Raw genomic sequence first — 71574 nt, 5'->3', positions numbered from 1 at the left:
CGGTGTTTGCTATGACCAGTGTGTTCTCTTGACAAAACTCTATTAGTCTTTGCCCTGCTTCATTCCACATTCCAAGGCCAAATTTGCCTGTTACCCCAGGTGTTTCTTGACTTCCTACTTTTGCATTCCAGTCCCCTATAATGAAAAGAACATCTTTTTTGGGTGTTAGTTCTAAACGGTCTTATAGGTCTTCATAGAACCGTTCAACTTCAGCTTCTTCAGCATTACTGGTTGGGACATAGACTTGAATTACTATGATATTGAATGGTTTGCCTTGGAAACGAACAGAGATCATTCTGTCATTTTTGAGATGGCATCCAAGTACTGCATTTCGGACTCTTGTTGACCATGATGGCTACTCCATTTCTTCTGAGGGATTCCTGCCCACAGTAGTAGGTATAATGGTCATCTGAGTTAAATTCACCGATTCCAGTCCATTTCAGTTTGCTGATTCCTAGAATGTCAACGTTCACCCTTGCCATCTCCTGTTTGACTACTTCCAATTTGCCTTGATTCATGGACCTGACATTCCAGGTTCCTATGCAATATTGCTCTTTACAACATTGGACTTTGCTTCTATCACCAGTCACATTTACAACTGGGAATTGTTTTTGCTTTGGCTCCATCCCCTCATTCTTCCTGGAGTTATTTCTCCACTGATCTCCAGTAGCATATTGGGCACCTACCGACCTGAGGAGTTCCTCTTTCAGTGTCCTATCATTTTGCCTTTTCATACTGTTCATGGGGTTCTCAAGGCAAGAATACATCATGGGCAAATTCTGAAGAAACAAACCTTAATTTGTCAGAGGTAGAAATGAAGAGCAAAAACAGGAAATTCCTGTTCAATGCCAGTTTGTTTGTTTGTTTGCTTTCTGAAAGCTATTGCGGAAGTTTTAACTCTTCACCGAGACAGTGTGCTGTGAGTGCAGCGGACAGGTGGTAGGGTCTGGACTTAGCTGGTCGCCCAGTAAGAGCAGATGGCTCAGGGACACCAGAGCAGCTGGAGTGAAGGGCCAAGTGAGTTTGATATTAGGAATATCACTTATTTTTAAATATTTATTTATTTTTAATTAAAGGCTAATTGTTTCACAATATTGTGTTGGTTTCTGCCAACATCAATATGAATCAGTCATTTGTCCCCTCCCTCCCCGAAAGACCCTGAAAAAAAATTTAAAAATGTTATACATTTTGACCTATCCCAGTGCAACAATTGAAATGTTGTTTTGAAAACATTACCTTTGGGGAAGTCTTAAAGTTATAGAGTCTTATAAGTCAGGATTAATCATTAATAGGTCTGTAGTCCTTCTTAAGATTTTGTGATAGCCAGCTTTAACAAACCAACTCAACTGTGTAAGCTCTAGCCAGATAGTCAGGTAGGAAAGAGTGAGAAGAAATTCAAAGTGGTAGCCACTCAGTTGTGACTCTTTGCGACCCCATGGACTGTAGCCCACCGGGCTCCTCTGTCCACGGGGTTCTCCAGGCAAGAGTCCTGGAGTGGGCTGCCGTTTCCTCCTCCAGGGGATCTTCCTGACCCAGGGATCCAACCCGCGTCTCCTGCATTGCAAGTGGATTCTTTACCGTCTGAGCAGCCAGGAAAACCCAAGAAAACATGAATTCTCTTTAAAAAATAATGAGATGAAGAAGACCAGCAGATGCGTGGACCTCTGTGTCCCTGGCTGGGCAGCATCACTCCCATGTGCCTGGAAACACCGCAGAAACCTGGGGCCCAGCCTGCAGGCTGCTGAGTCAGGAAACCAGGGGTGTGCCCAGCCTGCTGGGCAGGACAAGCCCTCCAGGGGACTCTGGTGCCCACCCACGGTTGGGCTGAGAAGCTCTCCTCTGTGTTTTACAATTTCCCATTCTGTGGCCAACCTTACCTTTCAGCCAAAACTTACTTTCAGGTTGGTGCTATTGAACGAAGGTCCCTGTTCAGGGAGGACTGTGAGCCACTTAAAGCAAAGGTTCTGTGTTAGTTAAAGCTGAAAGGTGTCAAGGAGAAGCTTAGGGCTTCAGTAAGTAGAATTACAAAAGTATATCCATTATTTATGAAAAGTACATTAAGACTTGACCTTGAATTCAGCTGAGCTCACTGCTTCAGCTTTATTTTGCTAGAGAATGACTCCCTGAAAGGAAGTGGCAATGATTAACTCACTGGGTCATTTGGAAGAGTGGTCCAAGGATGGCCTGGAAGTCGAGTCCACAAATAGTTTCAGCAAAGCTTGGCTTGCTTGCTTGCTTGGCTGTCTCTAGAGATTTCTCCAGGATGAACTCTAGGGGGCGCTATAGAACCACCATCGAGAAAGAGCAAGCTGACGGTGTTTGTGCTTTTGTGTGTAATAGAGGTGTGTTTTGGAAAATCAGAATTACCAGCTCGAGGCTTTATTGTGTCAGCTATGGTGCAGGGGGATTTTATCTGTTGAACTCGGTGAGTTGTCAGATTAGGCAAAAGGCTCCAATGGATAGCAGTTGATTATATGCAAACATAGAAAAAATATTTAAAAATTACCGAATGATTGAAATTTTATCATTAAAAAATTACAAAATATCCACTCAATAAAACCACACAATGTATCAGTGAAAACTGGAACAACGCCTTTCACTCTGTCTTCCTCTGGAGTTTGGTATGTGTTCTTTTTCACGACTGGAGAAGGAAATGGCAACCCACTCCAGTATTCTCCCCTGGAGAATCCCATGGATGGAGGAGCTTGGTGGGCTACAGTCCACAGGTCGCAAAGAGTTGGACACGACTGAGCGACTTCACTTTCACTTTTTCATGACGTGACTATATACATGTATTGTAGAGAGAGTTATGTTCACACATCAAATGTTTAAAAAGACTGACAAGGCTATACCTATTGTTTTGGAACTTTATGTTTTTACTCCTAAGTACATTTCTTGCTGTGTTTCCTTGTTAGCGTAGGCTTAGGTGTGGATTCAGTGGCTTCAGAGCACTTCACAGGCATGCTTCTCCCCAGTGGGTGGACAGAAGACCGCAGCATGAATGGGCTGCAAGCAATGCTCCAGCGTTGGACAGGCGTTTAGATCATCTCCAGCTCTCTCACTATCGCGTAACACGGCAGTGCCTCTCAGATGAGGGCAACGACGTGCAGTTATCTCCCTAGGAACGACCCCTAGAAGAGGCTCAGCCCACTTTCATCATTGCCGTCACTGCCATTAGTGATGCGGTTTATTCCAGAAACCGGCAGGGCTTTTCTTATAGCTGACTCTTCCAGATGGAGTTTAGAACCACCTTAGTCAAGTTTCCCACCATCCCTCTACAGCTGGAATGAACTTTCGATTGAAAGTGCATTGAAGTTATGGGTCAATTTGGGGGAAATTACTATAGAGTACTTAAATGTTGCCCGCATTGTCTGCTGTCTGTGTGTCTATATGATGTGTCTGGATGCTTTGCACATACGAAGACGTGTATCTCATTTTTTGATCAATTCATGGGGAAGCTAGGTTTTCTGTTAGTCTTATGTTGAGCTGCTTTATTTTCAATTGAAGTACAGTTAGTTTAAAATATGTTAGCTTCAGGTGTACAGCACAGTGACTCAACATTTTTATAGATCAGACTTCATTTAAGCAGTTACAGGAATGGCTCTGTCTCCACGCTGCACAGAAGACCCTCGCTGCTTATTCACCTGATACACAGTGGCCTGTGTCTCCTAATCCTCTGCCTCTGCCCTGCCCCTCGCCCATCCCTCTCCCCTCGGTAATTGCTAGTTTGTGCTCTGTATCCACAAGTCTATTTCTGAATGTATAAATACATTCATTGGTTTCTTCAGATTCTGCATATAAGTGATAATGTTGAACTATTTTATTGAACTCTGCAGTTTGAATGTTTGTTTCTTCTTGACACTTAGACAATCACCCCATGTGTGAAAACAGGAGTTTGATTCTCCTTCCCTGTGTTCCCAGGCTTTTATTTCTTTTCTTGCCGTATCCCATGAGTGGCACATAGGATTAATGGCAATGAGGCTGTTTTATAGGCTCCTGTTTTGTGTACAGATGTTGCTATTGCCTCTATGTCCAGAAGAAATATTTCAGAACGTTCTGCTTTCTCTTTGCCATGAAAGAGTTTAAATAACAAGAAAAAGATCTGAGCTCCTTGGGACCTTGATGGACTTCATCCAGTGCCCTAGTATTTTGTCCCACGTGGATGTACATTATTTCATTTCCTCCTCGTCATTATTACACTGATCTATTAAATAACATAAAAAGGCATGTACATTACTACTCAATATTCTTTCAAACCTAATACTTAAGTGTCATTAACATGGAACATTTAAAAAGTCTTTATTGAACTTACTAGAATACTATTTCTGTTTTTTGGCCCTGAGACATGTGGGATCTTAGCTCCCTGACCGGGGATCAAACCTGTATCCCCTCATTGGAAGGCGAAATCTTAACCACTGGATCAGGAGGGAAGTATCACTAAATACCACATTTCATAAATTATTTTAGTCTTATAGAGTTCAGTGAGAAAAAAATGGGCAAAAGTCTGGAAAATATAAAAAGCAGGAGAGACAAAGTTAAATCCTTTAATTTTTAAAAAATTACAATAAAGAATTAAAGAATGTCAGTAAATCTACAACTTAAGAAAAAGAAATGGTGCCTTAAAATGTTACACTATGTATTCCAAATAAAATTTTGAGTGTCCAACAGTAAAACAAAATTTCAGTAACTTTCTCACGATCTCTCAATACTGAAGGACAGAACTGGATTGACTCTAAAAGGTGGGATCCCGGATCCCATGCTGTCAGCTGCTGCAGGACGGCATCAGGGCAAATAACTCACAGAGGTCACCGGCCTTTCTCTGCAGGCTCGTGTGGGGACAGCTGTGTGACTGCAAAGACCACGTCCAAAGTGGCAACATCACAGGCATTCCCCAGGCAAGGAGTATGTTTCCATCGCCTGCTTAATATTCTGCCGTGGTAGAAATGTAATTTTTCCCTGTGAATTTCTGGTTGCTCTTTTCTTTCTCACTGACAGGAGCAGCACAGGCCTCTAACTCACAGTCAAATGTATCCAGTGTCTTTTTTATACTATATTGCACTGTACCTTTTATTCCGAATAACATCCCTGTATAATGTCTTCAAGAAGTTATATAAAAAAGACTACAGTTTCTGAGTTATTCCACACTCAAAAGCACCTTTGTTTAGCCTTATCTGTGACAGGGCTTCCCAGGTGGTGCTAGTGGTTAAGAATCCACCTACCAACTCAGGAGACGTGAGACACGGGTTTGATCCCTGGATCTGGAAGATCCCCTGGAGGAGGAAATGGCAACCCACTCTAGTATTCTTGCCTGGAGAATTCCACGGACAGAAGAGCCTGGTGGGCTACAGTCTGTGGGGTTGCAAAGAATTGGATATGACTGAAGGGACTTTGCATGTGTGCACGTGACCGGTAATTTAGCCAGCAGTAGGGCAGGCAGTGAGGGAGACCCGGGTTTGATCCCTGGGTCAGGAAGATGCCCTGGAGATGGAAATGGCAACCCACTCCAGTACTCTTGCCTGGAAAATCCCACTGATGGAGGAGCCTGGTAGGCTACAGTCCACGGGGTCGCAAAGAGTTGGACAAAACTGAGCACCTTCACTTTCTTTCTTTTCTTCAGGGCAGGCTCAGACCAGTCCAGCGTGTGCTGATCGGACAGCCAGTGCCAGGCCCTTTCTTGGTCATCGGTGGTGAACTTTCTCTGTGGAAGCTGCCACTTTCTCCTTCTCGTCTCAGGACACTCAGGCTGCGTCTACAGAGGAGTCTTTACAAAGTCACCTTACTTGTCTCTGAGGGAATCCTTTTCGATCTGAAAAACTTTGCTCTTCTTCACATGCGCTGGGCAGGGCTTCCCCGTTGTTTCTTGGCAATATCTTCACCTCTGTGGCTCCTTTCAAGGTCGCCAAGAGTCAGACACGGGGCGACAGAGGTTCCAGCTTCGTTTTCACATTTTCTTTCTCTTCCTTCTTACTCTTTTCTTCTCTGTTTCACGCTGGCGTACCTCCCTGACTCTACTTTGCAAGCCTGCTACACTTTAAAAAGTTATCAGCATATTTTAATGTCTAAAAGCCTTTTTCTTCTCTGGTTATTCCACTTACTAGCACACAAGTTCATTTTGTGACAAATTTTGTCTGACGGGGGCGACGGAGAATGAGGTGTTTGGATGGCATCACAACATCAATGGATATGAGCTCAAGCAAACTCTGGCAGGTAGAGAAGGACAGGCGTGCTTCAGTCCATGGGTTTGCCAAAAGTCGGACACAAGCGAACAACAATTTTGTCTTGAATCTCTTGGCATATTAGTTAAGGTTAATTTTTTTTCTATTCCCTAAGCAACCTCAGTCTTTTCCTCATGTTGGTGTGTACTGATCCTTCTCTCTTGGGTCACCCCTTTTCTTTATACTCCTGATGGTCTTTGATGACCCATTTATATGGGATTGATTTTCTAGATTGTGTGAGTATGATAGTGCCAAAGCCTCAACCTCATTATGCATTTTTCTCCTAAAAAAAGTTGTGATGCACCTAGCCAGTGGCTGTGGCTGCTTTGGGGCCTGGTTCTCCATCACTTGGTGTGGTCACGTCTCCTTCCGGGTTCAACCAGCTGCCAGTCTGGACATGGAGCAACAGACGGGTTCCAAACAGGAAAAGGAGAAAATCAGGGCTGCATGTTGTCACCCTGCTTATTTAACTTATATGCAGAGTACATCATGAGAAACGCTGGGCTGGATGAAGCACAAGCTGGAATCAAGATTGCCAGGATAAACATCAATAACCTCAGATATGGAGATGACACCACCTTTATGGCAGAAAGTGAAGAAGAACTAAAGAGCCTCTTGATGAAAGTGAAAGTGGAGAGTGAAAAAGTTGGCTTAAAGTACAACATTTAGAAAACTAAGATCATGGCATCTGGTCCCATCACTTCATGGCAAATAGATGGGGAAACAGTGTCAGACTTTATTTTGGGAGGCTCCAAAATCACTGCAGATGGTGATTGCAGCCGTGAAATTAAAAGACGCTTGCTCCTTGGAAGAAAAGTTATGACCAACCTAGACAGCATATTCAAAAGCCTGAAACATTAGTTTGCCAACAAAAGTCCGTCTAGTCAAGGCTATGGTTTTTCCTGTGGTCATGTATGGATGTGAGAGTTGGACTATAAAGAAAGCTGAGCACCAAAGAATTGATGCTTTTGAACTGTGGTGTTGGAGAAGACTCTTGAGCGTCCCTTGGACTCCAAGGAGATCCGACCAGTCCATCCTAAAGATCAGTCCTGAGTGTTCGTCAGAAGGACTGATGCTGAAGATGAAGCTCAAATACTTTGGTCACCTGATGCGAAGGGCTGACTCCTTGAAAAGACCCTGATGCTGGGAAAGATTGAAGGCAGGAAGTAAAGGGGATGACAGAGGATGAGATGTTTGGATGGCATCACTGACTTTATGGACATGAGTTTGAGTAAACCTCAGGAGTCGGCGATGGACAGGGAGGCCTGGCCTGCTGCAGTCCATGGGGTCACAAAGAGTTAGACACGACTGAGCAACTGAACTGAACTGACTGAATTTGGGTCTGAATTGATTTTAGTTGTTTCCTGTGTGATTTGTGGAGATGCTCTCTGGCTCAGACAGCAAAGAATCTGCCTGCAATGCAGGAGGCCTGGGTTCGATCCCTGGGTCAGGAAGGTCCCCTGGAAAAGAAAATGGCAACTCACTCCAGTATTCTTGCCTGGAAAATCCCATGGACAGAAGCGCCCAGCGGGCTACAGTCCAGAGTGTGAGTGCATGCACACTCCCCTTTCTAGCCTGGACTTCTGTGTCTTCCTGTCCTGAGTGTCTGTGAAGATTCTGATGGTTAAAAACCCGGGTTGCTTGTCCGTGAGTTACTTCATACACTGGTGCTGACCCCCTGGCCTCTCCTTGAAGGCGACTCCTGTCCATTTGTAACACCACCCTTGGCCACGTTCTGCCCGCTCTTTACCCCATTTCTTCCCCACAGTTGGAAAATCTGGAACCTCTGTGCCTGAACAGAGAGACACGGGGTGATGAGTGGAGGTGGTGGTCAGAGCGGGTGTGTGGGGTGAAGCGCGGCTCACACTTAGGGGACAGAGGATGTCCGGCCAGATCCCCAGTCTCTGCCACCCCGCTTCTTTTTTGAAAACTGTTTTTACTTCTTTATTTATGGCCACACTCACAGCACGTGAGATCCTGGTTCCCACCAGGGATCGAACCCACGCCCCCTGCACTAACTTCACAGAATGAAGTTTCTAGATATTTTGTATAATTTTAATATCTTTGAAATATCTTCTCCATCAAGTGTTTGGAAAAATAAAGTTTGTTACAGAGCTCACCTGGTAAAAACATAGAGCTTTTAGGGGGTCTATATATGAAGCCCTTTGAAAGAAATCTTGTTTTTCCTGAGTTCTGTTTCTTTTATCAGCTCTGGAGTATTTGGGAGCCATTGATTATTTCCAGTGACTTAATCATTTAAAAAAATGCACACGTATTTTATTTGGTTGGATTCAATACTGGGTTAATGTTACCTTAGTCACTATTAGTGTTATAGTCATTTAAAAATTGTCTTGTTTGATGGAGCTTGTTCAATGAAACAGAAGAGAAGGGTGACTCAGACCTACACTGTTCAAATAGACAATGATCGAATTTAAACTTATGCATGATGAAACGACATCCAGTTGTTAAAATATCTTAGAATTATATGATTACTGACACTAATTAACAGCGAAGGTACAGTAGGGAGAGTGTGAGAAGCCCAGCTAAAGTCGTCTGCATGGGTAGTGGCCGAGCGAAGACCAGACTCCAGCCTCCTGCATCCGCTTGGATATGAACCAGCTCAAAATGGACAGACTCAGCACGGCCCACTTCTCCAGCTTCGTGTATTAGCCCATTTAATTTTTCGGCATCCTTTGAGTCAGGAATTATGGCCACTGTTGTAATAATCACCACCATCATCTGCAGTGGTCCAGATAAGAACAGCAGGGCACAAAAAGAATTAAGCTTATTATTTTTTTCGTTCTGTTGAATTTTATTTTTGTTTTAAATTCAAGTGGAGTTGAGTTACCATTTTTTATTATTTGCAGGCATACAATATAGTGATTCAGTATCTTTTCCTGATTATACTCTATTGAAAGTTATTACTACATAATGATTACAGTTGTGCTGCCCAATTCATCCTGTTGCTTATCTATTTGTTACACAGTAGTCAGTTCTTAATCCTCTTCCCCCGATTCACCCCCTCCCCCTTCCCTCTCCCATTCGGTGGTAACCACTGGTTTGCTTTCGATGTCTGTGAGTCTGCTTCGATTTCTCATACACATTCGTTTGTATCATTTCTTAGATCCCACAAATCGGCGATCTCATCCCACAAAGTACTCATCCAGTACTTGTCTCTCTCTGTCTGAACATAATAATCTCTAGGACCATCCACATTGCTGCAAATTGCAGAATTTCATTCTTTTTTATGGCCATCGAAGTTTTTTGTGTCTCATCTCAAATGTCAACGTCATTCCACTGGGTATAAAAGATTACGCCTATTGGCCAAATTGCAGTGAACTCTCTTAACGTCCCATGGTACTGAGTGGCAGAGCTGGAATTTGAACCTGGACAGTTTCAACCCATATTCGTACTATTATGTTATAGAGAGATTTACCACCAGCTGGCTCGGTGGTAAATCTGCCTGCCAATGCACGAGACGCAGGAGATGCGGGCTCGATCCTTGGGTTGGGAAGAGTCCCTGAAGAAGGAAATGGCAGCCCACTCCAGTATTCTTGCCTGGAGATTCCCATGGACAGAGGAGCCTGGTGGGCTCTAGTCCATGGGGTTGCAAAAGAGCTGGACACGACTGAGCCACTGAACCCACACACAGACACAGAGATTTAAAGCTTTATATTTAAGGTACTGTTCGTTGACCACTTTCAATCGTGTGATTAGGAAGTTTTTCTTTTAAGAGTAGTTCACATTATGCTCCATGATAAATATTATCAGACCTAGATTTCAAATATGACTGCACTTTTATCCTTATTGTCCTCTCCTGTGCAGCCAGTAATCTATGTGATGAAATTTTGATCAAGTGACTGACTTCGCATGTGGCTTATTTTAGGGGCGTCCTCTCCTAGAGGAATCAGAATAATGACAGAAGCTTTATGACCCCTACTCCAAACTGCACTCATTTTCAGAGTGAACGTGTCACTGTTATTAAAAGAAGTCCTCGTCTTCCCTCGCCCAGAAAAAGGGGGTACTTTGACTGTGTCAGGATCATGTGTTTGGACTTCCCGGGGTATCTCTTGGGAAATCTCTGGACTCTGGCTCTTCACTTCACAGAGTCGCTGACATCTTTGAGGAGTTGATAAAGCTAGGATGCTTGCTGCACATGGATTCTGAATAACATCTCAGGAGCTTCATGGGTGCAAGACGCCCATCAGTGAAGCCAGTCTGGACCCTAGAGGACAATGAGTTACCTGGGTGCAGAGCTGACATCTAGGCTGGCTGTTCCCTGAAGCTTTTGGCTTCCAGACTGCTAAGCCTCCTGAGCCTGCAAACATGGCCTTGAGAATGCTAGAGATCCTCACCCCAAGTGGCCGGAAGCAAAGGCAGGGCCTCTGCTGTGTTAGACCCACCCCAGCTCTCCTCCTGCTGGGGCTGAGTGCTGCATGGCCCATCGGCGACAGTGTTGCCATCCTGACACTAAAGGAAACAGCTACCCCCAAGGGAGCCGTGTGGTCTGCCCAGAGGGCGCCGGTGGGAGGGGGCGCCACTTGGGGGGTGGGGTTCTGCAGCTGCCTGAGAATGAGGAGATGACTGGTTTGGGTTCCATCCCCAGTTAGAGAACTGAGGTCTTGGAAGCCTCTCTGGACAGCCAAAATAATTTTTTAAAAGTGTACAATTTAGTGGCGTTCGGCACATACGCAGTGCTGGGCAGCTGTCCCCGCTCTGCGGTTCCAGAACTTCTGCAGCTTCGCAAAGTGAAGGTCTGTACCAGTCAGCTCCCCCACCCCCGGTCCTGCCACCCCTCCTCGGATGGACTTTCTGTCTCCAGGAATCTGCCTGTTTTAGGTAGCGTTCAATTTTATGCCTTTCATCATGACTTGAATTGTCTAACCATCTGCGTGTGTTACTTTCATTTGTCACAAAATGTCAATATGGATTATGAAGGCAAAAGGGTTATGGACCATTTGCAATTCTTACGGATGCTTTCCTGTTTTAAAATCATCCCAATAAATGTTCTTTTACATGATCTCACGGAGAATGAGGTAATTAAATATACCTGGGTCAGACAGTGAACTAATGTACCGTTGCTTTTACATAGAAAGGAGGTACTTGTTTCTGCGTAATTCCCAGGGATATTGTCACTTTATTAGGCAGGTTGCTGGGCACATCATAGCAAAGAATTATTAGTACATTAATATGCAATGATTAATTACGTTAACCTTCATTGTAATAAGCTGATTAGAACATTAGGTCGTGAAACGTGAGAGATTTGCTCCACAGCTTTCAATGCAGTTGTTAAACTACCCTAAGAAATTAAAAGATTTGATATATTAAATTAGGAGAAAATATTAGGTAATTTTGGATGGCATAATTGCCAGTGGTTCTAAGCACCACGTATAATATCAAGCACACGTTTACATATTTAATCTTAAGGAGATCAGCCATCACAGAAAATAACTTCTACAAGCACAAAAGTTCATTGTGACCTTGCTTTCCATATTTCATTATCATAAGCAATCTAAATATTTAACAATAGAAAAGAACTTGGTGGATTAAAAGCAAGAACTGACAAGAGCATAGAACAATGTCAGAAATTCTTTCAGGATCGAGCCAATAAAAGCCAGTGAATCCTTTTACAGGTGCTGTTTGTCATTATCTTTTTTTAAATCCACTGAAACTGATCTTTGTTTAATCAAGATTTAATCTAACTTCAATCTTCATTCCTCCTGGCCTGTTGAAAATATTACCGATGCTGTCAGCGGTCTGAACACCGAGGTTCTCCCTGCTGTCTGTCTCTCCCCTGTCCTCCTTCTCCTACGTGCAGGAAGATCCTTTCTCCGGTCAAATCTTATTCCTTGAGTTTTAGGATTCCTCAAGCTTTGGCCATGCATCATCGTTTCTTGGCATTCTGCACACGCTCCGTGGTCTGACTTCTGCCAGGGATGTTAACCAGGGTGGGCTGCCTGCAGTAAGAAGCAGACCCTAATACATCAACCCCTCTATCAGGTAGAGATCTCTTTGAGACTCAGTATTCTGAGGCTTTGTTCAAGGCAATGGGGCAGCTCTTCTCCTCAAGGTCTTCAGGGACCCAGGCCTCATTTTCCTTGGAGGGTCAGAACACAATTCCATTGGTGCTGTTTGAATAAAGCTGAATCTGTAGCTCAGGGCTCTCTGAGAAGTCAGACAGTGGAGCAGGGAAGAGGGAGGAGCTTGAGGGAAGGCAGAGTTAGAGTTTCTTCCAGGTCGTGGTATATTTGCCGTGGCATGTTTGCAGACTGAGGAAATGGAGCTGAGCAGAGGTGGACCACTCCAGGACCAGGTGAGGGATTTGCCGGAGGAGGAGACAGGAGCTGCTGGGACCAAGCGTCAGGCCAGCTTGGGAGGAGGTGTGTGCTGACTGCGCTCCCGGGACGTGGGTGCTCCTGGAAGTGTGGTGGGCAGCACGGAAGGACTCGGTCTGCTTCACTGAGTCGTTTGCACCCAGAGTTTCGTGGTTTGTGTCCTCAGCTGGGAGGGGCTTGCGGACTGGGTTGGGGGCTCACGGCAGCCCCCAAGCACACCTGGTCCATAAACAGGTCCCATATCCGGTGCTGAGCCTGGAGTTCTGGTTTGACGACATTTTAAATGACTTCTTTTGGATCATTTTGAGTGATTTTCTTGTAAAAGAGGAATTTCTACCTGTAGTTTTCGATTTATTGAGTCCTATGGGCTTCCCTAGTGGCTCAGATGGTAAAGCCTCTTGCCTACAATGCGGGAGACCAGGGTTCTATCCCTGGGTCGGGAAAATCCCCTGGAGGAGGAAGTGGCAACCCACTCCAGTATTCTTGCCTGGAGAATCCCATGGACTGAGGAGCCTGGTAGGCTACAGTCCACGGGGTCGCAAAGAGTCGGACACGACTGAGTGACTTCACTTTCACTTTCTATGAGATGAAACAGTGACACTTTTTCTGGAAAGAGACTTGGACAATGTCCTTCATTCTTTTAGACTAGAAAGTATATGTTTACTTCTCTTCTGAATATTTGAAAGTCTCAGTTTGAAATGAAGAATGTGGGAAAAGTAAAAACAGCTCAGAGCATCCAAAGTACAAATGTATAGCCCCCTCTCTCCTTTGTCAGGACCTCCTGGAGCCCCTGTCTCTGTCACAAGACTTATCATGTAAGTAGCCGGTACTTACGTGTAAGTAACGGGTTTTTGTCTTTTTTCCTCGTGGACTATGTATTCCTTGTCATCATCCACATTGTTAACCATCTCTCCTGGTGAGCGCAGCCTGGATGGGGAGGCACCAGCTCCTCGGAGACCTGAGATCTAGGAACACTGAGTGTGCAGACGATGCAGGGATGCCGGGCTGAGCGCTTAGTCGTGTTTTGCGACCCTTTGGACTGTAGCCCTCCAGGCTCCTCGGTCCATGGGATTATCCAGGCAAGAACGCTGGAGCATGTTGCCATCTCCTCCTCCAGGGGATCCTCCTGACCCAGGGATTGATCCTGAGTCTCCTGCGTCTCCTGTGTTGCACCTGAATTCTTTACCTGTTGAGTCAAATTGGCCTCCTGGGTCATACTCCTTTCCTGTGAGAGAAGGTTTTGGTCACGCATTGGCCGTCTGCAGGCTTCCTGCCCTGCGTTCCCTCTGGGGCCCGTGCCTTCTGTCGTCACGATGCTGGGTGCACACAGGGTGACGATGGAGCCACACTGACCGATTTGGGCCCGCCACCTCCATCCTGACTCTGGGTCTTACCAGATTCCCCCAGCGTCTGCTTGGCCACCTGCCTGAGGCAGCGGCCGTCAGGTTTCTCCAACTTAAACTTACTCTCCGCCACCTGCCCGCAGTGTGGTCTTTGGAAGGAAGACGGTAAAAAGGTACATTTAAGAGAAGGGAGTTGCACCCATCTCTTTTATCCATAATCAAAGATAAGATCCATGAAATAAGGAACCTGGCTTTGTTTTTTGTTCTGTTTTCAGAACAAAATAGTTTTGGGCAAGTAGCAGGCACTGAAGGGTAACGAGTAAAAGAATAAAAACAGACCCCATTCTTTCTCCTTCCAATTAAAGGGAAAAAGCCACCTTCAAATGCAATCCTAAGTATGACAAAAAAGAGGAGGAAAAGAAGCATGGAAATAGAAAACAAATAGGAAGTATTAGTATAAAATAAAATGTTAAAACTTAGAGTTATAAAAGCTTATTATAACAATAAATGTAAACAGACTAAATTCACCAGGTAAAAAAAAAGTTGAGATTATTAAGTTGGATTTTAGAGTAACTCAGTTATGTGCTGTTTCCAAGAGATATCAGGGAATCACAGGGCATAGTGAGATTGAAAAGGTTGAGCAGGCCAATGAAAAGCAACGGTGTTGGTATACTTATAGTAATAACAAAGTTCACATTAAGGGAAATATAACCCCAACCATATAATATTAAAATAAGACCAAAACCCCACAGAATATTATTTAAGAACATACACATATGCCATAAATGTATAAATAAGTGATCAATAGATGATACACTTAGGTTATCTGGAGATGTTGGGGTGAGGGTGAAGGTTGTGGCTGGGGAAGAATACAAAAGTGCTTTCAATTTTATTGATAATTTCTTTTACGATTCCAAGCTGGGCACGTTAGTATTGCATACAGTTTTATAATATCTGTTCCATGTTGAAAATAGTTCATAATAATCAGAAAACCCTTCCCCAAGTCTAATTGCAAACAACTTTCCATGCAGCACAGGGCACCGTCACCGTGACAGTGTAGGTCGGAGGGCCCCCTGGCCCTGAGGGTGATGGGCAAGACAACTGAACAAGGCCCAGCCATCCTCTTAGGGAAGGCAAGGGTGTTCTTGCTCTACCAGGATACTTGGTAAGCTACTTAAACTCAATCTCGTCCTCTGGGAAATGGGTGGAAACAAGAAGGGAACTGACAGCATTAAATGAAGCAAAGGATACAGGTAAGATGCCTGGCATATGGCAGGTGTTCTATGAACTGCGTCAGAATCTTTCTGGAAATGAAGCAGAATACAACTATCCAGGTAGAGTCGAAGAGAAATCAAACCCTACTCACTCCCTAAACTTCCCGGGGCCAGGGCAGACGTGCCTCAAGGTGCTCGCTTCCCTCGCAGCACCTGCCCCGGGGGACACTATGCCCTGTTCCCCGCCGCATTCCCCGTCCTCCCCGCCCCCCCCCCCCACGCCCAGCCACGGCGCCCAGCGCCTAGTGGACACTCGGGCGTCGTCTGGAGAATGGTGGAAGGTGTGGGGATACTTGAAAGGGAACATAGATCGTGTAAACACTGCGAATTGAAGGGAGCAATTGCAGCCCCTTAACTGCGAACCGGCAAGCATATAACGCTTACTCACACTTGTAGACTTAAACAGCTCTTTTGTTGCAGTCGGCGGATCCACAGCAGTGAAATGAAATCCATTCTTTTCATTTTACAAATATTTCGCGCCTTCTGTGTATGTCACTCGGATGAGTAACAAGGCAAAACTGACCTAAAGTTGGACGATGTAAACAGGGCACCTTCCCCTTTCATCTTACCCACGTTTATCACGAAAACTCCAACAGGCCACCCGCTTCCTTTCCAGCTAGTTCCCTCTCTAGCAGCCGGCAGGGTGGGGGTGGGGTCAGGGATTTTACAAAGCCCCAGGTAGCGGCAGGGCCAATCACCGGTTTCTGGGCTTCATTCCTGGGGCGGGGAGCGCGCGCCCCGACCGCCAGCCCTGGAGCGAAGGCGCGAGCGGTTTTGACGGAGGAGGAGACCTGCGCACCGCCCGCCTCCCCGCCCAGCACGCCCTGATCGCGCACAGCCTTGCTAGTCGGGGTCGGGGCGGGGGCTGCACCCAGGCGGCTGCTGCGGTCGCTGGGCGCTGGCAGGTCCGCAGTGCGCAGAGAAGAGCGCGCGACTGTTCTCTGAGAGGCGGTGGGCGGCGACCCATCCCAGTGGGATTCGTCCAGTCCCTGCGTGCGCCTCGACTTCCGGGGGGCGGGGGACCCCCGGGTAGCGCGGATTTCAGCTGGTCTGAGTCCTCGCTACATCTCAGCGGCACCCTGCGGACGGCGGCGAAGGCGCAGACAGAGCGCTCGCCCAGCTGACCAAAAACTAAGGGGAAAGCGGCGCCGGCCGGCTGGGGGGGCGCGGCGAGCCCTCTCCACGAACCGCGCGGTGCGCGCTGCGCGCCCGGCTGTGTCCCCGGAGCGCCGCGGAGCAACAGGTGCCGCCCGCAGCCTCTCGGGACGAGGGAAGCGACCTGCAGCGGCGCGGAGCTGGTAGGGAGCAGAGAGGGCTCTTTCCTCCCTCAGGGCTGCGCCGGCCGGTCCCTCCTCCCGGCTCGGTAGCGGATCAGCGGACGCCTGGCGCTCTTGGCACAGCCTCGCGAGCGCGGGAGGGTCCAGCTCTGCGTCCTCTCCCAGGTGGCCCCGTCCGAAAAGTCGGTGCCACTCGGCCCGGGCGCCTGGGCTCTGAGTGCCCCGAGCTGGGTCACCCGGAGCCCCTCCTTCCCCGGCAGGCGCCCTTCGCCAGCGCGACCTAGCCGGCTGCCCCTGCGCGCCATGGAGCTGGAGGTTGGGAACTTCAGCGAGCGGAACGCGAGCGGGCTCGAGCCCCCGGCCTCGGAACCCAGGCCGCTCTTCGGGATCGGCGTGGAGAACTTCGTCACGCTGGTGGTGTTCGGCCTGATCTTCGCGCTCGGCGTGCTGGGCAACAGCCTGGTGATCACCGTGCTGGCGCGCAGCAAGCCGGGCAAGCCGCGCAGCACCACCAACCTGCTCATCCTCAACCTGAGCATCGCCGACCTGGCCTACCTGCTCTTCTGCATCCCCTTCCAGGCCACGGTGTACGCGCTGCCCACCTGGGTGCTGGGCGCCTTCATCTGCAAGTTCGTCCACTACTTTTTCACCGTGTCCATGCTGGTCAGCATCTTCACGCTGGCCGCGATGTCGGTGGACCGCTACGTGGCCATCGTGCACTCGCGCCGCTCCTCCGCCCTGCGGGTGTCCCGCAACGCGCTGCTGGGCGTGGGCTTCATCTGGGCGCTGTCCATCGTCATGGCCTCGCCGGTGGCCTACCACCAGCGCCTCTTCCACCGGGACGTCAGCAACCAGACCTTCTGCTGGGAGCAGTGGCCCAACCAGCGCCACAAGAAGGCCTACGTGGTGTGCACCTTCGTCTTCGGCTACCTGCTGCCGCTCCTGCTCATCTGCTTCTGCTACGCCAAGGTGCGGGGCGCAGGGCGGGTCCGCGGGCCCGGGGCGGCTCCTCTGTCCCCGCACCCCTCCGGGGCCCCGCCCCCTTGCCCTCGTCCCCTGCGAGTTTTCTGCCCGAGCCATCGCCTCCTCCGGCCGCAGCTTGGGCTCACGGGTCTGATGCTGCGTGAAAGTTGCTTGGAGTTTGGGCGACACCGGGAAAGTTTGCAGATCCGGGCATCCGTCCTGGCCCCCGCAAGCACTGGGCCCTGAGGTTGTCCCCAAAGGAGGCGGGGTTCAACACCCACTTCTCAGGAGGTTTTAGCCTTGTAGCCCGCTCAGCCTGCCTGATCGCCTGCATGGCCACAGCGTTATGTGAGCGCCCGGTCCTGCCGAGCGGGCCTCTTTACTGGGTGGAGAGCCCGCGCCCCTCAGCAGCCCTCAACTGGGGTCGGATGGGGGGATTTCACTGCCCGCGGGGTGCACGGGGCTGGGCCGCCGGCCAGGACCGCCTTTGCGAAACCGCTGCTCCTGGCGACAGAGCTTTGAATTTTATTTCATAACACAAGTTAGGCGTCATAAATCCAAATGGTCAGAAGTATTTCCTCACGGATTCTCCAGAGAACGTTGGATGGATGGGTTTGCTGCTGCCATTTCCTCATTTCAGTGCTTTTAGGAGAAGGTAAAGAGTATTAAGCGGTTCAGGTGGCAGGTCTAAAGCCTCCGCTGGGAGACACACAGCTGACACGTCTGGTCCCCCTACCCCGCACCTCCCTTCTCTGTGCAGTGCCCTTCCCCCCAGCTCAGCACAATCACATTCTCTCTCATTAATAACACATGGTTTTGAAGATTTTGTAAAATCTTAAAAGTCTTACACCTTTTACACAACTTGTTTGTGTGTGTTAGTCACTCAGTCCTATCTGACTCTTTGCGACCCCATGGACTGTAGCTGGTCAAGCTCCTCTGTCCATGGAATTCTCCAGGCATGAATACTGGAGTGGGTAGCCATTCCCTCTTCCAGGGGATCTTCCCCAGCTAGGGATCAAACATGGGTCTCCCGCATTGTAGGCATATTATTTGCTGTCTGAGCCAGCATATCTGCTTAGTAATCAGGAGATGCAGTGCATGGGGTGAGATCCCCCCTCCCTGACACACCGTCCCCAATACCATCGCCAGTAGAAAAATACTTCTGTGACCGAATTCTGAGATCTGCACCATTTTATCTTCTCTCTCTTTCTCTGCTTCTCAATTTCTTTCTGATAAGCCTGTGATTCCAGGACTGTGAATAATCAGGTGAAGTAGAACAGCAATCAGTTCTTATGTTCCCCTCATAGTTTTTTTTCCCCCAGCAGAAATGTGGACTATGAGCCACCTGGTTTTGTTTGCCTCTCCCCCAGGCCATCTATCTAGAGCAGGGTCTATTTTGAATGGTAGTGCTTTTGGATGTGATCTGAAAGAATGTCCTGCACCGAAGGGTTGTACATAAAGACATGCAGTAAAGGCAGGAAATTGGGAATCACTGCAGCTTAGCTCTTTGATAAATGACTGGCTTATTCCCTTTGCTTCTAGCAAAAGCAAATCAAAGCTTGGTCTGCACAGGGCCGTGGTCTCCAGTGTGCTCTATGTCACTTGATCTGCAGGCGACCCAGTGGGTTGGAGCCACTGTGCATATTTTATTGATAAGGAAGGAGGGTTTTGGAGGAGTGAAGCAGCTGACTGAGGTTGTGAAGCTGGTAAAGCTTTCAGGAAGGATTTCCATGCAGGGCTTCCTAGCCCCCTGGGGGAGGCCAGCCTGTGGGGTATGGGCCTTGAGACTAGAGAGATTCTTAAAGTATTTGGCTTTTCATTCATCATTATATGGGTTATTCTTCCTTTGTTTCCCAAAAGTCTTTGGTCTTTTGGAAATTCAGGTCTTTTTAACGGAAACAACAAGATAAACGTCTAGGAAGAAACCAGCCTACATTTCTGTCATTTGAGAATTTATAAAAGTCATACCTAAGGCAAAGTTTCTAAATTAAAAAATTCAGTAAATACATGATCATTGGGATTTTTTTTAACAAATATGGAAATAGTTTGCCTTTAAGCATAACTGGAAATTTCTTTGAAACTCAAAGTAATATTTGTATATTCATTCTAGGGCTTGAAAAAAGGTAAAGATTAAAGACTTCAGTTACTTTCCTTTGATTCAGTCACTGTCTGCTTGGCATGGAAGGGTTTCACTACTTAAATGTTACATTCCGGATTGATTGTTACCCCAAGGCCCAGATCAAAAGACGTATAAAATCACAGTGTTTTTCTTATTTTTTTTTTTTAAGTTAACAAAGGAATTGCATTCCAGAGTTGCCTTCTGTACCGACAGGAGTTTAGTGGAGGGTCCTTCGCACCTGCCCTCCTCGGAGACCCAGAATGCGGGGCTGGAGGATGGGTCTGGGGCGCCCTCTGCTGCTGTGGGGCTGGCTCACTCTTCCCTCGGGGAGTGCTTGTCCTGGGCCCTCGTTGGCCTGACACCAGATGAACTCGTGACCTGCCCGGTTCCCGCACATTCCTGGAGACATCCTGTGCCAGGACTGGTATCGGTCTCCTGCACACACTTCTGAAAGTACGAGTGATGGGGAAGTGCCCGCTCACCACTCTCATCAGCTTCCAGAGAAGCTCAGTCATAACCCTTCCTCCTCTGATGGTGAGACCTTCGTGGGGTCTGTCACACGAGTCAGTGTGGGTCCATAGTGTGCACTCATGGAGTGGAACAGAGACAGGAGAAACATGCTTGGGCGTTCTCCCTGTGGACCACTCCACGGCGCTCCTTAGGCGTTTTGTAGTTATGAGATGTGAACCCCGAGTCTGTGGAAGGACTGAGTGGCCCCAGGCCAGGTAACATAGAGGTAACATCTGACTTTTCCATGTGGGGCCCTCTCCAGTCAGCCCTCGCTGACGCTGCCTTGCCATCTCTCCCTTTCTTTCAGTGACCGGAGCCCTCCTCTGGCTGTGGGGAGGCTGTCCCCAAGGAACCTGGCCCGGCTGGTCCTCTCTGGGAGGGGCCCTGTCCAGCCCGTTCCTTCCTCTTGAAAGTCCTCTTCACTTGTTCCCGCACAAGCCTCCCTTCCGCTGTTCTCTTCCATTCGATTTTCGATACCCCAGTTGCTGACGGCAGGACAGTAGACAGACCCACTGTTTCTGTACTGAGAGTGACCGCAGATGTCCCCATAGTAAGTGAGAGGCTTGTCTTGTGGAGGATGCTGAGTCCTTGTGGGAAGTGAGCAGTATTTTGGTAGGGCTGGGAGTTTGGAGTCAGAAATTCACACCCCATGACAGCTGCTTGACCGGGGTAGGGAATCGTGAAAGTGAAGTGAAAGTGTTAGTTGCTCAGTCTTGTCCGCCTCTTTGTGTCTCCAGGGACTGTAGCCCACCAGACTCCTCTGTCCATGAGATTCTCCAGGCAAGAATACTGAAGTGGGGTGCCATGGCCTTCTCCAGGGGATCTTCCCTACCCAGGCATCGAACCCATTGCAGGCAGATTCTTTACCATCTGAGCCACCAGGGAGGCCCAGGGAATCATGAAGTGGTGGATAAATCCCGCGGCTTCTCGATCAGGGAGTGCCCGATGACTCCAGAGGGTTGCATCCGCTCAGACAGAGCAGCTTTTGTAATACGTTCAATTTGATTAAATTATTTCCATGCTGTGGTGCTCCAGGGGGACAGGGAGGTGGCTGGAACACTGCTTCCAGTGTTTGGAGGGACTCACTGAGCAACTGACGGGCAGTCTCAAGCCCTTAGTTACCCTGAGCTGATTGTCCTTAGCTTTTTCACTCGTAAGAATGAACTCAAGACCTGCCTGGAGTGTGTACCACCATCCTGACCCTGTTGTATGGCTTAGCTGCAAGTTCTTATGTGGAACCACATTGTCTCACGTCATTTCTCCTGAGTATGACGCTGGCAAGAGAAGACAAAGCTAGTTTCTCTAGGGAAGGAAACAAGTGTCTCCCTGGAAGCCTCCCCCATGGGACGTTAGTTGTAGGACCTTGCAGAATGGTGGTCTGTCAGCTATCAGCGTTGTTGGAAGGCAGTCTGTAGTTTTCCCGCATATCTAGGATTTAACATAGAGCAGGGACCTGGGATTCTGGAAATGTAGATTCTTAGGGGAGGCCAACGGGGATGCAGGTATGGGCAGCGGAGTGGGTCTTCCTGGAAGAAACCTTGGAGCTACCCGCACCAGAGCTCTGCCTACAGGTGCTCTGGACACAGGTGGTTGGAAGACCAGACGCTCATGGCAATCCATAGTCGGCATTACTCCACCAGCTCATGTGAATTGCAGCTGATTTTGTAAACCATGGTCTTCCCTTTTCAGAACATCAGGAAATGTCAGTGCAAAATGGACAATGAACTGTGCGGTCTGAGGCAAACCGATTTTATCAGTCTGTGTTTTGCAGGTTCTTAACCATTTGCATAAAAAGTTGAAGAACGTGTCAAAGAAGTCAGAGGCATCAAAGAAAAAGGTAAATCTCATGGGTTTCCATTCTCCATGCCATTTCTGGAGCTTGGCTTAATGTATACTCTTAGCTTTCCTGCATCCTCCTGTGAAAGTATGGTCCCTGGGTTCAGCGATTTGAAATGAACATCTTAGCCCTGGGCAGAGAGGAGACACGGAGAGTCAGCTGCTGAGGGTGAGCAGGCGACTGAGCTGCCTGAGAACGTGGGTGGAGGTCTGGGGAGGGGCCAAAAGGTGTGTCTTCTGGATTCTGAGCCTCTGGAGAAGGTGGGCTGTGGGTGACTGGGATAGGGTGTCAGGTGGCTGGACCCACAGTTTGCTTGAAACTGCAGAGTGGTAAAGAGCCCACCTGTAAGTGCAGGAGTCCCGAGTTCCATTCCTGGGTTGGGGGGATTCCCTCGAGGAGGGCACAGCAACTGCTCCAGCCCTCTTGCCTGGAGAACCCCACGGACTGAGGAGCCTGGTGGGCTACAGTCCATGGGGTCGCAGAGACACGACTGAAGAGACTTAGCAGACACACTTCTTTTGTTGCGTATTTACCGTCTCTGATGTGGCCCCAGGAGGCCCCGTCTTAATTATCTTTCGAGTGAGTGTTGCTGTATCCCTCCCTGAAGCCGCGCAGCAGTTGCTGTGCTCTGCTCTCTTCTTCCCAGATGGGTGCTGGTTCGGCCCCCCGGGGACAGAACTGAAGATGGGAGCAGCCTCAGGAGGGTCCAGCCCATCTTTAATTGTCTTTCTCGTTCTCCCCTGAATCCTGATTCCCACAAGCTTCCCCTGAGGAGTTTGACAGCATCTAACACCCTGCGATTTATTATGTTTCAAACCCAGTTTGAGGAAAAGCTATTTTACAAATTGGGATTAATTTACCTCTTACTCAGATCATATCCTGGAGAAGGAAATGACAACCCACCCCAGTATTCTTGCTTGGAAAATCCCACGGAGAGAGGAGCCTGGTGGGCTGCAGTCCCTAGAGTCACAAAGAGTTGGACACGACTAAGTGACTGAACTGAACTGAAAGATTAGTGAGCATTTTAACATTTACATTCTTTGGTTTTATATGTGTATGTGTACATATGGGTGTGTGTGTGTGTGTGTGTGTGTGTGTGTGTGTGTGTGTTTTGTTGTTGTGTTAGTCGCTCAGTCATTTCTGACTCTTTGTGACTTCATGGACTGTTGCCTGCCAGGCTCCTCCGTCCATGGGATTCTCCAGACAAGAACACTGCAGTGGTTGCTAAGCGCTTCTCCAGGGCATCTTCCTGACCCAGGGGCCAAACCTGGGCCTCCCACTTTGCAGGCTGCTTCCGTACTGTCTGAGCCACTAGGGAAGCTCAAGACAGACACACGTGAGGGAATATATCATATGCGCTTAGTCGCTCAGTTGTGTGTGACTCTGTGCAACCATGGACCATCGTTCACCAGGCTCCTCTGTCCATGGGGACTCTTCAGGCCAGAAAACTGGAGTGGGTATCCATGCCCTCCTCCAGGGGATCCTCCCAACACAGGGATCAAACCCAGGCCTCCTGCACTGCAGGCAGATTCTTTACCATCTGAGCCAGCAGGGAAGCCCAAGAATACTGGAATGGGTAGCCTTTCCCTTCTCCAGGGGATCTTCCTGACCCAGGAATTGAATCAGGGTCTCCTGCATTGCAGGCAGATTCTTTACTGGCTGAGCCACCGGGGAACATATGTGTAAATGCAATTCTTCCCACGGGAGAAGTTCTCAACATTTGGAGGAGGGAAGATTTTCTTTTCTATTCTCACAACCTCTGACCTTTAATAACCACTGAACAGATGTCAGATCTCTTTTGATGCTTTTAATTACTTCCTTGTTTGCACAGAACTAATAGTTTGTGTATGTGTATGTACATGCGTCTAGGCAAAGGCTGGCAGACAGGTGTGGGGAGTAGGGTAGGAAGACGGAAGTGGGAGACGGGGCGGAGGAGGGGAGGGCCCAGGATGGACAGTCAGCACGCCTCCGCGTGGAGGCAGAGGTTGAATTGGCTCAGCTGATGCTGCTCTGGGTCCAGGCAGAGAAGAGTGTTCCTGGGTGTGTACACACTCAGTTTCCGATGGGTCACGGAGTGATGTGAGAAGATCTTGGAGGTTTATTCGTTTCAGCGGTACCCATTTCTGGCTCCCCACCTCGGCGGCTGCGTAGGGCCCCTTCTCCTGTGCCGTGTCCATCCATAAGGGCGCCGCTTCATGAGAAGGCTGGTAGCGCTCCTGGGGTGGAGGGTTAGGTTCAACACAAACATGCTCAACAGCTCTCCTGCCTGTTTGGAGGAAAACAGAGAAGAAGAGTGTGCTTTTCTTTGCCAAACTAGTAGTGACCACAGTACAGAGCCCTGCCTTGATTGGCTTGGCTGGACCTAGAGAAACGTTTTCTGGCCCAAGGCTGATCAGATAGGAAAACAAGATTCTTAACAATTTCTGGAAGACTTCCCAGTGGGGTAGACTTCCCCAGGATGGTTCCTGGTAATAGGGAGGTAGATGTGAGACCCTCATGGCACCTTCTTAACCACGAGGTTCTCTTAACAGCTGCTCTTTTTCCCCATCTGGCTTGGAGTAACTCAGCAAGCTTTTTGGCTGTCATTTGTACAATTTACAAAATGTTTCTCATCAGTCTCACCATTTAGTCACTTTTTCCTTCCCTGCCAAGTTCCATTAGATGGATTATGAGTAAAATTTTTTGAAGGAAAAAAAAAAAAAAGTCAGATGTCTCAGATGGCTTGAAAAAGAGCATCTCACAGGAAGAGGAGAAATTACTATTTTTCAGAAACTTTCAGTGCAAGAAGTAAAAAGAAGGCAGGCTAATAAAAGGCCCAACCTTAGGTATAAGAACTCATGCAGAGACTTGGCATGCAACTTTCAACGAGGACTTCTTCCCTATCAAACGGTGATGCTCTGGTTCTGCACGCTACATGGACAGACAGGGAGCGTAGGCGATGCATCGGGTGTAAACCCATTTGTGATTCAGGCAAATGATACTGTAAGAAATGAAAATAGCCCCCAACCCCACAGAGGGCCTCGTCTCCTCACTGTCTGACTTTTCTAAGGGGAAGAGCGGAAGTGGGTTTGGAACCTTTCCGAGGAGACAATGTGGGTCAGCCCGGGTGCGGTCAGCACCGAGGAAGCTCCTCAGCCTTCTCCTCGAGGTGGGCGAGGCTGCTTGCTTTTGTTGCGGCTTCTGCGGAATTCTTCACTGATTCTTCAAGCACTCATGAGCTATGTAGGAAGGCAGGTTTCTGGGCGGATCTGTCATCCGCACGACCTGTGGAAGCAGCGCTGTGGGCCGTGAGACCCCGATACCTGAATTTTCATGAAGTGCTGCATGATGGCTCACTGAGCTGCTGGAAACCCAGGTCTGGGGTTGTTCAGTTGCTCAGTCGTGTCTGACTCTGTGACCCCATGGACTGCAGCACACCAGGCTTCCCTGTTCCTCACCAAACTCATGCCCATTGAGCTGGTGATGCCATCCAGCCATCTCATCCTCTGTCGACTCCTTCTCCTCCCATCTTCAATCTTTCCCAGCATCAGGGTCTTTCCACTGAGTCAGTTCTTCGCATCAGGTGGCCAAAGTATTAGAACTTCAGCTTCAACGTCAGTCCTTCCAATGAACACCCAGGACTGATCTCCTTTAGGAAGGACTGGTTGAATCTCCTTGCAGTCCAAGGGATGTTTGAGAGTCTTCTCCAGTACCACAGTTCAAAAGCATCAATTATTTTGTTAGTACAGTGAGTTATTTTGACCAGATCTTGACCTTGAGCTGTGCGTTCCAGGCACATGTTTTCTGAGTTGGGGGTAGGTGAGGGCGCTGTTCTGTGGGTAGATGTCTTTCTGCATCCCTCCCACGTCTTCCCAGTTCTGTGGTCCTGGTTCTCTGACGTGAGGGAGACAGAGGAGGAAGCCATGCCCGTCTCTCCCTGGGCACCTTGATGTGCCCGCATCGTGTGAAGCTGTGGCTGGTATGGAGGCCACTGGGGTGCAGGGCTGAGCGCCAGGGCCCATTTGCAGGGCACCCACTCCTGTACCAGCTCGGATGGGCTGAGATGCCTGTGAAACAGGCAGAAAATAAATAGTGAACCTTTGCCGACACATAGCTGGGAGCACAAACATTGTATTAAACAAGCATTCTGTTAAATTCTTTTGGGAGCATCATTTGGTGAATGATAAAGTTTATGTAAGTACCCATTGATATTCTTTCCTGATTTATATTGCAGTCTTAAGTCACTCATATTTCAAAGCTACAGGCAGACCAAGGAAAGGAATCTCGTTCATGGTTCTGAAAAGACCAGTAGACCTGCTAAAATAAAAGGCAGATTTTGAATGACCTTGGGTAAACACACACAAGGTAACAAACCCTCCATAGAAAGGCCGCCCTGCTGACAGTTGCCTTGCAGGGATACAGATACAGTGTGGCTCTCAGCTGTAAGCTGTCGGGGTGTGGTTCTGCCCTCAGCTCGTTACTTAGTGAAAACCTCCTGAAAGGAGCAGTGAAACAGAATATCCAGAGAGCATGCATTTTGTGCGGCACAGAAACGGCCTTCCTGCCTTAGGCAGGACAGCGGGTGTGCTCCGAGCTATCTGTAGGTGTAATTGCGTCTAGATGGTTATTGAATCATCAGGACCGCATCCCATACACTAGTGGGTAACGGTCGGATAGCAGATGATCCTTGACGTCCAGGAGCAGGGTGCTGGTCTGTTCTCTGTGTTGTGCACGCGGCAGCCTCAGTCTGGAAGCCTGCCGCCCTGGAAACCCTGCGGTCAGCTTTGTACCTGAGCTGTTTGAAGGTGTTAAGTGGACCAGGCCCACTCAGAGAATCATCACGCTGGGTCACCCCAGTCACAGGCCAGGAGGCTGAGGCCCAGGGAGGTGGCTGGCTTTTGCATGGGTCGTGGCCCCTTCTGACCATCACGTGGTCAGAGTAAACATGAGCGTAACTCCCGTCTCTGGTGCCCTGGCCGGTCGCCCTTGCTCCAACCTCGTCCTGAAGTCCGAGCACGTCCTCTCCCATCTCTGCCGGGTTCCCTGGCTTCAGCCCGCCTCTTGGACAAACGTCCTCTCCGAGTCAGTCAGCTACCCCGCGTCTCTTCTAGAAGACTTGCTATCTTAAGCCTCACGTTCTGGGGGCTGTGGGCTGTGACAATCGGGTTCTAACTCACAGGAAGTAAGAGCAAAGTCATGGCATACCATAAGGACATTCCTGCAGGGCGGGGGTCCAAGCTTCTCCTGTGAAAGGACCTGTGGGTCCACCACGGTTTCCTGGTGGCGGAGTCCGGGCTCCATGGTGTGAGGCTGGAGGGAAAATAAGCACCTTCCTTCTCTCTCTCCTTCCCCTCCACCCTGCCTGCCAGAATTCATGGATCCCAGTGGGATCACTTCTCTCCAGGGGCAAAGCCGACAGGGGACCACCCGGCCACGCTTTTAGCTCCTTTAGGGGTGTGACTGCAGAGGGAAGGTCAGCACCCAGAGCAGGTTTAGGACGCACTTGATTCTGTGAAAATGTACAGGAAATTCCCTCTGTCAGTGCATGAGCTAGGGTGCTGGGCTCCTGTCTGTTGTGACCAGCGCCTCTGCTCCTTCCCTTCTCCCCTGTTGTGACCAGCGCCTCTGCTCCTTCCCTTCTCCCCTGTTGTGACCAGCGCCTCTGCTTCCTTCCCTTCTCCTAGACCGCGCAGACGGTGCTGGTGGTGGTGGTGGTCTTCGGGATCTCCTGGTTGCCCCACCACGTCATCCATCTCTGGGCTGAGTTTGGGGTGTTCCCGCTGACCCCCGCCTCCTTCTTCTTCAGGATCACTGCCCACTGCCTGGCCTACAGCAACTCCTCCGTGAACCCCATCATTTACGCCTTTCTCTCCGAAAACTTCAGGAAGGCTTATAAGCAAGTGTTCAAGTGCCAAGCCCGCAAGGAGTCACCTCTTAATGACACTAAAGAAAATAAAAGTCGACTAGACACCCCACCATCAACCAATTGTACTCACGTGTGAAAAAAGAGTATTATTTCAAAATGTGGTATTTGGATGCACGTGGACCAGACACAGAGAAATACATTGGGGTGTTAAGCAAGGCAGTAACTTGCTGTCTTAACAACAATTCATATTATAGTGATTGAATTCCACTTGTGTTTAAAAAGTACTTTGATCTACCTGGAAAATCCCTAGGTCTCGTGAAGGCCATTTCTACACTTGATCTTAGCCAAAAGGCCGAGAAGCGATGTGAAGGCCATTTCTAAATTTTATTTCTAAATTCTATTCCATAAGCAAAAAAGAGTAATATAGTTTTATACATCTTGAGAAATGAAAGTTTCTCAAGAAACTTTATTTAAAGACTGTAAAGAGTCTATAATTGGACTCTCTAGATCTGTATTCTTTGTAGGATAAGGAAGAAGGGCCTATCAAGGTGGTCAGGAATATTTGTGATCTACATTGTTTTGAAACAGATGTAATTAGAAAACACATGCTTTTGTTCTAATTGTAAGATCAGTGGTAATGCTGAAACTATATGTGTTTCAGATACGATTGTGGACACTTGATCCTGAGTTTTATTTTTGTGGCCGTTTGTATTAAGACATATCCATCTGATGGAAATAAGCTTATTTGCACATTTGCTGCATCTGCTCCCAGCTGTAAACAGTGCATGGGGCTTCTGCAACGTGCTGTGTCCGTCTGCAGTCATGAGGTCATAAGCTTATCTCAGGCAGTCAGCAGCATGACCCTGGGGCATCCAGCCATCAGGATGTCAGTGAAAAACTACGCTGTGAACTTAGTCTTCGTTGAGATGACCAAAAAAATCAGGGAAAACCACCACCTGCGACTGTTCTCATGGTGGAAGCTGTGAATGAGTTTCTGAGAATGAAACTGGACATTAAAAGTTTACATATCGACACACACATATATGTATTTTCAGGTATTAGCTGTGCCTTGAGTGGAATCTACTCAAAAGGAGAATTTTTAAACTGTCAGTGAAAATGATGTACAGAAAATAATTTCTATGAATTCAGAATAATTTCTCTGAATTATAAGCCACATGAGACAATGGTCACGCCATGTGAGGAAAGTTAGTAAGTGTAGTGAAATGTCTGGTTCAGATAAACTCTGAAAAAATAATCTAATGGTTGGACATAGCTGGGCATATCATGTACAAACAAATGCTTTTTTCATCAAATTTGTAATGATGTCTAATGCATATTTATCCCAAACATTGATCCCTCTAGAAATGTTAATCTGGGGTTCAAATCATCATAACTTAATTTCAAATGTAGTTTTTTGTGACAGTTTCAAATTTAATAATGAGAAAATGGTATGAAAAGATGAAATGATTCTATATTAGTAAATAATTTTCAGACTGCAAGACTGATGTATTTTAGCATGATACAAAAGCAAGAAAAAATTTTTAAAAGAATTTTGTGTAATGCATACCTGAGTCATATGAGGACTTCAAGTGAAATATCAAATTTTGGATCAAAAAGATCAACTCAGTGTAAGTCTGCATGTTAGCTTCTCTAGTTTGTGAATTTATTTTACTAACTATATTCTTCCAGCTAACCGTATTTACATTTACCAAGTTATAAATAGTTCTCTGGACAGAAGAGGAGAAAATTGTCAGAGGATGGAAAATCATGACTTTTCATGTTTGATGGCCAGGGAAAAATTGTACATACACCTATGTGAGTATTTTTAAGAACAATGTAATTCCTTTGCACGGAAAAATGTTTGCACTTTATTCAAATATCTCAGCAGAAACATTTCGCTCTGATGACGATACCACATGTGTTTTGTGAAACTTGAAGCTGCCATTGCAAACGCCAGGACAGCTTCTGTGTGTGTGGCTCACGCAGCTGCACAAAGAGGTCCTGCTTGGACTCGCTCGGGCGGCAGCGGCTACCCGCACCGCAGCTGCTCTCTTCCGATTCCCACGCACACAAGTGAAGGTTTGGAACAGACACAGTAGCCGCTGCTGCCCTATTCGGGGAAGTGCTGAGGTGGGTTTGGACATGATTTACTTGCCCTTGTCATGCCTTGGTCCCTTCCAGATGCTGTCATCTCCGACTTGCAGAACCCAGAGTACTGGGTGTAAATGCGGATTGCTTCATCTCACAGCCAGGTGGGCTCTTCCCCCGTCCAGCGTCCTTCTAATCAATTCCTCCTGTTCAGAGTTTACGTTGTCTCCTTCTCAAATGAGTTGCGGTGGTAACGGAGGTCTGCAAAGATGTAAAACTGCATATGGTTTCCTGAGTGAGGGCTTCCAGAAGAACTTGTATTGTATCTGCAGGCCAAGTACTTCCTGGGGCACCCTTGTAATCATGTGTAATTAATGGGGACCCATCCAGAGGCCCCATCCCTTCTTCACTGAGTAACCCAGACCCCTCCCACACACACACTCTCTTTCCCCCCACTACTATCAGCCAGGCTAAAGGAGATACACCCGCCCCTCCCCGCCCCATGTGCCTCTGAAGTCCAGATGCTGGGAAAACCTCGTTTTTCTGTGAACTTCAAAGAAAAATGATGCTTTCTCCTTAGACTTGGCTGCCCCAGTGGCCCAAGGCAGTTGTTATTTTTCTGGGCCTTTTGCTTTCTCATGGGGAGATGGCTCTGGAATATTTAAATAGCGGGCATACTGGCTGTTTCGTATGCATAAACCGCTATTTCGGTTCCTTGCTGATGAATATGGGGACGCGGTTGAGGAGCTGGTCTTGTCCTGTCTCCTCAGGAGTTGCTGAGACAGAGTCCCTCTGCTGCTCTGACCATGTATGTGCTCAGCAGTGCGGGGGCTGAGCCCATTTCTGAGTATCTTTGGGAAATCCTTTTGCTGTCAATGGAACTGGGGATTAAACCGTCATCCCCTTCTCCTCTGCATCTCCAAGCCCTGTGTGCTCACATCCTACCTTGCTCCGATCCAGAGTTCCTCACTCTGACATAAACCACAGTAAAATTCCTCCAATGCCCCAGGCATATCTGTGGAGAGATGTCTGAACTGCGTGACTCATGCAAGGCTAAAAGCTTCTTGTGACTCAACTTCAAATTGTGATCCTGAGGATAATTGCATTTGCTCGTTGTCTCAGATACATTGAGATGGTGCAGAAATAATTCCTAGACGTTAACTGATACCCAAGGTCAGGTTCTGGGCCGGAGAGGATCCCTTCTCTTTCCATAGATGCCATATGATCCCCAGTGCTTATGCTTGAAGCAGCCTTACATCAAGGAAAGCAATGTGTTATATAGCTTTGTTGTTCTTGCTGAATAATTTATTAAATGTGTATAAGCACCACATAGTCATGTAAACTGAATCAAGAGATCAAAGTGGCTGCTTCTGGAAACTTACCTAAAATCTGTCAATTTCCAGCTCCACTGATTGCAAATATCTTCCTGACTTTAAATTTATAAGTGATTTTCTCTGTAACCTATTTGTCAAGCAGATGTCAATGACTTGTTTATCTAAGGATGTGCTGATTTAAAAAGTTTCCACATAGTTAGAGCAGGTAGCCTAAACTGCTGATGGTGACTTGTTATCTTGGAAGGAAAAAAACTGCAAAAGGGATTTAATTTATGCTGCATTTAAATTTTTTCCTTTTTGAAAGTGGAAAATTAAGCCTCCAGAACCACGTAAAAAGCTTCAGCGTCCCTGGTATGGGCTGGGTGTATGTCAGGCAGGCGTGTGCAGGGGAGCGTGCCGGGCGTTGTCTGCGTAGCTCAGGGGCCTCTGTTTGTTTTCTTGTGAGAGGACCTCGTGGCTCTGATGGTGCTTTCTTTTCCTCTGTGGGTGCGAGTGGCTGGTGCACGCACTCCGCCCTGTGAACCTGGGACTCAGCCATGGGCAGGTCTGCTCGTGTGGTGAGATCTCCAGGAATGGCAGCAGGCCTGGGCTCGGCCCCTCTGCTGGGTCCTGTGTTCACGGTCAGGGTCCTCCCACAGCTGTTCCCAGGCCTTGGGGATCCGGGTTCTGTCCCGGGGGCATCAGGGGCGGTGGGGACGCCTCAGTGATGGGGAGTGGAGGGGGAAGGTGGCAGGTGACCTCTCCACTTCTGTGTACGTGGTGAAATACCCTTGGTCAGACTTTCTCTCTGGGTCGTGAGTGCTGGCTAAGTTTGCTGTATTCACAGAATTGTGCGAGGAGCCAGTTTTGTAGCTAAAGGTTTTGGTGTCACTTTGGGGTAGAAAGCCTCATCCTTCTTGGTCTCTTTTAAATTGAAGTGTAGTTGGTTTACAATATTGTGTTAGTTTCTGGTATACAGCAAAGTGACTCAGTTATATAATACATATTCTTTTTCAGATTCTTTTCCATTATGGTTTATTATAAGATATTGAATAGAATTCCCTGTGCTGTACAGCAGGCCCTTATTGTGTGTGTATCTGTTAATCCCAAACTCCCAATTTATCCCTTCTGCCCCTTCCCCTTTGGTAACCGTAGTTTTTTTTTTTTTTTAAATTGGAGGGCAATTTCTCTACAATATTGTGCTGGCTTCTGCCACACAATAAGTTTGTTTCATATGTCTGTGAGTCTGTTTTTGTTTTGTAAGTTCATTTGAATCATTTCTTTTTAGATTTTGCACATAAGGGCTGTCATATGATATTTCTCCTTCTCTGACTTCACTCAGTATGACAGTCTCCAGATCTATGCATATGGCTGCAAATGGCACTTTTTCATCCTTTTTTTTTTTTTTAAAATGACTGAGCAGTATCCCATTGTATGTGTGTACCTCATCTTCTTTATCCATTCATCTGTCAAAGGACATTTAGGTTTCCTTCATGTCCTGGCTGTTCTGAATAATGCTGCTGTGAACACTGGGGTGCACGGATCTTTTTGAATTACGAGTTTTCTCTGGATTTACGCCTGGAGTGGGATTGCTGGCTTGTATGCAAGTCTCATTCTTTTTTGCTGGGGAATAGTTTTCTGAGAATCTCAAGAAATGGGGGGCTGTGCCCCCAGTTCTCAACATTTTAGAGAAGCCACCGGCCGCTGGCTGCTGGAATCGATGGGGACTGGAATCTGCCACTTAGACTGTTAGGTAGTGGGGATCAGCAAGGCAACCCGGGGTTTGGAGGGAGCTGTGCAGCCTGCTGTCGGCTTTCTTTGGGACACCGTGTTCTGCAGAACCTTATTTCAGAAGACGGGGTGTTGCCTATTGAAATGAGAACTCTTTATGTGTTTTGAAGACCACTGTGGATCCATTAGGCTTGTTTTCTCCCTTCAGCTGGCTTCTTTGGGGCTGTCATGCTAACCTGCCTTGCGGGGGGTGGAAATGCGGGAGTCCGGCCGCTGGCGCTGGTGGAGAGTGAGCTCAGCCCTCTGCGAGCGTGTCCTTCACGCCTTTCATCGTCAGAGCCCGCGAAGGGCCGACCTCTGGCCCCGCGGGGCTGACCAGCAAAGGAAGCCCGGCTCGTCACGCCTGGGCGTAAGCGGAGGACTCCAGGAAGGCGCCGCGTCCCTGTCTCTGTGTGGGGTGAGGGGAGCAGGGGGAGCTTGGGATGCAGCGGACGGTGCCAGGCCCTGGAGGAGCGCGGGACTGATGAGGAGATCCCGCGGAGCCGGCTCCTCCAGCCCTGGGGAGTCCGCCGGCTCTCAGGGCCCTGGCTGAGCCTGGGAGCCTGGGGCCCCTGGGGAGCTGCCCCGGCCCCGCTCCCAGTTCGGCCGGAGGGGCTCGGCTTTCGTCTGCCTTCCACTCTCCACACAAAACTTCACTGGGAACTAGAGAACTCTCATGCAAGGCCCGTCCCAGCCGCTGGCTAGGTTGACTGTCTGACGCGCTGTCATTCCCTGCCTCCGTGACTCAGACGTGTCCTTTCTTGTTCTCCGTGCTGTTTCCTTAAAGTCACCCATCATTTCTATGCTCAGGATCTTCTGAATTCCCTCATCTCTGAGGGGTGCATGTGTGGTCTGAGCCCTACCCCCATCTTCACTTCTTTCTTTTTTGCTGGTCTGATGACTCTTTCCTGGTTCCCTGGCCAACAGTCCTCCCTTTAACAGGAACTGTCAGAAATGCAAGCAGGGAGAGCTCATCACCTTTCTAGGGAGCACGAGTGAGCAATTTCTGCATAGAATGAAAGGCGGGGGAGCGGGTCTGCGGGCATGGTCTGCCTGGGGGCCCTCTTTGGGGGCTGCCCCTAAGTAAGTTCGTCCCCTGGGAGTGGCCCTGGTCACCTCTGAGAGGCTGACTCAATGGATGGTGGGAGGACTCCTGCTGTCTGCCCGAGGCTGCAGCGGGTCCCCTGGACTCACTCTATCAGGCTCCTCCCCCACCCACTGCAGCGGCCAAGTGCATCCATCTGTCTAAGGATATCCCACCATCCTCGGACTAGAACTTCCCAATCTGTCAGGAGTGAAGATGAAACGTCGCTGCAACTTTGGGACACAGAATGACCAGAATGCAAACAGGTGCCTTGTCCTTCAGCATTGAAGTTGCTTTTGTTGGGCTTAGTCACTCAGTCATGTCAGACTCTTTGTGACACCATGGACTGTAGCCCACCAGGCTCCCCTGTCCACAGGATTTCCCAGGCAAGAATCCTGGAGCGGGTTGCCGTTTCCTTCTCCAGGGCTCTTCCTGATCCAGAGATCAAGCCCATGTCATCTGTGTCTCATGTGCTGCAGGCAGATTGTTTGTCCTCTTGAGTCATCAGGGAAGCCCAGGTATACAAGATTTCCACTTAGAAACAACACAGATCCAAGAAGGAAGAAGAGGATGGGGATCATGCTGATTTCCAGTGGAAATCTCCTCATCTTGTTGAAGGGGAAGAAGAATAAGGACGCGGTTTGGGTACATTTTGTCAGGGTCACCAAGCTTTGACTATGAGAAAATATTGCTTTAAATGGAAAGTGTGTCATTTTTCTTCTAAAGAGACCAGAGCTGGTATGTGGATGTAGCTAAAAATCCATGTCAGTGCTGCAGCTCAGGTCAGTGAAAACGAAATGAGACCAGGGGTGTTGCAGGCATCCTGTGCTGTTGTCTTTGGAGCCTCGGGGGGCCTCACAGAGGCACTTGCGCTAGGAGACTCTTAGTAAGTGAGCACACTCCTGCGTTTTTGATGTTTTCAAAATAGGTCTGAAAATGAAAGTGAAGATGCTCAGTCATTTCCAACTCTTTGCTACCCCATGGACTGTAGCCTACCAGGCTCCTCCGTCCATGGGATTTTCTACACAAGAGTACTGGAGTGGGTGGCCATTTCCTTCTCCAGGGGATCTTCCTGACCCAGGGGTCAAACCTAGGTCTCCTGCACTGTAGGCAGATGCTTTACCATCTGAGCCACCAGGGAAGTCAAATAGGTCTGCCGTGGATAAAGAGTGAAACTTCATACTTCTCTCAAAGTAAAATCTGATTATAATTTAGGAATATTTATGAGCCGGGAAGGGATACATCAGTGTTCCTTTCCATACGTTGGTTTTCCAAGAATCATGGTTTGCTGCCATGTATCTTGTAATGATTGAGGATCTGACAATGGGGGTAGAAAAGCAGAGATCCCTTGAATATCAGTGACCACATGTCTCACTCTCTCACCTGACCTCTGCCCAAGTCAGGAAGAGGGTTGTGAAGTGTTCCAGAAAAGATGCTGCACGTTAGGGGACTGGAGGTTTGGTTGAATTCTGCTGGTAAATTGCTGTCTGCTGGGAAACCCTGTCTTTGGTGCCCTGACGTCAAAGAAGAATTTGGTTGAGTGAGTCCCAGGTCTTCCCTGGTGGTTCAGAGGGTAAAGAATCTGCCTGCTGTGCAGGAAACCTGAGTTTGACCCCTGGGTCGGGAAGATCCCCTGGAGAAGGGAATGGCTAACCTCTCCAATATTCTTGCCTGGAGAACCCCATGGACAGAGGAGCCTGGCGGGTACAGCCCATGGGGTCGCACAGAGCTGGACACGCCATAGGTACGAATGCTGAATAAAACCCCAGACTGACTGCATATTTGAGTGAGTGGGGGAGAGCCACAGAATCCTGATGTTCTGCCCTCAGCTTTGAGCAGCAGTTCACAAATGTCACTGAGCATCCGATCGCCTGGAGTTTCTTAAAACTCAGCTTATGTGACTTCCCCTCCACGTCCGATTCAGTAGATTCAAGGTGGGGTCCCCAGTTTACGCGTCTACAAAGCTCTTTGCTAACATTGATGCTGCTGGTCTAGGGAACACATTTTCAGAACTACCATCTGATTTAATGGTTTTAGAGATGGAGCCTAGACATTTTTTTTAAATGCTCCCTGGTGTCCAAAGGTGTTGTGAGCCATCAGGTTGATACATGTCTAAATCTCTGTTTTCTGTGGAAAAACAAAAACAAAAAAATGCTTCAGTGGGACCTAAATCATTTAAATTTTTTTGCTTACATTGAACAAGTTCGTAAAATATCTCTTCAACTCTTACATGACCACAGCTACAGAAATGTGTCAGCTTTCAGGAGCTTGGAGTTTATTAACTTACGTGTAGGAGTTTCAGAGGTTATCATTTTTCTTCTAGAGAATAAAAGAAAATAACTTGGTGGAAAGGAGCACCTATACCTTGTGTTGTTCTCCTATACTATAGACAGATAAATACAGGGTTCAAAACTCATTACATGTGAATTTTTGAACTTACTCTTTAAATGTGTGCATGTCTGTCTGTGTGGTTGCTAATTTTTAACATTATTATCTCTAAGAGATAAATGTAACTTATATAGTGCTTCAAGTTTTTCAACTAAATATCGCCTGATAACTTAATAATATGGATGAGGAAGAAAATCTATGTATATTGTATTTTTATTTAATCAGTGTGATCGTTTAAACTCTGCTATATAAATGATGCTGACCGAGGATCTTCTTATACCAGGTGATGTTACAGCTCTTCTCGAAAGTTTGTTTCTCCAAAATTTGTGTCACCATCCATAAATTTAGCATGACTATCATATATACACATAGCATGAATAAAGTTGCAAAGCCAACCACCCCAAGTTAAGAGGTGACGTTAACTCACTTTGTAGCAAATGTAGTCACTTTTGAATCACCCTACTTTTGTGTTCTCCATGAAATCTAGCTGGAATCTAGGATTTGGATCACTTTTCTTAAAGTGAAAATAAAATTTGTTCCTCAAAGTGTTCTTATCTATGAGTATGCTAGTTTCAGTAAAGCACAGTTGCAGCATTTTGTAAAGTATTCATCTACATATAGGAACACAGTGCCAAGTTATTGCGTTAAATTAGTTTCATTCGCGTTGGGAGCTGTCATGTGAAATGTGAATGGATCATACCGGTGAAAAGTTGGTACCTGTATTCACAGAGGTTTTCCTTCCTTATCCCTTTTCTTCCTCCTTCTCCTCCTGCTTCCTTTCCTCTTTCTCTATTTAAAAAAAGAATACATGTCTACTGTTTTTATAAAAATGTCACAAAATTACTATATGAAATTAGAAGAAAGAAAGCATTCATCCAAAGTTTTATTACCAAAAAAGAGCCATTGCCAACATCTGAATAGCAATCTAGACCTCTCTCCAAAGAATATAATTAAATAGAGACAAAAGGGATGGAGGGAGGGAGAAGGAATTTTAGAAAAATTGGATCATACCATGCATATTATTTGTGAATTCCCCAGTGGCTCAGCAATAAAGAATCTGCCTGCAATGCAGGAGACAGAGTAGGCATGGGTCTGATCTCTGGGTCAGGAAGATACCCTGGAGTAGGAAATGGCACCTCACTCCAGTACTCTTGCCTGGAAAATTCCATGGACGGAGGAGCCAGGTGGGCTACAGTCATGGGGCCGCACGACTAAGTGACTGAACAGGTATAGGTGATGTTCAATGATACAGTAAAAAAAAAAAAAAAAAAAAAAGTCACTTAAAAATGTAAAAAATCTCCAGTGCTAGAGATAGCCTGTAGATACATAAGCAGCTGTCTTCTTGTTGCGCCTCCACATGGCAGCGGGGGAAACTCTTTGGAGCCTCCTTTATAAGATGCTGATCCCTTTCCCCAGAGCTCTGCCGTTGCGGCCCAATCACCGCCCACCTCCAAGCACCATCACACCGTGGATTAGGCTTCAACAAATTAATCTGGAGGTAGGGGCGGCATCCCTCTTGATGACCAGAGTCTCTCCTCCCAGTTCCACACTCACGCCCTTGCAGTCACTTCTGATGCAGTCTGCCTGCCCATCCACCCTGTGTCCCCAGGCTCGAGGGCCAGTGGCGCCTGGGGGAGTTCAGAACCCTCTCTGCTTACCAACACACTCAGGCGTGTCAATGGGGTGAGGGAGGAGGGAATCTCCATCTGCAGACCTACCCTTAACACCTACAGCCTCTCTTGTGTTGTTGGTAGGTTTTGGATGGATTTGGGGCGATATGCCCCTTTCTTTCTTCCTGGCCCATCAGTAAGCATGACCATGGGGCGCCCAGAGGCGGTGAGGAGGACATGGCGTTTCTGAGGCCTTTTCAGCCCAGGTGCCTCCCTCTTGTTCAGAAATGTGGTGCGTCTACCAAATGAGCTGCATCTGTGAGACCCGTGATCCCGCCTTTGTGAGGGACAGGCCAGAGGTGCTGTGTTCACAGACAGTCCTGGGGGGTGCTTAGCTTCTGCCACGGGGAGTACAGTGAAGGCGTGAAAGTGTGAATCGCTCAGCTGTGTCCCGCTGTCTGTGACCGTGTGGACTGTGGCCCACCAGGCTCCTCTGTCCATGGGATTCTCCAGGCATGAATGCTGGAGTAGGATGCCATGCCCTCCTCCAGGGGATCATCCCGATTCATGGGTCAAATCCAGGTCTCCTGCATTGCAGGCAGATATTTTACCGTCTGAACTACCAGGGGAGCCCCGAGGATTACAGTACCAAGTTGTAAAGTTCCCATTTAAGAGAAACCGGTGCACTTGAAGCTGCTCCCTGTCTTTGATGCTGTTATGTGAAATGCAGTTTGAGCATATTTGACTATCTGGGGCTGGCTGTGAGAAGAGATGCTTGTACGCTCTTGAAATCAGGGCATTCACACACAACAAAAGCCTCTCTACCCTCTGAAACCTAACTTAATCACAGCATGCAGATCAGAGTCTCTTGCTGCTGCTGCTGCTAAGTCGCTTCAGCCGTGTCAACCCCATAGACGGCAGCCCACCAGGCTCCCCCGTCCCTGGGATTCTCCAGGCAAGAACACTGGAGGGGGTTGCCATTTCCTTCTCCAAAGCATGAAAGTGAAAAGTGAAAGTGAAGTCGCTCAGTTGTGTCCGACTCTTAGTGACCCCATGGACTGCAGCCCACCAGGCTCCTCCGTCCATGGCTTTTCCAGGCAAGAGTACTTACCCAGACATAATTCTTGAAGAGTGTCTCTTAGGAAATTACCTCATTCAGAGACGTGGAAAGAAAATGAGTAAAATTCCAAGAATTTGTTTCTAGAGAGACTACACTCTAATATAGAATATTGGCGGATGAAGGATCATAGTCTCAAGTTACACTATTTGAATAATTGCCAAACATTTGAATATGCTGCAGTGATTCGTACTGAATGTTTAATGTATTGGTGTTTGTCTCTTTTACTAGAAAGTTTCTTAATCATGAATTCAGAAAGATTAAACTATCTTAATCAATCATAGTTTGTGGTCCAAACGCAGATATCGATCTTCTTTCTCATTCAGTTAACGCACAAACGGTTTTGCACAGCATCTGTGTCTAACTCACAGTGGTGTTGTTGCCCAGTTGTTGAGTGGTGTCCCAACTCTCTGCGACCCCATGGACTGCAGCACGCCAGCCAGCCCTGTCCTTCACTATCTCCCAGAGTTTGCTCAAACTCATGTCCATTGAGTCGATGATGTCATCCATCCATCTCGTTCTCTGTCGCCCCCTTCTCCTCCTGCCCTCAATCTTTCCCAGCATTGGGGTCTTTTCCAATGAGTCAGCTCTACACATCAGGTGGCCAAAGTCTTGGAGTTTCAGCTTCAGCATCAGTCCTTCCAATGAATATCCAGGGTTTATTTCCTTTAGGACTGAATGGTTTGGGGTACTCTTTCTGCCCCCTTCTGATGTCTATGTCAGAAGCTTTCTCTATACTTTTTATACTTTAATAGAACTTTATTACACACACACACACACACACACACAAAGGATTGAATGATTTGGCCTCCTTGCAGTCCAGTAGTTCATTTGGGGGATTCTGAAGGCATGATTGTGTGATGAGGGAAACACATATGAGCAGGGGATTTCCAGCTTCTTGAGCTCTAATGTACTGACAGATAACTGGACTGCTAGGCAGCCTGCAATGCAGCAGGGCAGCGTGGACGTGCCCTTGAGTAGGTGGGTCTCTCACCTCAGTGAGGGCCCAGAGAGCTTTTCATTCTGTGGATTGTATCCATCCATGTTTACAGCACTGAAAATTAAAACAGAAAAATTTAAATATCTATATCAGTTTATTAAAATAATAGTAATTAACTCATTGCATGTTTTAACCCAGATAACCACATTTGTCAAAAAATGCGCGTATAGATGTGTATACTGTCGTGAGGGGAGTGGGCTTGTGCTACGTTCCTTTTCCCTGGTGGCCCCAGTGGGGCTGGATGCTATGGCCATTACTGGTGCTGGGAGCCTGTGGTTTCACCTGCCATCCTGGCACTCCGCCAGCACAAACATCAATACACTGGAAAAGGCAGATTCCATCCTGGTATTAGTGTGAAAGCGCTTCTGATCCCTGCAGGCTGCCTGCTGACAAGCACAGGCCTGGAGTTCAGGGGGAGGGTCTGGGTAGGGACCTGGACTCAGGAGTCATCACTGGCGGGTTTGACGAGAGACCCAGAAGATCAGGGATAATCATCTGCGAGGCTACACGGCGGAGGGCAGGCTGGGAGGAGGTAGCCCCGCAGAACCCTTGTAAAGGAGGGCCAGGCCATGAGGAGGATCAGAGGAAAAGGTCACAGATAAAACAGTTTCTAAAAGGTGGAGAGAAAACCCCCACTTGTGGTGCAAAAGAAGTTACATAAAACCCAGCTCTCGAAGTGGCTCTCGGGTTTTCCACTGAGGACCGTGTCAGTGGGATTAGTCAGAGTAGCTTCAGCGGGGAGCGAAAATATCCAAGTTCAGAAAAACAATAGAAGATGACAACGTGACACTGTTAATATATTCTGTGAAGCCGAATTACAATTTATCATATCATGGTTTCCAAGTTCAGCTTTCAAAATGCCTCAGTTTTCTGGGTCCCACGTTCACTGCATTTGAGGAGACAAACCCTGTTCCCGACCCTCCACACCTCCTTTCTGTTTGCTAGAAACAGCGATGGCAGCCTACACACGTGCATGTATTAGAATGCACTTGCTGATGATCACTTTTCCAAGTACTTAGCAGCTTGAGCAATATAGATATATTATCTTACTTTTCTGTAGGTCAGAAGCCCTACACAGCTTTCACTGGACTAAAATCAAAGTGTCAGTGGGGCGGCATTTCTCTCTGAAGCCTCTCAAAGAGAATCCATCTTCTTGCTTTTTCCGAATTCTAGAGGTGTGACACTATTAATTTTGACCGTTCTTTCCAAAAGAGGTTCAGTGTGTTGCTGCCCAAACTTGGGTCCCAACAGCAGAGCCAGTCTAGTGACACCAGGTTGTTATTAAGAAAAGTACAGTATTTACTGGGCTTCCCAGGTGGCACTGGTGATAAAGAACCCAACCGTCAGTGGAGGAGACTCAGGTTCCATTCCTGGGTTGGGAAGATCCCCCGGAGGAGGGCATGGCAGCCCTCTCTAATATTCTTGCCTGGAGAATCCCATGATCAGAGGAGCCTGGTCGGACACGACTGAAGTGACTTAGCACGCACACATAGTATTTATTACAAGTCACCAAGGAAGGAAAATGGGCAACACATGTTCAAAAGATCTGAACTCCCTGATGGCCTTGACTGAAGGGTTCGGTCGGTTGCAGAGTGACTGAGCAGCTCACACACGATTCCCTGACTGACGGGGAGGAAACAGTGTAGTGTGTCCAGAATCTGTCATCAACGCTCTGGTTCCAGCCGGTCTGGGGTCCACGTGCTGGTGGGCAGCAGGCAGTTATTTTTTCCACCTGCTGGGGGTTTTACTGTCTGCAAAACAGCTCAAGGACATGGCTCAGGATAATGTCCACAGCCCTTGAGGAGGAACGGAAGGCCCTTGTCTTTGTTTTCGGGCTAAACTCTTATTACTTTATCTTGCTTGGCTGCTTTCCTTTGTTTCTGCATTTTCTTACTTGATTAAATTTGCTCTTTGGAACTCAGGGAAGGCCTCTGACACTAAGGCTTTTCTACAAACAAGAGGACGGGGGACAGGCTGGGGTCCCAGCAGGCGTGGGTGGAACACAGAGGGAAAGTGGCAGCAGCGGATGCTCTGAGCTGGGGATTCACAGGGAGGAGGTGACGGGTAAGAGCTGGCCCGCAGGTGCCCGGCGTTAAGCCAGAAAGAGGTGGACAGCTCTGCTGCCGGAAGCGTGGGTGAGCACATGACCCCGGCAGGGACTCACCACAGGCGGACGCTGTCCTTAGAGTAACGCCTGTTTTCCACCCCAGCAAAGCCCTGCACTTTGCAAACGGGGTTTCTCTGCCTGAGAAGATCTTAAAATGCAATTTCCTGTGAAGGACATTCTGCAGGGAAAGACCATAGAAACTCGTCCGGTTTTTTGTTTGTTTAATGTTCTTTTTCTTGTTCTGTTCTTTCCTTGATTGTCGCTAGACATTTTTAGCTATTTTTGAAAAAATGATTTCAAAACAAGTCAGAAGCCTTGCACACGTGGTTCATAACATTTCATCATGCCAAGCGCACATTCAAGGTCTCCTCTGTCTCTGCCTTTATTCTGACGTTCATCTGTGGCCACATTTAATACCTGCACAGCAAGAGCAGGACGTGAGGCTGGGCTGGCCTTCAGTCCTGCTGACCTGGATGCTGCAATGTGCCCAGCGTCCGCTTGACCCTCTCCTGCGGGACGGGCAGCGCAGCACGATGGAGACGGCGGCCACGAGGCCCTCCCCTGGGGGAGGCCATGAGGCTCACAGGAGCCAGAGGACATGGCGAGCATGTTGCCTGTGACGAATGCCTCGAATGCTAGCTACTGTCCCTGTCAGCGTCTCCATCATCACAGCTGCGGTGAAGCCTACACACCCTGAGGCAGGGGACCTGTAATTCACATCTGAATTCTCTTAGGACACAAACCTGTCTTCTTGATCTCTGCAATTTCGTGGGGCTCAGTAAGTGTTCACAGGGGCAACACACTTCCTCTCACTGCCCAGCTCTGCATGCTTCAATCGCATACCACACACACACACCCCGCACACACCCCCCACACACACCCCACACACACCCCCCACACACCCCACACACACCCCACACACACCCCACACACATACCCCATGCACACCCCACACACAACCCCACACACACCCCACACACACACCCCAAACACACCCCACACACAACCCCCCACACACACCTCACACATACCCCACACACACCCCACACACACCCCACACATACCCCACGCACCCCCCCCACACACCCCCCCACACACCTCACACACACACCCCACACACACCCCACACACAACCCCACACACACCCCATACACACCCCCCACACACACCCCATACACACCCCCCACACACACCCCACACACCCCCACACACCCCCCCAAACACACCCCACACACCACGCACACACAACCCACACACACCCCACACACACCCCACACACACCACCCACACACAACCCACACGCACACCCCACACACACCCCACACACCCCACACACACATCCCACACACACCCCACACACAACCCCATACACACCTCAAACACACCCCACACACACCCCACACACACCAGACACACCCCACACACACCCCACACACCACACACACACCACACACACCCCACACACCCCACACACACCACACACACCACGCACACACAACCCACACACACCCCACACACACCCCCCACACACACCCCACACACACTCCACACACAACCCCACACACACCCCACACACACACCCCCCACACACCCCCACACACCCCACACACCCCCACACACACACCCCACACACACCCCACACACACACCCCACACACCCCCCCCACACACACCCCACACACACCCCACACACACCCCACACACACCCCACACACACCCCACACACACCCCCCACACCCCACACACACACCCCACACACACACCCCACACCCCCCACACACACACACCCCACACACACACCCCCACACCCCCACACACCCCCACACACCCCACACACCCCCACACACCCCACACACACCCCACACACACCCCACACACACACACACACACACACACACACACACACCCCACACACACACACCCCACACACAACCCACACACAACACCTCACACACACCTCATGTACAAACCCCGCATGCACACCCCACACACACCCCACACACAACCCACACACACCCCCACACACTCCACGCACACACCCCACGCACACACCCCCCCCACACCCCACACACACCCCACACACACACCCCACACACACCCCACACACACCTCATGTACAAACCCCGCACGCACACCCCACACACACCCCACACACAACCCCACACACACCCCCAAAACACCCCCACACACCCCACACACACACACTCACACACACACCCCACACACACCCCACACACACCCCACACACACACCCCACACACACACCCCACACACACCCAACACACCCCACACACACACCCCACACACACCCCCCAGACACCCCACACACACCCCACACACACCCCACACACACCCCACCCCCACACCACACTGGATATATGCCCAGGAGTGGGATTGTTGGATCTTGTTTTTAGTTTTCTGAAGAAACTCCATACTGTTTTCCTCACTGAGATAGCCATACTCTACTGTGTATTTGGAGAATGAAGGTTTGGATGAACAGAAAAATATTATGAAATTCTGATTAGTCAAGATAAGTAACCAATCTAGGGACCCTGCCTCTTTGTCAAACGTCTCCTGTGCTTTCATTTCAACTGTGCCCCCCTTGCTGGGACTTCAGTCTCTTGGGGGGAAGGCCACGTTAGGCATTTAGAAATGGCTTTGACTTCCAGTCAGCCTTCTGTATGCATTTGTTCAGCTTCACCAACTCTGCAAGTACTTAATCAGTTGTGTCCTTTCCTCTCAGTGGCCTCCCTGGAGTTGAGGAGTTTTATAGAAGGAATCCTTGAGAACAGTCAGAAATGACTGGGAAGCTGAGTGTGATCCCTGACTATGTGCTGTGACTGTGACACGCGTGGGATACTCCAGCCCACGGGGCACCTCTTCAGCTGGCGAGCGTCTTTTTAGCTGTCGTGCCCACCAGACTCCTCTGTGCACTCAGGAGAATGTCGCAGCTGCAATTCCGTTTCTTTGCAACAAGAAAAACATTCTTGGCACAACCTCTATGTCATTTCCTCTGTAGTGTTTTCTAATGCTTTCCCTTCATTTCTCTGTTCAACAGGGTTTTGGACACTCTATGCGCCAGAAGCAGTGATGGGCATGAAAGAGATGAAGGAAAGTAGAACCCCCGGGTGTATATCCTAGTGATAGAAATTAACATGTGAGCAAACACACACAGCGCCCTCCCAGAAGCAGGTGGGTGGTGCTGCGGGGTCTGGCAAGCGTCTGGACAATCTCACCATGTCCACTCACAGCCTAAGAATTGATGGAAATGAAGTCATTCGCTTCTGGCCTACTTTGGCTCTTGAGGGTGTTTTTTTTTTGTGTGTGTGAGGTTAATTGAATTTTCTAATTCCAAGTAGAGTGTTTGGAAAGACTTTTTAAGTTAAACTGGCAAATGTTTGAATTTGTGTGAATTTGTGTGAATTTTCCCTCTTCCAGTTGTTGCGCGTGTTAGTCGCTCAGTGGTATCTGACTCATTGTGACCCAATGCACTGTAGCCCACTCAGCTCCTCTGTCCACGGAATTCTCCAGGCAGGAGTACTGGAGTGGGTAGCCATTCCCTTCTTCAAGAGATCTTCCCAACCCCAGGATTGAACCTAGGTCTCCCACATTGCAGGCAGTTTTTTTTTTCTTTTTTTTTAACTGTCTGAGCCACCAGGGAAGCCTTGAGTGACGACCTGCAAAGTAATTCTTGAAAACTTTAAAGTTTTGTGGGGCTTATTTAATGTTGTGTATGATGCTAATATAATCCCATTAATTACACAGTGTGAGTAAGCTGAAGATGTATTTCTGAAAAATGGGGACAAATGACTGCTCTCCCATCATCACTTCCCGTGTGATAAGCTGACCTGGTCTAGCTCAGCGATGTGCAGAGCTGGCGCATCCGTGCCCTCCAGGATGCAAGACTGATTGTTGCAGGTCCCTGACTTGGTGAAGGACCCTAGGGGGAGAGCTGTCGCCAGGAGCCAATTTCCCTTGAAATTGTTCCAGTGATGTCCAAACAGCATCGCTTCTGGTGAAACTGAAAGCCTCCATCCAAGCCTTTCAATCAAAAACTCTTTCTGAAATATAAAAATGTTCCCTGGCATGGTTTTCATGAAAACAGAAGTGAGACCCTTTCTATTTTTATATCACATAAAGCTCATTATAGATACTTGATTCCCTTGAAGAAATAAAAAAATGAGAAAACGTTGGGAAAAGTCATGAAAGATTAGACAAGATAAGACTTCAGGGATCATCCTGCTAAAGCCTTTCTTGTTTTAAGATGAAGGAAACTGAGCTCAGAAGTTAAGAAAATTGTCTAGGTATACATAGGCTTACAACTACCCGCAGAACAAGGGTTGCTCTACTCTGCCTGGTTTTTCCATAGAGCTTTTTTGGGTGAGAGTCAGTTTTCCAGAGTCTACTGCTGCTGTTGCTGTTTAGTGACAGTCACGTCCAACTCTTTCGGACTGTCGCCCGCCAGGCTCTTCTGTCCATGGGATTCTCCAGGCAAGAATACTGGAGTGGGGTTGCCATTCCCTTCTCCAGGGGATCTCCCCGACCCAGGGATCAAACTAGTGGAAGGAAAAATTACTTTCCCAATTGAGAGCATATTCACCTTCAATTAATTCTTCTTTGTTGTGAGATTGGCTGTTCTTTTCATGTAATCAAAACCATGAATAGAGCTGGTGTGCCATTTAAACCTCTTCGGCTAGGTCATCTTAGTTTTTGGATGACTTATTTAAGTATTTTCAGTTATCTGCAGTGTAGTATATTGCATTAAATCAGGTAAATTGGACAGCTGAGAAAGGAGAATTCCTGGGTTGAGAGTTCATTCTGATAGCGATTTCCTCATTTTGCCTGTAAAATAACTAGCTTCACAGAAAAAGCTGGAATTTTGAAATTCTGCCAAAAGCTAATAGGCATCTGATGTCCCTCCAGTTTCTGAGGAACACTCACCATCTAAAAACAGCTGTATTGATGAGCAGTGTAATGTCCGCAAGCTTTCATTCATTGCAGCATCCGGATTTTGTCTCATGAAACAGAGACCGTCTGAGGGAATGGATGGAGGCATGTTTCCGTCCTCCATGGTCTCCATAGAGACCCAGGGCTGCGTCACCTGGGAAGATGTGTAATATCAAGTATCAGGGTTCTCTTGTCTTCAGCTGAAATTCTGAAGCCATCTGTACCCTTTCAGAAAGGCTTGTTGATGTTAGTCTCTCAGTCATGTCTGACTCTTTGCAACCCAATGGCCTGCAGCACACCAGGCTTCCCTGTCCATCACCAACTCCCAGAGTTTGCTCAAACTCATGTCCATTGAGTCGATGATCCCATCCGACATCTCATCCTCCATCACCCCCTTCTCCTCCTGCCCTCAATCTTTCCAGCATCGGTTCTTTCCGAGTGAGTTGGTTCTTCACATCAGGTGGCCAAAGTAATGGAGTTTCAGCTTCAGCATCAGTCCTTCCAGTGAATATTTAGGGTTGATTTCCTTTAGGATTGACTGACTTGATCTCCTTGCTGTCCAAGAGACTCTCAAGAGTCGTCTCCAGCACCACAGTTCAGAAGCATCAGTTCTTAGGTGCTCTCTCCCTCCTCCTCATTCTTTCCTCCCTCCCTGGTCTCTTCCCTTCGCTCCCTCTTTCTTTCACTCCCCCTCCCCCTCCCTCCCTTCCTTTCCTCCCTTTCTGATTTTCTAACTAGATTCCCTTTACCACCTAGTTCTGGGAACTTTCTGCAGGTAGTCTTAAATGCCCCAGAATCTGCTTGTGTTGCAGTGAGCCTCTCAAGGCAGCTGGCTGACGGGATGCCCTCTGTCTCTGACCAGACAGGTCCGCAGCTCCGGCTCTCTGCCCATGGCCTCGCCCAGGGCGTGTGCACGGGCTGTTCTGGCAGTGAGAACTACAATTCCCCAGAACCGCAGAGCAGGACAAACGGCTGACTGTAGAGAGGCACAGGGGGATGGGACAGAGCGAGCGGGAGGACCTCCTCCCTCCTCCCCGTCTGCAGGGGCAGCATGACCAGTTTTGCTCAACTCAAGCCATTTTACTGCTCAAGAACCCAGTTCTCTGCCAGAAGCTTCACCAAGTACTATTTAGAAAATCCTGATGGGCAGATGGTTCTGTAAGAGCTTCCTGTGTCTGGAACCTGTTGCTGGGCCACAGCTGAAGTGCCCTCTTGTCCCTGGGGAGTCCAGAGAAATCGCCGCTCTTGCGGTGTTGGTCCTCCCTGGGGATCTGGATGAAAGGAGAGTGCTGGGCGGCAGGCGGGCAGGGCCGTTGGTCCCTCCTATGGCCAGCTCCCCTGTGACGGGGCTGGACACAGGGTAGCTGTGGGCTTCACTTAAAGAAGGGGGTTATTCCAAGCTTCTCTCCAGCTTCAACACTGGGGGCTTCATGGCAACGGCACCGTAATTCTCAGAATAGGAGTGCCCTGAGTATTGCTGTATTATTTTTGAAAAAAGTATTTTAACATTTAATTTTGCTTTAATAACATGTAATCTTTTTTAAAATTAGTTAATTATTATTATATTTGGCTGTGGTGAGTCTTTGAGGGCTTTTCTCCAGTTTCAGCGAGCAGGGGCGGTTCTCTAGTTGTAGTCCGAGGGCTTCTCAGTGCGGCGACCTCTCGTGTTCTGGAGCACAGCCTCTCAGGGGTCCAGGCTTCAGGGCTTGAGGTTGAGGCCCATGGGCTGTAGGGCACAGGCTCAGTAGTTTGAGTGCATGGGCTTACTTGCTCTAAGGCATGTGGGATCTTCCAGGACCAGGGATAAACCCATGTCTCTTACATTGGCAGGCAGATTCTTTACCACTGAAACACCAGGAAAGCCCCAATAACATGTAATCTTTATTTGATGGTCCCAGACACAAGGAAAGACCTGATTTCTACCAAGGCAATGAGCTGTACCCAGGCTTCCAAATGGCCTCCTTGTGGCACTCAGGATTATTAGATTTTGTTGTTTTGTTAATTTAATACCACCTCTGGCAAGTATCTGTATTTTTAAAATCATTTCCTTACTCATTTAAGAACTTATTGCTTGTACCCATAAGGCAGACACCCACCTGATTACTTTATGAGTAAAAACCAAGTAAAAATGCAAACAAACGGTGGCCAAACTCCCTTGGACATGTTAGTTTGCATAATTGTGAAATTCTAATATAGTTTACAGGTTCTTTTTTCCATTTGAAGTTTTCACAGTTGCTTCGGGTATTACTTTACTGTGTCCAGTATTCCTCGGAATTTTTGCCTGTTGTCACATATCAGCTCTGTTTTATGGACAATAATACAATAACCCAAGTGAAACCCAATTATAAAAGTATTTGTGAGCAAAGTATCAATTTTTCCCCAGCAGATTTTTAGAGTGTTTTAATTTTCTGGGATTTTTAAAAAAATCATTTGTGTCCTTACTGAATGTCTTCTTGGCAGTAGGTGCAGAACACTGTTCTCTAATCCTGTGTCTTTGTGGCTACTTAGAGTTTGCTTTCTAAAAATTAGTGGTGATATGTAAGAGATATCATTTTTCTCTCTCTGAAAATGTTGCTTTTCATTTTTCATTTCAACCTCAGGAAATAAATATCAAGACCTTAGGAAGCTAAACAAATACATTCATGAAACACTATAAGGCAGGGGGGAGTTTGGAAACTACCCCAAACATCATATCTGGACCAGAAGCGTCCTGTGCAGGCAGGAGATGAGCTACAGCACGCAGATGAACACCTGGGCTGGTCATCACTGCCTGTGTATCTGCAAAGAAAAGTGAACACAAAACGAAGATAAAGAGGCCCGTATGCGCTGAGGCAGGTATGGATGTGAGAGTTGGACCATAAAGAAGGTTGAGTGCCAAAGAACTGATTCATTCCCATTCGTCGCAAAAGATTCTTCTTCTGGCTAAGTGTTCTGGCAGAGGATGAGACGGTTGGATGACATCATCGACTCCATGGACATGAGTTTGAGCAAGCTCCGGGAGATGGTGAAGGACAGGGAAGCCTGGCGTGCTGCAGTCCATGGGATTGCAGAGTCTGACATGATTGAATGACTGAATGACAACTGCTCTGAGTGCAGCTCTGAATACCTCCTGTACACAGGAATGGGAGAGCTTTATTTGGCAAAGTCGCCCATTGTTGGCAGATATTATTTAGATTGAAGGCAGTCAGAAAGGTGCCTCTGTAATCTGTGTTCCCTGTGTTGCATAAAGCAGACTGTGATCTCAGAGGAAAGACCATCCAAGGGGCAGCTGCTGCGAGCTCAGGGAGAATTTGGCCACGTCTGCAGTCCTCGGGGGAATTGCATATTTCCTAATCTCCTGCCCAGAACACTTCGCCAGAAGAAGCTTTTGTGAGGCAAGGGAATGATATGAAATCCAAGTCTCAGTGTCCCTAAGCCAGTGTGACTGGGCCCCGGGGCTGTGCCCGTTGTCTGTAGTGCCTCGGGGCCACACGGCAGGGTTGAGCCAGGTCACGGAGAGCCGGGCCCTGCGAAGCCTGAACTGTGCACTGTTTGACTCTCTGCAGAGAACGCTTGCTGACCCCTGGTGTGGATGGATTCCCATGAAGTGCTCAGGTGCCAGGCCCACACTAAGGGAGGGTTGTGAAGCAGGTGTGAGCGGGGGCTCGCCTGTGGTGCCCACCAGGGGCCTGGGGACTCTGGGAGAACAGGCTTTGTCCGAGCCAAAACCATGTCTCTGGGTGTGATCGCAGGCTTTCCTCGGCTTCCTTGCCAAGGTCCTGGGCTCAGGTCCAGCCGGGGAGCTCGATACAGGGCTGGCTTGCTCTGGGTGCTCTTACATTGCTTGCATCAGGCTTGTGGATGTGATGATGGGAGGCTGGGGACGTGGAGCTTGTAATGCCCAGAAAGCCACTTATTGTGGTCAACTTGCCAGGAACTCTTGCATTTTCAGAAGCCTATGCTGTTTATTTAGGGCTGAGGTTGCCAAAGCATGTTTGCCAGGATGCTGACTGTGAGAGTTACACCCTAAAAAATGGGTCCAGGATAAAAATATGGGTCCAGGATGAAAAAGATGGGTCCAGGATTAAGAACAAAAGACAAAACAAAAATCAAGCAAGTCCTAAAAGCTTTGCGCACACCTGGAATTGGCACCCTCTCTCCTGGAGATTCAGGCTGTGTTATTCATCTGTTAGCATCCTCAGACATTGTTGTAAACTGAGTGGGATTCCGTGTCTTCCAGCCATGCAGCCACAGAACCCTCCTCCTATGCCCAGCACAAACAGGTCTTACCATTTTGGGTAACTAGCCCCTAGCAAGGCCTTATTGGTAAGCGATGCTTTGGACTGACCTCTGCTTATTCCTAAGAGTAAAGGATTCTTCCACGTCTAAAGACACGTCACTTTCAGATTAGATGCAATATTGCTTTGTTTGTTCCCGGGAGTATTTTTAGCTCAGAGACTATATTTGGAAATGTAAGTCTTATTACATCAAAACAGCATTCAATGTAAATGACTTTCACTTTCAAAGATTTCAATAGTTGGATGAATAAGAAAATATGCAGTTCAAATAGAGTTCATTCTATTCTATGTGCTGAGAACTCTATCATATTATTTTCTCCCATGATTATTTCTGGTGACAATAAAATATATCAATGGCTTTCATTGGATTGCAGGAGTAAGACTATTATAGGCGGGAATGCTTAAGGAAAATTAGAAACTGCTTAAATGTAGTATCAGGTGGCGCTAGTGGTAAAGAATCCGCCTGCCCGTGCAGGAGACTCAGGAGACTTGGGTTCGATCCCTGGGTTGAAGAGATTCCCTGAAGGAGGGCATGGCAACCAACTCCAGCATTCTTGCCTGGAGAACCCCATGGACAGAGGAGCCTGGCGGGCTACAGTCTATGGGGTCACAAAGAGTCGGACACGACTGAATTGACTTAGCATGTATGCACTGTAATTAATGCAACCAATTGTCTCATAACTAGATTTCTTTTCTTTCTTAAATAAAAACACAGTGAAGTGCTCTAAAACGAAAACTTTGACCAAAATGTTTCACTTTATGATAAATATAGAAGCAATAAGGCCTATATTTATGCATATTAAAAATTTAATGCATTTTTTCTTTTTATATTTGCTTCTGTACTTTATTAGTTGATATTAATTATGTTAATGTCAGATCGATAGTCTGCTGTTTTTAGAACTTAAGACTATGGAGATTTCTCTCCCTTTGTGTTTTTGTTATAAATTCTTAATCTTGCTGCAGTGTGGCTAGAAAAACATAGCTTATACAATTTCTCATTTTTGGAGTTTGTTGAGATTTTCTGTATGGCCTGAGAGATGGTTTCTGATATTAATGTTCAAAATTCCTTCCTATTGGTTTGCACTTAGTGGTTTAATTTGCCTCTTTCAGTTTTAAACTCCATATGTCTTTTAATCTAGCTTTGTGAGGTGTTTTTTTGTTTTTTTTTTTTAAATTGAGGTTTGGTTGATTTACGATATTGTATTAGTTTCAGATGTACAGCATAGTGAGTCATCATTTTATAGACTATACTCTTTTTATAGTTACTGTAAAATATCGGCTGTACTAGCTATGTGTTTTGAGGGCCCTGGGTACATGTATCTTGTGGAATTTCTATATGTTTGCTTTTCACTGAAGATTATTTTTGTCATACCGAGATTTTTAGTTCAAAATGTAATATAACTAACTCATATCGATTTGCAATCAACAGATCATCTTTTCTGTTTTGTTTTGCTTATATCTCATGGTTTTGATTTTTGCAATTTTCTTGAAGGAGGGATTTTAACTAAGAAACTCAGCTTGGTCTCCTCTGGTCTGATCTCCTCCAGAGCTGAACACTCACGTCCAGATGTTCAAGCCTGGTATTATGGAAGGAATTGCTGGCAGAGGAATCCACACATCGAGGACTCAAGCAGCTAATGCTCAGCAGTCTGTACTTGGATCACTGAGGTTGGTTCAGAATTTTGCTTGATGTTGATATTCTCATTTTATCTTTATCCATGTATCTTCACAACACATGAACTGTGAACTTCCAGATGTTCAAGCTGGTTTTGGAAAAGGCAGAGGAACCACAGATCAAAATGCCAGCATCTGCTGGATCATAGAAAAAGCAAGAGAGTTCCAGAAAAACACCTATTTCTGCTTTATTGACTATGCCAAAGCCTTTGACTGTGTGGATCACAATAAACTGTGGAAAATTCTGAAAGAGATGGGAATCCCAGACCACCTAACCTGCCTCTTGAGAAACCTATATGCAGGTCAGGAAGCAACAGTTAGAAGTGGACATGGAACAACAGACTGGTTTCAAATAGGAAAAGAGTACATCAAGGCTGTATATTGTCACCCTGCTTATTTAACTTCTATGCAGAGTACATCATGAGAAACGCTGGGCTGGAAGAAGCACAAGCTGGAATCAAGATTGCCAGGAGAAATATCAATAACCTCAGATATGCAGATGACACCACCCTTATGGCAGAAAGTGAAGAGGAACTAAAAGCCTCTTGATGAAAGTGAAAGAGGGGAGTGAAAAAGTCGGCTTAAAGCTCAACATTCAGAAAACGAAGATCATGGCATCTGGTCCCATCACTTCACGGGAAATAGATGGGGAAACAATGGAGACAGTGTCAGACTTTATATTTTGGGCTCCAAAATCACTGCAGATGGTGATTGCAGCCATGAAGTTAAAAGATGCTTACTCCTTGGAAAGAAAGTTATGATCAACCTAGATAGCATATTCAAAAGCAGAAACATTACTTTGCCAACAAACGTCTGTCTAATCAAGGCTATGGTTTTCCAGTGGTTGTGTATGGATGTGAGAGTTGGACTGTGAAGAAAGCTGAGCACCGAAGAATTGATGCTTTTGAACTGTGGTGTTGGAGAAGACTCTTGAGAGTCCTTTGCACTGCAAGGAGATCCAACCAGTCCATCTTAAAGGAGATCAGTCCTGGGTGTACATTGGAAGGCCTAATGCTGAAGCTGAAACTTCAATACTTTGGCCACCTCATTCGAAGAGTCGACTCATTGGAAAAGACCCTGATGCTGGGAGGGATTGGGGGCAGGAGGAGAAGGGGACGACAGAGGATGAGATGGCTGGATGGCATCATCGACTCGATGGACGTGAGTTTGAGTGAACTCCGGGAGATGGTGATGGACAGGGAGGCCTGGCGTGCTGCGATTCACAGGGTCGCCAAGAGTCGGACACGACTGAGAGACTGAACTGAACTGATTGAAGTGAAATACTGGGTTGCTGTCTTTCACGTTACTAACTTAGAAGTTTCTTTCTTTATTCTGGAAATAAGTTCTCTTCAGATGTTTGACTTTAGAGATTTTCTGTCAGTCTGGCTCTTATTTCTTCATTTTTTTCTGTTTCTGGGAGAGTAACATGGTTTAATTTTGAGGAGCTTGACCCTGGTCCATAATTACTCCCTTTAAATATAGACCATTGTTTCTGGCTTGTGCCTTTCCATTTTAGTATTACAGTATTATTTTGAGGAAATATGTTCCTTCTGGATCAAAAATTTCCATTATTTTTCACTCTAATTTATTAATTTTCCATGGTTGCCTCAAGAAAAAGTATTTTTGAGTGACAGGATGTAAGGTACACTCTATACGATAAATATATGCATATTCTAACTCAGTGTCTCTGCTCCAGTGTCTTAGAGTCTTAACAGATTACAGACCCACCCTGAGTGTCTCTAAAAGAAGTTATAGATTTCAGGTGTACTCAGAGCTTTTATGCATATTTGAATTTTAATGTTCTTTTCTTCTTGTTTTTACATTTACTTCTTTTCTTTATGTCTTGATATTAATATGGTAACAGAGTAGATTTAACATACAGAGATGGTCTTGCTTGATCACTTCTGCTTTCTGTTGCTTTTTTCTCTTTCTTCCTTTTCTGTATGTGTGGGTTGTTGTGGTTGCTGTTGTTGTTAAAATATGCTTATTTATTCCACGGTTGACTTTTCTATCTAATTCATATTTTAATGGGTTATTTGCTTAAGTAAAGTGTAAAGTGAAACTTTTTTTCTGCCTCTTCAAAGCACTTAATGCATTGTTCATTTTACAGTCAAATCTCAGGATATGTTGGTTACTAATTGGTAAAAATAAAATAAAAAATCCCCAATCATATAGACTGCACAATTTTGAGAAAAGAATGCTTCTTTCAAAAACTTTTACACCACCATGTTTTATGTTCTCAGTAAAGGGTTTTTGTTATTAAGACTAAGTATTTTAATGCGAAACTGAAAATCATGGAGTTTTTAAAAGCAGAAATGAATTTTTCAAAACCTATCAAATAGCATTTCCAATAGTGTTTTGAATGGCCACGTTGAAAAGGCAGACAGATGGATACATGTACACATACTACAGGGAGGCAGGAATCTGTGATCAAATCCTCTGTTCCTTTAAAACTGTGAAGAAGGAAAGAATCAGATAAATGAGAAGGTTACTTACAAATAAGCTGGAAAACCCAAAACTGGATGTGACTTCTCCCCAAAGGGTCTAGAAAGGGCAGCTGGCGTCTCAATCCCTCCTTCCAAGCTGATTTGATGTTGCATTTCCCCCAATATTTATATATGAATAGGAAGAAATTGTTTTCCTGACTTGCACAGTATTTGTGATGTGTGGAAAATGCTCAGTGAAGGTGTAATAAATAAGTCTCATTTTATTTCACACTCCAGAGGCTCTCTTCTCACCTACCAGATGGGTTTTCTTTTGGGTCTAGGTACTTATTGGATTTTATTGTCAAGAAGGTACCAGCTCTCATAAAGAAAAAATATGCATGCCGAACGAAGGAATTAGTTTGAATCTTGTATCTGTTGTAGTGCAGCTGTTCTCAAAGGTGGTCCCAGGAACAGCAGAGGCAGCCTCCTGGGAACCTTGCTAGACCCCACCCCGTCTCCTGGGCAGCATCTCCAGGTGGGGCTGGGCGCTGGTGCTGTGACCGGCCCTCCAGTTGACATGGGTGTAGCTCAAGCCGAGAGCCCTTTTCTGAAAGGACTCCTCAGTCACCGACACACGTGTAAAGCGTGTGTCACAGGGCCTGGCCCTGGGTACTGGATACATTTTGATCTCCAGCCTTCCTTTACCACTTGTTCTCTTGGACAGAAGGAAATCATGTGGACATTTAACATTCGAAAAGTTGTGCAACCTCTCCATGCTAAGTCACTGCAGTCGTGTCTGACTCTTTGCAACCCTGTAGACCGTAGGAACCCACCAGGCTCCTCTGTCCATGGGAGTCTCCAAGCAAGAATACTACAGTGGATTGCCATGCCCTCCTCCAGGGGATATTCCCGACCCAGGAATTGAGACCTCATTTCTTATATCTCCTGCACTGGCAGACAGGTTCTTTACCACTTGCACAACCTCTCCGGTCATCAGCAAATTTTAAAAACAGTGGAATGCATTTTAAATAAGATTGATAAGCATATAAGAAAACACACAGACATTGTTTATGGGAGTAGGAACTGGGACAGTCTTTAAGAAGATTCATTTAACTCTGTGGACTCTGTAACCTCTGCTTCTCTGAACCATCAGCTGAGCTTTCAGGAGTCTCCTGCAGAAGTAGCAGGCGCCCAGAGAGATGCAGACACCCTGACCATCAGCGGAATGTTATTTGCGACAGCAAAACAGCGGAAACAGCGTGAATGAAAACCTCTTAATATTGGATTGTCTGTACTAAAATCTATGCACAGATAAACATAACAGCATAGTTAGAAATGCATTATGGAGCTGTGTTCGAGTTGGAAATATGTAGAAATGATGTAAAAGATAAATTCTCACATAGACCACAATGATTATCTCCAGGGTCAGGTCACAGAGATGAAGAAAAGGTAGATGGAAGTTTTGACCATTCTTCTGAAATGCCTGTACTGTTTTTAAACCACAAGAATATGTAAATTTTGTGATTTAAGTAGTCACAACTAAAACGAAAGTGAAAAGAAGTCTTTAGAGGCCGTGTATTTCAATCAGGAAGGTATGACTCAGGCTTCAAGTTAGAAAAGGTGTGTGCAGACCCAGCGCTGGTGGCTTTGGGGGCAAAAGGCCCTGGGCGTCCTGATGCAGAGGAGACCGCAGGGCAGAGCTGGGGGGAGAGGGTGGCCTGGGGGTGAGGCCCGGGAGCTGCACAGATGTCCCGCATGGGGCCATCACTTCTCAGAGCCTGATTCTTGGCACCGAGTTCCAACACGGATCCTGTGCCAGGCGACGCTTAGCCAGCATCTCTCCCAAAGGAGCAGCTGAGCCGAAGTTGCTCAGCGTAATTACCGTTGATCCCTTCATGATTTAATTGGGGAGACACATATGTAAACGCAAGGGAAAATGAGCATAATAGAGTGACTGGGGCCAGGGGAACCCAGAGGCATGACTTCCCCTTTGTGCAAGTTACCCGCAGGGTCAGACTTGTAACTTGGAAGTGGGAATATGGAGGAGGGTGAAGGACTTGGAAGAGGGAGAATAGAGTTTGCGAAATTCATCAGCAGCTCTTGTGATAACCCAAGACATAATAATTGGGAGGCATTTTGGAAGGAGAACAAGCAGGAATGCTGTCAGCATGGGGAGTAGGGATGTTTTCCCTGGAAACAGGTATTTGTAGGTGATTACTGGGTTTCCCAGATGGCTCAGCAGTGAAGAATTTGCCTGCAACCCAGGGGACATAGGTTTGATCCCTGGGTCGGGAAGATCCCCTGGAGAAGGAAATGGTAACCCACTCCAGCTTTCTTGCCTGGGAAATCCCATGGACAGAGGGGCATGGCGGGCTACAGTCCACGGGGACACAAAGAGTTGGACATGAGTGAGTGACTAAGCAAGAAAGCAAAGAAATATGTGATTAAATGAATGATGTTAAATGGGAAGATTATCCTGGATGGTCATGGGGACCCAGTGGAGCCTCAAGGGCCCTTGTCAATGAACAAGCGAGGGGCAGAGGCAGAGGAGGGGTCGTGGTGGTGGGGGCAGATGGAGAGGGAGTCTGGAAGATGCTGTGGTCCTTGCTCTGAAGATGGGGTCAGAGGCCGTGGACCAGAGACACAGGCAGCCTCTGGCCGCTGGAAAGGGAAGCGCCCTGAGGGGGAGCCAGCCAGCTGATGGCTTCCTCTCAGCTCCGTGACGCTCATTCAGGACAACTGTGAGAGAGTAGGAGAGCTGTCGTGCCGGGAGAACTCCTTACATGGCCAGAGATGACAACTGTGTGGGCCTTCCGGCCACCAAAGTCGTGTAAGTTAGATCTGTTGTGTGCTGAGCTCCAGGCCACTGACATTTTTACCTGGCCTGCCCAAATCGTATAAGCTTAGGTCTGTTCTGTGCTGAGCTCCAGGCCACTGACTTCTTTACCGGGCCTGCCCAAATCGTATAAGCTTAGATCTGTTCTGTGCTGAGCTCCAGGCCACTGACGTCTTTACCAGGCCTGCCCAAATTGTGTAAGCTGAGATCTGTTCTGTGCTGAGCTCCAGGCCACTGATGGATGAGCGGTCACATTCACCAGTTCAGGAATTAACACCGCCGGCATCACCATTACCACTCCGGAGAGCTCTTCTGCGGGCGTTACTCTGACACAGCTTTCTTCTGAAGATACTCCAGGGGCTGGGGACATGGCATCTGGGGAGGTAAACTTGACCCCACAGTCCCGCACCAGGGAGGAAACACAGCCACAGATTCGGCGAGAAGACCAGCCCAGTTCTTGTAGAAGAAACTAGAACACACCCGTGGGCCCGGGGACCTTCCTAATCACCGGGAACTGACCTAAGAGACCTTCATCCCAAGACCCCCTGAGTTCTGAGGACGCGGTCACTCAGAAGCAGGGCCGCAGGGCACAGAACCAAACCCGGACCTCGAGTCCCGCCTCCCGGTTCGAATCTGACAGCCTGGGAGGTTGGGGGGGCCAGCCTGGCTTTCCATCCTGTGCTCTGATCTGGCCCAACCCTTTTTACTTTTCTCTTTTTTGGTTTGGAGGTGATTGTTCACTAGGGAACAAAGTGACCTCGTCAGCAAGTTACAGACAGACTGAATGTTCTGCTTCACAGAGGACTCGTCTCCGAGTTCACCGTAATAGCTGAGTTGCCAGTCTTTGTGTCTTCAGAGGGGGTCACAGCACCCCAGGCCCTCTGCTGGCCGCAGACAAACCTCTAGGGAGAGTCACGGTCTTCTGCCCCGTGTGCTCCTGGGCAGGTGAGCGAGGCCACTCACGCTTACTTAAGCCTTCAGTCCCGAGTTTTCTCCAGCCTGGACCTGTCGGCCGGCACAGGGAACTCTACCCGTTCTGTGATAACCTGTGTGGAAGAAGACTCTGAGAGATAGCGGCACGAGTATGCACAGCTGAGCTGACTTTGCTGCACACCCAGGACCGACACAGCATTGTGAGTCAGCAATGTTCCAAAAGCAAAATAAAACTGCAGCAACGAGAACTGCTCCGGCCAGCACGCTGCAAGCTGCCACCTTTATTCCACATTCTACTTTGTAAGGAGGAAGCAACAGCTCTTTCAGGGCCTTCAGACCACAGGCAATCCGTTTACTCAAAGCTGGCTCACTGGCTTCTCAAGGTGAGACATCCTGACTGCTTCCTGGGTGGAAGCCTGAATGCTCGACCAGACGTGATTAAGGTGATTTTATCAGCTCAGTGGGAGTGACTGTCCTTTGCTGATGAACGTGATGAAATAGCGTTTTGGTAAATCTTGTCATTAACCACAGACGGGCACTGGCAAACTGCAAATGTATCCAATACATACGGGGAAAGTGTCTGGTGGGAGGTTGGGGCAGGGATTTTATTTTCATAAAAGAGGCAGAGGAAAAGCAAGAGGAAAAACAAGCAACAGAGTCTGGAGAGAATGCAAAACGTGAAGAAAATGGAAAACAAGATCATGTTTAAAAGTGGAAGTGTTAGCTGATCTGTGGTGTCTGACTCTTCGTGACCCCATGGACTGTAGCCCGCCAGGCTCCTCTGTGCATGGAATTCTCCAGGCAAGAGTACTGGAGTGGGTTGCCATTCCCTTCTGCAGGGGATGTTCCTGACCCAGGGATCGAACTTGGGTCTATTATTTAGAAACTGAGCCCCTAAGATCATGTTTAGTTTCTAAATAATACCAAGGGCATAGCAGAATGCCATTGGACACCACGTGATTCTGCATTTGGTCTCGTTTTTGAAGTGGGTAAAAGACTGGCCTTCTGATTCGATAAGCCATGGGCTTGGTGAGAGAATGGAGTAGCTCGGATGTTCAGGGCCTTTGGCCGTGAGAAGGGCAGCACTCGAGTGGGGTTGGGGGTTGGGGAACTAGGAGCGTCAAGGAGGCGGGTTCCCAGGGCAGGTGTGATGCCGGCAGGGCAGTGGGATCCAGAGTCACCAGCCAGGAGTGTGGCCAGCCGCAGGGGTTCACGCTGCCTCTGCCAGACAGACCCTGGGGCAGCTGCGACGTGCTGAAGATAGCCCCGACCCGGGCAGCAGGTTGTCTCCTCTGTGGGAGCTCGGAGCCCCTTCCCCAAACAGGAGCCCAGGAGAAGCCCTGAGAAGCTCGCCCTGAGTCCTGAGGCCTCTGAATTTCACAAGCTTCCTATTAAGATGCTAATGATACTCAGACCCCAGCTCCCGGGAGATACTGCCGGGGGGATTCTGCTATGGAAAATCTGATCACACCTCCGGTTCCCAGAGTGCCTGCTAACATGGCCATGAGTGCGATAATCATAATTTTAATCATCGATGGCTTCTTAGACACTTAATTTTGGTGGAACAGAATTAATTGAATTCTAGGGCTAGAAAGGATTTAAAGAGGCACGATTTCCAAAGTCTCCTTCTGTACATCGGGAAAGCAGGGTCTGATGGCTGGGTCCAGAGAGCTGTGGGTTGGGGCCCGGTGGTCACCTGGGGCCGAGTGCACAGACACCCACGAGGCTTGTCCTGAACCACTTAGGGTTTCCCAACTCCTGCGGCCCCGTCCGCAGGACCTGCCTTGACGGAATTTGAGCTTCTCGTAGAGCATACTGGTGGAACGAGGGTACGGTTTTTGTCTTTCAGATCAGAAGCTAGGAGTCAGAGCAGTTTAGTGACTCAACTCTGGAAACAAAACAAAGTACAAAAGGGAAAAGTGTCCCTGAGACCACACTTAGCTCTTGGTCCCATGCACCTCCCCCTCCCCCTGCAAAATGTCAAGTCTTGTCCTGGAACCCTGGGGCTTCATCCGGGCCCTCAGGAGGCCACTAGCCAGTAGCTGGGTTCCTCAGGGTCCCTATAGTCAGGGGCCCTCAGAAAGGGGGTGTTTGGAGCAGGTGGATGTTCAGAGGCTCAGCAGGACCGGGCCTCAGGATGCCTTTCTTCCCTATGGGGCTCTGGGCTAGGCAGGGCTCTGCCTGTGTCCGGGGAGGAGAGGAGAGTGTGGGTCCCACAGGTCTCCTGATGTGCTCTGCGGGTTGTCGGGCCAAGGGCTCCGGTTCCCATGGTCCTAGGTGTCACGTCAGGCGAGGTCCCCATGGTGGGCACTCCTTGCTGGAGTGAACTACAGGGTTACCACCTGAATTGCACAGTCTGTGGGGCAAAGTCTTCAAAAGCCTGTGGTGAGGTCTTCAGGGGGATTTAATCAACCCCATAGGCATCAAGAGAAACCTGGGGTCCCCACGCTCTAGCTCCTTCAGCGGGACTTGCGGGGTGGGCCGGCACCGAAGGAGGGTCTGATGTGAGCATGGGACCAGCAAGGCCCTTGGAGCACCCTCCAGGCTCCTCTGCCAGGCTGTCTGACGGGGTTTGGAGGGCCAGTCCTTGGAGGTCTGGGTATTCCTGGCCACCACTCCCTACCCTGCCAGCCCCCCTGTTCTTCAGGGGAGTCTGACCTCGCCAAGAGCAGCAAAGAGCCTCTCTCCAGTGCTGTCATCCTGCGCTCACACGCACACGGCTCGCTCCAGTGATCACATGGGTCAGCCAAGGGCTCCTTCCATACAGACTGGGGCTGGCAGAGTTGAGGCAGGTCTGAAAGTCAGTCTGCATCAGGAGCTCCCGGTGACAAGGTTCTGCGGAGGTGAGAACTTAGAGAACACTTGAGTCGTCACCACGTGTGGAGGTCACACCTACACACTGAGGTCCTCTTAACGAGGCAAGCTGCTCAGATGCCCTGTCTCAGAGCTTCTCAAAGTGAGGTTCCCAAAGCAGGGGGATCAGCCTTTCCAGGGACCTCGTTAGAAATGCAAGTTCTTGGGCCCCACTCCAGACCTGCTGAGTCAGAAACTGGGGCTGCAGAAACAGTTTTAACAAGACTTCCAGGTGATTCCAGGCTTCCCAGGTGGCGCTACTGGTAAGGAACCCAGCTGTCAAGGCAGGAGACATAAGAGATGTGGGTTTGATCCTTGGGTTAGGAAGATCCCCTGGAGGAGGGCATGGCAACCCACTCTAGTATTCTTGTCTGGAGAATCCCATGGATGGAGGAGCCTAGCGGGCTACAGACCATGGGGTCACAGAGTCAGACACGACAGTAATTAAACAACAACATTAAAAACAGAAATAAATATAGTTTGTTTACTTGTTTTTAATGTAGTTGATATCATACTGTCTCACCTCCTGTTTTCTCACATATCTTGGAAGTATTTGGAGCTTAAAATGGTCAGTTTTCCTTTTCTGAAATTCCCCAATAAACAAAATTTTAAAATGTCGTGGACTTTCACACATGAAAGGTCAGTCAAATATACTTATTAAATGAATGTACAGGCATAATAATCTGCTCTTGTTCCTTTAACGAAAATGTCAACCCACTTGGTGATTATTCAGTAACTTAAAGATTCAGTTCAGTTCAGTTCAGTTCAGTCGCTCAGTAGTGTCCAAATTCCTTGCGACCCCATGAATCGCAGCATGCCAGGCCTCCCTGTCCATCACCAACTCCCGGAGTTCACTCAGACGCTCGTCCATCAACATGTTCTTAATAATGGTGTGATATCAGAGTTTACCGGCTTCCCAGGTGGTGCTAGTGGTAAAGAATCCGCCTGCCAGTACAGGAGACGCACGAGATGCAGGTTCAATCCCTGGGTTAGGAAGATCCGCTGGAGGAGAGCATGGCAACCCACTCCAGTATTCTTGCCTGGAGAATCCCACGGACAGAGGAGCCTGGCGGGCTACACTCCAAGGGGTTGCAAAGAGTCAGACACAGCTGAGTACATACATACATTCACTGTAGTTTAAAGGAAAAACAACCATATAGGTCCCATAAATTTGGCATAAGTGGATAAAATGGCTTACTATTATCTCAGATTTCCTTTCTGGAAAGAGTATTTCTCCTTAACGCAGTGTGAGTGCATGCACATAGTCTTACGCTGAGTAGAGCACATGGTTTAGTTAATGGTGCCGCCCACAGGTGCCCATTTTTCCAAAGGCTCTAGAAACTAGAATTATAATTGAACCGTGTCTATGTCCTTGTCACTCGACACTGAGATTGTTTTATTGCACATTTACGTGCAGGTTTTCTAAGCTGCGTTGCCTTTCTAATTGCACTTATCTGCACAGAATTTAGGCCAAGTTTGAAGTAGTGTCCAGCTTACAATTCCCAGAGAATGACTAGCACATGCTCTGCACGTGAGTTGGGTTCTAGCCCCCCCGAGCAGGTGAGCTGTGTGACTTTGGTTATTTTCTCCTGTTTAAAAAAAAATACCCTGTGATGGTTAATCTCCAGGCCTGTTGACAATATCTCCCTTTTTTTTTTTTTTAACCCACCCTGTACCTTGAGTATGGCATGACCATTAAACTGAACTCCAGGATTTAATCATTCATATAATATGATGATAATATTAAGTGTGTTCAGGTATTTATTAATTACAACCAGCATAGAGCTTTCTAGAGAAATGGTTGGACCACATAACCACTAAGTCTCCAATGAAAGGGGTATCTTCTTTACTACCAGAATCTGCCTGCAAAACGGGAGACTTGGGTTTGACCCCTGGGTTGGGTTGGGAAGATCCCCTGGAGAAGGGCCTGGTCACCTACTCCAGTGTTCTTGCCTGGAGAATCCCATAGACAGAGGAACCTGGCGGGCTACAGAGCATGGGATCACAGAGTAAGTGGCTTAGCACGTGCACACTCTCCACTGCAGCCAGCTCCTTGATTTCTTGAATGAGATCTGCCTGGAAGAGCAGACACGGTTAACAGTGCTGTGTTTTCTCTGCTGGCTGGCCCTCTTGTCCTGTCTTTGGGTCAGTTCTTGGCACTGGTGAGCGGGTGATGTCAGGCTTTCTCTCTGTGCTCACAGGCACTGTGCGTAGGTGGTCTTGACGTGTCCAGAGAAGACCTGCTTCTCTGGGAGAATCAGCAGCAGCCACAGGACACCTACCTGCCTTATTTTTGGCAATTCTTGTATTGAAACACTTTTGGATCAATAGGAATACAGACTATTTTCCCCTAGGATCTAAGGCTGTGAGACGAATGTCATTTTCCTCAGAAAGTTTCTTTGCATCCACACAACCATCATGGGCTTCCTAGAGAGAGGAGGCAAAACTCCCCTGCAAGGAGGGGAGGCGCTGGGATGGCCAACATCACACTGGTTGGTTGAACTTAGAATGTGCTAAGCAAGAGATTTAGTGGAAAGGGAAAATGACAAAGCAGCATGTGCCGTGGAGAACGCAGAGCTTCCTGACTCTGCTTGATTCAGTGTAACAGTGGTCAGCTTCAGGGGCCGTTTGTCTCATCCGTCTTGAGAGATGAGAGGGTGAAGGCCTGGCTTCTCTTACAGGCCAGTATTCTCTCTACTGTTGTTGGTTCTCATGTTTTTCACCGGGGGAGGGTGTTGCCATCCAGGGAGCACTTGAAGGTCAGAGTCTGGAGACATTCTTTTTTTAAATTAATTAATTTATTTTAACTGGAGACTAATTACAATATTGTAGTGGTTTTTGCCATGCATTGACATGAATCAGCCATGGGTGTACATGTGTTCCCTATCCTGAAGCCCCCTCCCACCTCCCTCCCCATCCCATCCCTCAGGGTCATCCCAGTGCACCGGCCCTGAGCACCCTGTCTCATGCATTGAACCTGGACTGGCGATCTCTTTCACATGTGATAATATACATGTTTCAATGCTATTCTCTCAAATCATCCCACCCTTGCCTTCTCCCACAGAGTCCAAAAGTATGTTCTTTACATCTGTGTCTCTTTTGCTGTCTCGCATACAGGGTCATCGTTACAATCTTTCTAAATTCCATATATATGCATTAGTATACTGTATTGGTGCTCTTCTTTCTGACTTACTTCACTCTGTATAATAGGCTCCAGTTTCATACACCTCATTAGAACGGATTCAAATGCATTCTTTTTAATGGCTGAGTAATACTCCATTGTGTATATGTACCACACTTTCTTATCCATTCGTCTGCTGACAGACATCTAGGTTGCTTCCATGTCCTGGCTATTGTAAACAGTGCTGTGATGAACACTGGAGTACATGTGTCTCTTTCAATTCTGGTTTCCTTGGTGTGTATGCCCAGAAGTGGGATTGCTGGGTCATATGGCAGTTTTATTTCCAGTTTTTTAAGGAATCTCCACACTGTTTCCCATAGTGGCTGTACTAGTTTGCATTCCCACCAACACTGTAAGAGGGTTCCCTTTTCTCCACACCCACTCCAGCATTTATTGTTTGTAGACTTTTTGATAGCAGTCATTCTGACTGGTGTGAAGTGGTACCTCATTGTGGTTTTGATTTGCCTTTCTCTGATAATGATGTTGAGCATCTTTTCATGTGTTTGTTAGCCATCTGTATGTCTTCTTTGGAGAAATGTCTGTTTAGTTCTTTGGCCCATTTTTTGATTGGGTCATTTACTTTTCTGGTATTGAGCTGCATGAGCTGCTTGTATATTTTTGAGATTAATTCTTTGTCAGTTGCTTCATTTGCTATTATTTTCTCCCATTCTGAAGGCTGTCTTTTCACCTTGCTTATAGTTTCCTTTGTCGTGCAAAAGCTTTTAAGTTTTATTAGGTCCCATTTATTTATTTTTGCTTTTATTTCTGTTACTCTGGGAAGTGGGTCATAAAGGATCCTACTGTGATTTATGTCAGAGAGTGTTTTGCCTATGTTTTCCTCTAGGAGTTTTATAGTTTCTGGTCTTACGTTTAGATCTTTAATACATTTTGAGTTTAGTTCCTTGTATGGTGTTAGAAAATGTTCTAGTTTCATTCTTTAATAAGTGGTTGACCAGTTTTCTCAGCACCACTTTTTAAAGAGATTTTCATTTCTCCATTGTATATTCTTGCCTCCCTTGTCAAAGATAAAGTGTCCATAGGTGCATGGATTTATCTCTGGGCTTTCTATTTTGTTCCATTGATCTGTATTTCTGTCTTTGTGCCAGTACCATACTGTCTTGGCAGGTTGACTCCTCCAGGTCCATTCTTTCTTTCTCAAGATTGGTTTGGCTATTTGAGGTTTTTTTTTGTATTTCCATACAAATTGTGAAATTATTTGTTCTAGTTCTCTGAAAAATACCATTGGTAACTTGATAAGGATTGCATTGAATCTATAGATAGCTTTGGGTAGTATACTCATTTTCACTACATTGATTCTTCCAATCCTTGAACAAGGTATATTTCCCTGGAGACATTTCTAATCATCATGACCTCATGACAGGGAGAAAGAAGTGCCGGAAGTGGGTGGGGCTCAGCATCCTGCAAGGACCAGAATATGCCAGCACCCACCATTGTCCAGCCACAGCATTCGTGGTGCTGAGGCTGAAGCACAGCTGTGTGGTCTCCTCACTCTCCCTCTTACACATCAGCCTGTCTGGGGGTGGGGTGGGGGGGTGGGACAAGGGGCCAGTAGAATGTTGCAGTTAAAAATCAGAAATGTCAGTGTTCAGATCTCCAGGGGATTAGCATTTTGATCTGTCTACTGAAAAAAGAGAAAAAGAAGAACTCATCTCGTGAGAGTTGTGAGTTGTTTTATTTGGGGCAAAATGAGGACTCAGACCCAAGAGACAGTGTCTGAGAAGGTCCGAGGAACCGCTCCAAAGGTGGGGGAAGGTCAGCACAGGTGTGACTTTGTTAGCCCGGGGACTCCAGCAGAGAAGGCCCCTGTGACTTCCGGTTCCCCAGGAAGCAGTACTGGTTCTGGGACCGATAGATCTGCACAGATCAGGTCACAGAAGGTGAGTTCAGAAGGGACCGGAAGCCACACCACACAGGTAGAGGTGCAGGTGGAGGCTGGCTGCCCAGGTTGCATCCTGTTTTCACTGTTTACCAGTGGCGATGTGTCTTCAGCAAGTCACGTGGGTTTTGTGCCTTCTCGTGTGGTCTGTGAAAGTTGACGGTGACAGTAACTACCCCAAAGGGTTGTGGTGAAGGACCGGGGGCTGCGTATATACAACAGGAGCTCAGGGCCACCCACGGTGAGATTTCTGTGATTTCATCCTTTTCTCTGCATCTCCTCCTCTGGGGCAGCCTCGTCTGTCTTAGTGCCCGGTGACTGGTCTAGGGATTTGGGCTCCTGGACCGTCCTGGTCTCCTTGTATTGTGTGTCTTCCCATCTCCACAGCCTGTGGGGAGTGGGGGATCCTCTCCCCACTACTCCTCTAGTCTGGGGAGCAGGGTGGAGTATAAGGCTTGAATCCTCCTCTCAGCCTTGAGCTGTTTAATTTGGACCAGAGCTATGGACGTGTGATTGCCATCCTTGGATTTCAGCTTCAGACCCTCAATGTGAAGCGTGATGTTTCCACTGATCACTTCAGCATGCTATTAATGAAATTACAGAGCACTCTGCCAGCAAAGACATCCTAATTTCTCCCTGAGTTTAGAAAGGAGGCAAAGAGGGTTGAGATCACATTCCCTTCGCCTGTGATGGTCTGGAGCAAGACATAAAAGTGACACGCAGCCTCTGAAGAGCTAAGATGACAGGTGACAGCTTCCCAAGGCTGCAGCGCTGAGGCCCGAGAAATGTGAGCGAGGCCTCAGGGCCCAGCGTCTGACCCAAATGGGCTGTTTAATGCAAAGATACTCTGGGGGAGGACACTTTCTAGGATGAATGCCATTTCCCAGGACTTGGAACGCAAGCTGAGTGTGTTCCTATGAGGCCAAGATACCCTCTATGTCCAAGTTAATCATGTCCAGAGGCACAGAGTTCTCATTCCTCATTTGCGGACTCGAATTCAACCAGAATCAAAGAAAGGTTGTCTGTTCTCACGGCCCGAGTTCTGTCTCCTGACCCGGCTCCCCGCTCCCTAGTCATCACTCAGACTTCCCCCTTCACGCTCAGCACAGAAATCCATGTCCTATTTCATTAATAAGGCAAACCCATCACATCAGGGGCGTCTCGGCCTCTTTCCAGAACACCGCCAAGCGTCTCTTTGTCTCCCCTGCTTTCCCCATGCTGGGGCTGTGACCGCTCTCTGCAGCCGCAGGGGGCCTATCTCCTCCCCCTCTGTTAGCTCCTGGCCCGCACCTGAGTGCTTCCTGTGTTTAAACAAAGTGCTTTTTACCTTTCTCGTCTCCTCAGCTCTCATTCTTTTCATCTTTTTCTTCAAATGAAAACTATTGCCTTTAATCTGCGTCATTTCTCTCTCGCTCCTTTCTCTTTCTCAAGTCTCCCGGGTCTGAGTCATCCTCACCGCACCCTCAGGGTGTTCACTCGTCTCAGTACTTCAGGTGGACCTGGGCACGGGTCGCGGGTAGTGGACGGAGCCCTCACCCCGGGATGTCCCCGCTTCCTCCCTCAGGCCCCTCTCCCGAGGCTCCGGACGCGGCCGTGAGCAGTGGCTGCGCTCCTTCCCGTCTTGTGGCACCTCATCCCGAGCAGTGGTCCCCATCTCGTCTCGCCTGCACGTTCCCACCCAGTCTTCTTGCTCCTGGTTCCAACCCAGGGTCCACGTCTCTGCCTTTACTCCTCTCTCCCGAGTCCCTTACTCCACCTGCCTTTGCGACGTGACACCCCCTCCAGAGAACGCCCCGACTGCTGAAAGTGAGCCTGCGCCCTGCTCCTCCAGCCATCGCTCACGCCCAGGGCCTTTGAGGGGAGACGCCCCGTCCACCCACCGCCGAGCACCCTTGGAGCTGACTCCCTGCCAACTGCTTGCATGCTTGCTCACCTGGCTTCACTTCCCCGCGTTTCCCCACCCTGGACCTTCATGCATCCTCTTCCCTACGTCTGAAATGCAATTCTGTCTTGCTTTTGCCTGGCTAACTTTTAATAAGTGTTCAGGTCTCAACCTAGCAAGTTACTCATAGACCAGACCTTCTCTGACTTTGAAGGCAAAGTTGAGAACAAGGTGGCGCAGTTGCAGCGTACGCCCACAGTCTCATCAGCAGTACTTGGACTTACAGGCATCGGATTCATGTTTATAATTGTATGTCTATAGCTATCTTGTCCCCATGTTTTAAGTTTTACGAGGTTGTGGTTTCTGCCTTTTGTCACCAGCTCTGTCTTGGTACCTATGGTACTGGGAAAACTGTGGGTTCCGTCTCTATATGTGTTTATTAGCAAATTTTCATACAGGTGTGTTTACTTTTTTTGTTTTATTTGACTATGTAGTTGTAGTGTTCATAAAGGGGAAGCTGCAGCATTATTAACTGGGGGTGTTTTTTCCAGGGCAGATATGGTGATGAAATGCGGTTATTTCAGCACATTTAAGAGCAGTTCAGATGACTGAGGAGGCTGAGCAAGGAAGGTTGAGTGACAGGGGCTGAGAGTCTAAACACAGACCGATCAAGGATCAAGGACTCCATAAGTAATGAGGATCAGAGAGGGTTACAGGAAACCAGAGCTACGGTTGGGAATGAGCACTGGAGCTTAGTATTTGGGGGTTTCCGGTGCAGGGATGACCTCAGTCTGGCAATAGGACTAGCACGGCCGGGTGGAGATGAGGGTCTTTAAACAGACGTGATCTCACACGACCACTGAGACGTTTCTGGTCTTTACAGGATTTGGTACCGAAGCAGGTTTCAGTCTCCAGTGACCCAGAGCCACTGGCTAGGAGGCAGGGGGAGACAGGATGGATGTAGGCAGAAGGTGCTCCAGATGAATCAGTGAGTCTGAGGCAGGGGCAGAGCGCAAGTGGGGTCAGGAGAACGCGAGCTCACTGCCTCTCCCACCTCCCTCAGTGACCTTGGGGGCTGAAAGGGCTGCGACGGTAAGAAGCTTCCATGTCCAACAGGGCAGGGAAGGGCCAGGTTTCAGCCAAGGCAAGAAATGGAGAGAATTTTCTGCACAAATTAGAGGGTAAATTGGAGTTTGTTTATAATGTAAGGATGATTCCAGGAGGTATTGGTGAGCTGTGTGTATATGTGTGTGTGTTGATACTGAGAAGAACCAGGAATGAGAAAGTACAGATCCACAGGAGGATGAGAGGCTGAGGGGTTATTTAAGGGGGGCTTCCCAATATTCATAGACACAGAGGTAGGGGCTGAAGTCTGGTGAGATGCGAGGAGCTCTGCATCTTGAAATCTGGCCAAGGGGCTGTGTGTGTCCTCGTGATGGGGTGCCGGCAGGTGTGACTGCGGGCACTGCAGGGTTTCTCTGGGGGCTAACAAAGGGCTGCAGTTCGGACACTGAGGGGAGGGCAGCAAGGGCTCTGGGCGGGGGCGTGGGGACCCTGGAGAGGAGGTGCGGGCCAATGCCATCTGCACGCGTTTGGAAGCGGGCGCACTCTGCTGGGGAGCACTAAGGAATGAGTCCCGCAGGCGTGCCGGGGCCCTAGGCTGACAGAGCAGAGGAGCTGTGCACACTTTCCCTCCGACTCCCATTGCACCTGAGGCCCCCATGCTGTTCTCCCCGGGCTCCACCCTTGCTGTTTCTTCCAAGTGCATCCTCCGCATGGCACGTGGGCTGCCTCCTGTGGAATCAGAGAGATAGTGAGAGTGATGGGATTCTCGCATCACTCATTAATTAAGCTTACAGAGCAGAAGGGAAGAGAGACAGCAAGCAATTAATTATCCACACTGTGCTCTATTGAGAGCTGTGGTCTTCAAGCACTTCTGAATGGAACCCCATCTCGTCAGCTCAGTAGGCTCTAAGATTGTCTTCTCTGTAAGGTCTTCTGATGAAAGAGAATCGATTCTTTGGTCTAAACTTTGAACTTTTCCCGTAACAAGCATTTGGGAGCTACGAATGTTTATTTATGAACTGAACTATGTTTTCTGTTCATCATTTTTTTTTTCATCATCATTAGAATTAATCACTGCAGATGGTGATTGCAGCCATGAAATTAAAAGACGCTTACTCCTTGGAAGAAAAGTTATGACCAACCTAGATAGTATATTCAAAAGCAGAGACATTACTTTGCCAACAAAGGTCCATCTAGTCAAGTATATGGTTTTTCCTGTGGTCATGTATAGATGTGAGAGTTGGACTGTGAAGAAGGCTGAGCGCCGAAGAATTGATGCTTTTGAACTGTAGTGTTGGAGAAGACTCTTGAGAGTCCCTTGGACTGCAAGGAGAGCCAACCAGCCATTCTGAAGGAGATCAGCCTTGGGATTTCTTTGGAAGGAATGATGCTAAAGCTGAAACTCCAGT

At 47.8% G+C, this 71574-nt stretch overlaps 1 protein-coding gene and 1 pseudogene across 1 annotated transcript; one reads left to right on the top strand and one right to left on the bottom strand.

Annotated features, from left to right (window-relative positions):
* Positions 1–16012: 16012 nt before the first annotated feature.
* GALR1 (galanin receptor 1) lies at positions 16013–36906 on the top strand. Its single transcript, XM_004020396.5, has 3 exons — positions 16013–17413; positions 21808–21873; positions 27537–36906. Exons 1-3 carry the CDS (start codon positions 16748–16750, stop codon positions 27852–27854), a joined length of 1050 nt encoding a protein of 349 aa, XP_004020445.2. The 5' UTR covers positions 16013–16747; the 3' UTR covers positions 27855–36906.
* On the bottom strand, positions 27917–28082 carry LOC114110494 (U2 spliceosomal RNA; annotated as a pseudogene).
* Positions 36907–71574: the final 34668 nt, after the last annotated feature.

The sequence above is a fragment of the Ovis aries genome, chromosome 23 (genome assembly GCF_016772045.2).
Source record: "Ovis aries strain OAR_USU_Benz2616 breed Rambouillet chromosome 23, ARS-UI_Ramb_v3.0, whole genome shotgun sequence".
Taxonomy (NCBI): Eukaryota; Metazoa; Chordata; class Mammalia; order Artiodactyla; family Bovidae; genus Ovis; species Ovis aries.
This window is presented reverse-complemented; position numbering and strand designations above follow the sequence as displayed.

Coding starts and splice junctions, on each gene's coding strand:
- GALR1 (XM_004020396.5), top strand. CDS start 16,748: ATGGAGCTGGAGGTTGGGAACTTCAGCGAGCGGAACGCGAGCGGGCTC. Junction 17,414..21,807: donor TCTGCTTCTGCTACGCCAAG/GTGCGGGGCGCA, acceptor TGTGTTTTGCAG/GTTCTTAACCATTTGCATAA. Junction 21,874..27,536: donor CAGAGGCATCAAAGAAAAAG/GTAAATCTCATG, acceptor CCCTTCTCCTAG/ACCGCGCAGACGGTGCTGGT.